The sequence below is a fragment of the Physella acuta genome, unplaced genomic scaffold, assembly GCF_028476545.2.
Source record: "Physella acuta isolate Inbredline_101_S28 unplaced genomic scaffold, ASM2847654v3 ptg001411l, whole genome shotgun sequence".
Classification (NCBI taxonomy): Eukaryota; Metazoa; Mollusca; class Gastropoda; family Physidae; genus Physella; species Physella acuta.
In genome coordinates this window covers 105,158-177,246 of record NW_026732926.1, presented here as the reverse complement: position 1 = coordinate 177,246, position 72,089 = coordinate 105,158, and the positions used below count along the sequence as shown (strand labels likewise).

The 72,089-nt window shown below is 34.8% G+C and overlaps 2 protein-coding genes across 2 annotated transcripts; both read left to right on the top strand.

Moving 5' to 3' along the window:
• The first annotated feature begins 19,275 nt into the window (after nucleotides 1-19,275).
• On the top strand, nucleotides 19,276-47,208 carry LOC131927502 (inner nuclear membrane protein Man1). The gene is made up of 13 exons (XM_059283184.1): nucleotides 19,276-20,355; nucleotides 23,934-23,983; nucleotides 24,076-24,154; nucleotides 24,377-24,468; nucleotides 25,332-25,396; nucleotides 27,543-27,685; nucleotides 32,120-32,221; nucleotides 32,780-32,882; nucleotides 33,959-34,079; nucleotides 34,303-34,339; nucleotides 34,453-34,537; nucleotides 45,447-45,631; nucleotides 45,718-47,208. The coding sequence occupies exons 1-13, from the start codon at nucleotides 19,299-19,301 to the stop codon at nucleotides 45,867-45,869; spliced, it is 2,271 nt and encodes a 756-aa protein (XP_059139167.1). The 5' UTR covers nucleotides 19,276-19,298; the 3' UTR covers nucleotides 45,870-47,208.
• A 15,812-nt stretch (nucleotides 47,209-63,020) lies between these two features.
• LOC131927504 (uncharacterized) lies at nucleotides 63,021-65,195 on the top strand. Its single transcript, XM_059283185.1, has one exon. The coding sequence runs from the start codon at nucleotides 63,021-63,023 to the stop codon at nucleotides 65,193-65,195; it is 2,175 nt and encodes a 724-aa protein (XP_059139168.1).
• The last annotated feature ends 6,894 nt before the right edge of the window (nucleotides 65,196-72,089 follow it).

The window sequence follows — 72,089 nt, the reverse complement described above, 5'->3', positions numbered from 1 at the left end:
AAATTTTAACGTTTATACTTTCTGAGTTTAAATTATTTATTTCGCAATCTAAGCAATCGTGTGTGTGCATTTAAAAACTATAACTTGAGTACCGGTTCAATTAGGTTGATGAAATTGCACATTATCCGATTTTATTTTTCTATCCACTTTTAAACAATTTCCGGTAATTGGAAATGATACTTCATTTCTGCGGTAACATGATAATTTAAGGACTGTTTCAGTTAATTAAATATGAGTGACCTCTAATATCAGTACGTGGTACTTTTTTCTAATTCCGGTTTCTAAAACACTAATAATTCGAACAAATTGTATAATAATTATGTACTGTACGTAGGGTTTACATTGATACTTCGAACAAATTGTAATTAAAGTTGACACAAATTCATGTATAATAATTATGTACTGTACGTAGGGTTTACACTGATAATTCGAAGTAAAGGCGGCTGGGCATATTGCTGACCACACTATCTCTTCATATGCCGAGGTCACAGAAACAAGTGAACTCTACTTCACTTGCCCCATAGACCGTCAGGTTTGAAAGGGAAACTTACTGTACGTAGGGTGTTAACAACGTTTGAGAGATTTTCCGTAAGATGAAGATCAGGTGAACGCTATTTCCAATTTCTCAACAAACTTCATTCAGAGTTTGATAATTTTACATCACATTTTCATGAAGCGTATTCTAAAACCTTTCGCCATTATGAGTATACTCGAAAAAATTCATTAAAAACGTTTTTACAACAAGTTTTTCTAAAAGTTTATAATCCTGCACTTCTAGTTAATAACTATTTTTCAAAAAGCGGGGGTCGCTTCCAAAATATTAGTAAAATTATCCAATACAGGTTATAGCGACCCACGCTTTTCTTTATAGTTCTTTAAATAATAGTGGATAGCAGAGTTTCTTCCAGGCATCTCTTCGGGGGTGCTCTGCCCCCCCCCCCCCCCCACACGAAGAGAGTCTACCGTCCCCCCGAACGAAATGGAATTTATATTGAAAATATATACTTTTAACAGTGTCCGCCTCCCACCCCCGTAGAAAAAAGTCTGTAAGAAACACTGGTGGATAGTTATTTAAAAAAAAATCTTTTATATTCTCCTTTTTAGTGCATCAATAATTGTTGACATGTTTGTATATTTATTTGTTTTTCTGTTGTCGGTTCTGCTTGATCAGATCATCTGAATTATGTGTAGTACTGTTAAATACGTAATTATATAGAGAATAATATTATTTTTATAGGATTTTATTTATTTTAATTCCTCTGTCTATATCAAAACGGGCAGGCGAAATTACCAGCAATTCTAATCGACCAATTTCTCTGAAATTTTGCATGTGGGTCAAAACCCTAAGACCATGAAATCTGACTTGAAATTTGACTTAACTGGATGACTGATGATTTTTTACGAAGCTTTCGTTTAATGTTTCTTCTGTCTTTATATCGTCTGTCATAGATCGAACCAGCCGAGGGAAATTTTGAGCACGTCTAACTGACCGATTCGTTTCAAATTTGGTACACACCTCAAGATTCAATAACAATGCATTTTACTTCAAACTTGACTAAATTAGATACCTAATTAATTTTTATGTATTAATTAAAATTTACTAAAATCAGTAGTGTGATTTACTAATTATTGCACTATTATATTTAATTTCGACGTTTTATACCTCTATGAGTTGGTGTTGGTGTGTGTAATATTTTAAGAGGGTTTCATCATTGCGTTACTAATCCTATATTCTTAGACGTGTGACCTTGTTTTCTTAAACAGAGTTATGTATGTGTCAACAATGTCTGCGCTTGGATCATATTTATCGGGGCACGGGTTTACCTACACTACCGCACGAAAGCCTAATGGCTAAGTAGAACACAATTTGGTGACCGCCAATGTGTCAGGGATGTAGATGGGCGCTCTCATGAGCCCCCGATTACACTATCGCAGGGGTGGCGCGTACCGTCTCAGGCTCCTGTACAAAGCAAAATATTTAGAAAAAAAACACATTTTTACTTTTTCGTATATACGAAGTATAGAGATAGTCTTGTAATCGTGAAAAAAAATCGCGATTTTTACAAATCTCAACGTTTTACAGCTCCCTGAGTCGGAAAAACATAGTTTTGCAATTTTGTCCGAATGTCTGTGTGTGCATCTATTTGAGTATCGTTACAGCTAGGTTGATGAAAATTCATAAATAAAAATGATATCAAATTTGTAAATCAGTTAAAACTTTTATAAATAGAATAGAATCTCATAGAAAAAACAATTGCGCACCAAACAATTGCGAACGCCAAATCAAAATGTGCATAATAGATAATTAGAATTAGATATTTTACATACATGTAAAATTTCATTTATCTGTCTGAAATAGTACTCAAGTTATATGATTTTGATGTGTGTGTGTGTGTATATATACATATTTATATATAGATATATTATGTGTACGTGTACGTGTACGTGTACGTGTACGTGTACGTGTACGTGTACGTGTACGTGTACGTGTACGTGTACGTGTACGTGTACGTGTACGTGTACGTGTACGTGTACGTGTACGTGTACGTGTACGTGTACGTGTACGTGTACGTGTACGTGTACGTGTACGTGTACGTGTACGTGTACGTGTACGTGTACGTGTACGTGTACGCATACGCATACGCATAGGTATAGGTATACGTATACGTATACGTATACGTGTACGTGTACGTGTACGTGTACGTGTACGTGTATGTGTATGTGTATGTGTATGTGTATGTGTATGTGTATGTGTATGTGTATGTGTATGTGTATGTGTATGTGTATGTGTATGTGTATGTGTATGTGTATGTGTATGTGTATGTGTATGTGTATGTGTATGTGTATGTGTATGTGTATGTGTATGTGTATGTGTATGTGTATGTGTATGTGTATGTGTATGTGTATGTGTATGTGTATGTGTATGTGTATGTGTATGTGTATGTGTATGTGTATGTGTATGTGTATGTGTATGTGTATGTGTATGTGTATGTGTATGTGTATGTGTATGTGTATGTGTATGTGTATGTGTATGTGTATGTGTATGTGTATGTGTATGTGTATGTGTATGTGTATGTGTATGTGTATGTGTATGTGTATGTGTATGTGTATGTGTATGTGTATGTGTATATTTATATGTATATATAATTATAACTATATATATATATATATATATATATATATATATATATATATATATATATATATATATATATATATATATAGGACCTATCTACCAGAAACTTATACTACATACATCCTATAGATCATATAAATTCTCATTTACACTTATTTACCTATACATAAACTTATACATATACGTTTATATATATGTACATCTAAACCTACACAAAATCTCGGAAATATACATATACAAAGATATATAGGCGAAGAAAAAGCATAGAGTCAAAGCGATTAAAGACAACTTACCTATATTAGAGCCATCACTGTTTACAAATCTAGCACTAAATTAGACACTTGTTCTTAACAATAAAAAAAGGATCAAATCTCCAACTTGGATCTACCAACAAGGAGTCATCAAAATGGAGTCGGAAACGAATTGTGTGGCTCGAACTTCCTTTTGAAGTATGTCCCAACCACACGCTCACCTGCCCGTGGCTGCGAGCCGCACGTGCTTGCTCGCGCCTTCACGCGACGTTTGTGTGCAGGGAGATCAATTCAACCTCTGCTAAAAGACAAATAGTCTGGTGCTGAGGCTAAACGCTACATTCCAGCAGAGGTCTTTTTGTGGGGTGGGGCGCTAACACCCTATGCTAGAGTTCACCACCCATACCCTCCCATCCGAACGAAAGAACAACTATATGTATGTATGTATAATTATATAATTATATATATATATATATATATATATATATATATATATATATATATATATATATATATATATATATATATATATATATATATATATATATATTCATGTGGAGACTATATAATTTAACCAGTCCATCAGGAAATTTTAAGTGCAATCGGCCCTCTCCGAAAGATTCAAGAAACCCCCCCCCCCTTTCCTAACAAAAAAATGTCTGCAAGACTCTGTAATCAAGCATGGATAATTTTAATGTAATATTCAAGAGTTGCTAATATTTTATTCCAGCATGGCTAAAATCTTCATTTCTTGTTCAGTACCGCAACATATAAGCAGGAGTCCCGTGGGCATATGTCAATTTGTTGTAGTATGGCAACGCATCATTGTCAACTCACAAAAATCTGTGCATTTGCAGATACACATATTATTTCATACCTTCAGTATCATCTCCTTTAATAAAAATGCGACCGTGTTGTCCCATTTCCAATTTCACTTTTAAAACACGGTGGTCACCACGGAGGTGGGTATTTATTTTTTATTTTTTTCCTCGAAAGTACTTTTCACTTCACTATAAAACAAGGTAATTAAAAAGTCTAGTGACAATTTTAGCGCAATTTCCTTATGTTATCTAAAAATAGCTCTGTCGTAGCGTAAATCAAGAGCATGGTTAGTAAAACCATTGGTTAAAATACATGTTTTATTTACAATAGAGTTACATGACTAAAAACCATTGCGCGCCTAGCTACCGAACGTGATGTCGCAGCCATTGAACGTGATGGCGCAGCTATTGAACGTGATGACGCGTGTGGTGTGGTTGGATAAACATGCCTACTAATTCGGTCCAAATTTTAATTAATTCAAAAAAAATTTTGTGACCGAACGAAAGGATATTTTTGAAAACTTTCTTCGGCAATATTGTTCTAAACTATGGCAGGAATCGATTGGTAAATGTTTCAAGTCGCTAAGTGGTCTGGTTGCCAAGATATGGGCCAAAAACTGCATTTTTATCGAGGTTTTTTGGCTTTTCCGGGAAATCCATGAAAGAAACCCGGAATTTTTTTGGCCCACTATCATCCTGGTAACTTGCTTATCATAATTGCTTTGGAACTAGTCCTCGATATTGCTTCGTTGAGGAGGAGATACGACTTAAAGCTGCGGACACACATTCATACATTCATACATTCATACATCCAGACATGACGGGTTAATAAACGCAATTCTCCAGAAAGTAAATTGCGCTAAAAATGATTTACACTATTTGAAAACTATTCTAAATTGTGTATATATCGTATATATCATGTAATATAATTTACACACTTACTTAGGTATAAAATAGATAGTAGCCTTTCACATATCATCATTTTTTTCTAAAGACGACTTGAAAATAAGTCGCTGGATCAGCCTCTGTAGCCAAATCTCTGTACTAAATCTGGGTTTTTGTTGTCAGTGATAATTAATTTATTTAGTTATATTTTAAGATGATAATAATGCTCACATTACCAATTACTTCCTAAGTTATTTTGTTGAGAAGACTTTACCGAAAGAAAATTAATTTACTAAATTTATACACCTACTAATAACACTAGTATAACTAAATAACTATTTTAGCACATATATATCACAATAATAAAAGTAGCCATGGGTACCCGTTTCACGTGAATTATTAACTTATATATATTTACTTTCTCAAATATATGAAGTATAGAGAAAGTCTTGTAATCGTGCAAAAAAAAAATCGAGATTTTTGCAAATCTCGACGTTTTACACCTCCCTGAGTCGGAAAAACATAGTTTTGCAATCTTGTCCGTTTATCTCTGAGTGTGTGTATATATGTGCGTATGTGTGTCTGTCTGTATACACGATAACTTAAGTACTGTTGCAGCTTGGTTGATGAAATTTCATATATAAGTATTATTTCGAAATCGTAGATCCGTATCAACTTTTGAGCGATTTCCGATAATCGGAAATGGAACTTTTTCTACTTTGAAGTTTTCAAAAGCCTATAACTTGAGTACTATTTCAGATAGATAAATGAAATTTCACATGTACGTAAAATATCTAATTTTCTACCTTTTGTCGAATTTTGAGTAATTTCCGTTGACCGGAAGTAGTAATTTACGCTATTTCCGATTTTTCAAAAAACTAATGTAAATATATAAAGTACTAAAATATACCGCACTATTATGCACATTTTGATTTGGCGTTCACTTGGTGCGCAATTCTTTTTTCTACGAGATTTTATTCTATTTTTAAAAGTTTAAGTATTTGGATTAAAAATCATGTCTATATCCCGAGTTCCCATCCCATCCCCTGTTGTTTAATATCAGAATATCCGAGAAAGTTTAGGGGAGATTACTCCCGGTGTATTTTCCAAGCTTTTATTTAACTCACTTCCTCTTCAGTCTGTTGTTAGTCTGTCTAGATCGAAACGCCCGAGCGAAATAGCAAGGACTTCTAACTGACAGATACGGTTCGTAATTGGAACGTGGGTCAAGACATGAATACAATGCATCCTAACATTAAATTTGACTTAATTGGTCGCCTGATTAATTTTTTATGAATTAATTTAAATTTTGACTGAATTAGTACGCAGTTCTATCCAACTACTCCACGCGCTTTATCACGTTTAATAGCGCGTCATCACCTTAAATAGGCGCGCAACGGTTTTTGTCTTGTAACTCTATTGTAAATAAAAAAACATGTAAAGTACTAGAAAAAATTCATAAAAGACGTTTCAATAACAAGCTTTTATGTACTAATGCACTAAAAAGTAGAAAATAAATTATAGACTACTATTTAGATAACTTTAACAAAAGCGTGGGTCTCTTCCTAAATATTAGTAAAGGTATCCAATAGATACTAAAGTGGCCCACGTTTTTCTTTATAGTTATTTAAATAGTAATTTACTTTCTTCTTTTTTGTTCATTATTATTACATAAAAGCTTGTTATAAAAAAGTTTTTTATGAAAATAAAAGTACTTTAGATGTTTTATTTAAAATAGAATCACATGACTAAAAACCATTGCACACCTTTTGATCGTGATGACGCCCTATTGAACGTGATGACGCGTATATAATAGCGCGGAATAGTTTGATGAGACAGCCTACTAATTTTGACAAACTAATAATTAATTCATAAAAAATTAATCAGACAACCAATTAAGTCAAATTTAATGTCATGTTGCATTGTCTTTATGTCTTGACCCATGTACAAACTACGAACCGTATCTGTCAGTTAGAAGTGCCTGCAATTTCGCTCGAGCGTTTGGATCTAGACAGACTGAAGAGATTTTATTTTATTTTTAAAAGTTTAATTAATTAAAAATGGATTAAAAATTATATCTATATCGTTATGTGCCATCTCCTGTAGTGTCAGATAACAATATTCGAGAACGTTTAAGGGAGATCACTCCCGGTTTATTTAGATATATTTGTTACTCTTTTCTAAACACATTTTTTCAACCAATAGTCAATTAATTTAAGATTTGGCTTAAAGGATCATCACAACAATACCAGTGGTCGGCTTTAAAACAAAACCATTCTTATGTCAAATGAATTTAAATTGTTTACTCTCTTGTCTACATAGTATAGAGGAAGTATTGTAATCGTGCACAAAAATCACATGAAATTTTGACAGTTGTCATCGGTTTACGACTAATAATATTCCGCAGTTGGTACGTGGGTCAAGACTTGAAGACAATGCAACATGACATTCAATTTGACTTAATTGGTTGCCTGATTAATTTTTTTATGAATTAATTAAAATTGTGTCCAAATCGCTATTTCCTATTTCTAAAAAATAAACCGGGAGTGATCTCCCCTAAACTTTCTGGAATATTCTTATATAACTTGGTATATAGACATGATTTTTACTTTCTCGTATATATGAAGTATAGAGAAAGTATTGTAATCGTGCAAAAAAAATCGAGATTTTTACAAATCTCGACGTTTTACACCTCACTGATACGGAAAGACATAATTTTACAATCTTGTCCGTATGTCTATGTGTGTGTCTGTCTGTCCGCGTGTAAAGACGATTACTTGAGTACAGTTACAGCTATGTTGATGAAATTTCATATATAAGTATTTTATCAAAATCGTAGATCTTGTATCAACTTTTGAGCGATTTTCGATAACCGGAAGTGGTACTTTTCCTACTTTGAATTTTTCAGAAGCCTATAACTTGAGTACTATTTCAGATAGATAAATGAAATTTCACATGTAAGTAAAAGATCTAATTCTCTACCTTCTGTTAAATTTTGAGTAATTTCCGTTGACCGGAAGTAGTAATTTACGCTACTTCCGATTTCTCAAAAAACTAATGTAAATTTTAAAAGTACTAATAATATTGCGTACTATTATGCGTTTTTTTATTTGGCGTTCACTTGGTGTGCAATTAATTTGTCTACGAGATTTTATTCTATTTTTAAAACTTTAAGTATTTAAAATGGATTAAAAATCATGTCTATAGCCCGAGTCCCATCCCCTGTTATTTTATATAAGAATATTCGAGAAAGTTTAGGGGAGATCACTCCCGGTTTATTTTCTTTTTTTTTTCTTTTTTTTTAGCACGATTACTATACCTTCTCTATCGGCCTACTTAGTATACGAGAAAGTAAAAATACACGTAAAAACGTTTTAATAATAAGCTTTTATGAAATAATAAACTAATACGCTAAATATATAATTATACACTCTTCTTTAAATAACTTTAAAGAAAAGCGTGGGTATCTTCCTAAATATTAAAAAGGGTATCAAATTTAGGCGGGCGGGCTGTTATCTATCTTGATTTCAAAACGCTGTTGTCCACAAACTTTTCTGTCCATCTTGAATTTTAAAAATCTTTTCTTTATTAAGACGAGGGCTCTTGATTGGATGATGAAGCCAGCTCTTGGAGGCCTTACATTGACGGATAGTTTAGTTACACGTAAGCATCTTGGTGCTGTTTACCGATCTATTATCTGCATACACATATCTTCAATGAGGTGGCTATGGAAAATAACCAGGAAGCATACTGATTAGGAAATCGATCTTTTTCATCCAGTTGTGGCCTGCGGAAATGACCTATTAGGTCACCAGGTCAGCCTGTTGTATCACCATTTTGACATATTAAGTCCCTAACCCTAACAACCAAACTGTAGACCCAGTGGCGTAGCGAGATCGGGTTTCACTCGGTGCGGCACCTAAAAGTGTCACCCCCCCCCCTCCCGTAAGAAATAAAAAACATATATATATATATATATATATATATATATATATATATATATATATATATATATATATATATATATATATATATATATATATATATATATATCCCTTTATTGCATGAATTATTGATTTAGTTGGTAAAAAAAATTTGACTTCATATTTTACAGCAAATTGAGTAACTTGAGATATAGGGAAAAAAAATTTGAAAAGATAATAAAAATCATAACAATTTTGGTTGTTGCAATTCTGGTAAATATGCGCAACTGTCACACTTTTTACTTTCTCGTATATACGAAGTATAGAGAAAGTCTTGTAATCGTGCAAAAAAATCGACATTTTTGCAAATCACTTGTACGGAAAAAAAAATAATTTTGCAATCTTGTCCGTATGTCTGTGTGTGTGTGTGTGTCTGTGTGTTTGTAAACACGATAACTTGAGTACCGTTACAGCTAGGTTGATGAAATTTCATATATAAGTATTTTATCAAAATCGTAGATCCGTATCAACTTTTGAGCGATTTCCGATAACCGGAAGTGGTACTTTTCCTACTTTGAATTTTTCAAAAGCCTATAACTTGAGTAATATTTCAGATAGATAAATGAAATTGCACATGTAAGTGAAATACCTAATTCTCTACCTTCTGTCAAATTTTGAGTAATTTCCGTTGACCGGAAGTAGTAATTTACGCTATTTCCGATTTCTCAAAAAAACGAATGTAAATTTATAAAGTACTAATAATATTGCGCACTATTATGCACATTTTATTTGGCGTTCACTCGTGTGCAATTCTTTTTTCTACGAGATTTTATTCTATTTTAAACAGTGTAAGTATTTAAAATGGATTAAAACTCATGTCTATATCCCGAGCTCACATCCCATGTTTTTTTATAAAAGAATATTCGAAAAAGTTTTGGGGGAGATCACTCCCGGTTTATTTTCTATAAAAAGGAAAAAAAACATGTATATAGAATTGTTGATGGATATGTAAATAACATGTACAAATGATTTGAGGGTTAACAATAGTTACATGTAAGTTTATTTATGATGAAAACAAAAGTAAAAACATGTAAACTGAAGGAGAAAAAAACAGCTGAAAAATCACATACAGGTTTGTAGTAAAAAATTTATTAGCATTTTTACTTTCTCGTATATACGAAGTATAGAGAAAGTATTGTAATCGTGCACAAAAATCACTTGAAATTTTAACAATTTTCACCGTATTACACCTCAGTCCTTCATCACATCCGAAGTATAGAGGACTTATTTTAATCGGGCAAAAATTATCAATCCAGATGTATCAAAATTTTAGAGGTTTTGTGCGTAATCCAGTATGAAAACCTGGGCTTTGCAACTCTGTCCGTATGTCTGTGTGTCTGTGTGTGTGTGTGTCTGTCCGTGTGTAAACACGATAACTTGAGTACCGTTACAGCTAGGTTGATGAAATTTCATATATAAGTATTTTATCAAAATCGTAGATCCGTATCAACTTTTGAGCGATTTCCAATAACCGGAAGTGGTACTTCTTCTACTTTGAATTTTTCAAAAGCCTATAACTTGAGTATTATTTCATATAGATAAATGAAATTTCACATGTAAGTAAAAGATCTAATTCTCTACCTTCTGTTAAATTTTGAGTAATTTCCGTTGACCGGAAGTAGTAATTTACGCTACTTCCGATTTCTCAAAAAACTAATGTAAATTTTAAAAGTACTAATAATATTGCGCACTATTAAGCACTTTTTTATTTAGCGTTCACTTGGTGTGCAATTCATTTGTCTACGAGATTTTATTCTATTTTTAAAACTTTAAGTATTTAAAATGGATTAAAAATCATGTCTATAGCCCGAGTTCCCATCCCCTGTTGTTTTATATAAGAATATTCGAGAAAGTTTAGGGGAGATCACTCCCGGTTTATTTGTTTGTTTGCTATACAACAAATAAAAACTTGTGTGCATTGTTGGTGCAGGACAACCTGCAACTAAATGATGAACTAAATGATATTGTCTATGTAAATCTTGAGCCCAACATATTGAGGAACGCTCTGTAATAATGTCCGCTCAATATTAGTACCAATGTCCTCTAGTCCCTTTGTAGCTTTACCTGTATGCATTTCAAAATCTTGGATTATACAACAGTTGTTGGACACAACAAAAACTTGCCCATCTATATGGCTTTTTATGGTTGTATGTTGGTCTGCTTTTGCATACGATTCTTGAATAGGTCGATTTGCTCATCATTACTTAGAATATCAGATGACATGGGGTTTGATAAGCACAGAATTCCGACATTGGTCAACTTCTTCTGCCCTTTGAACATTGTTTGACAGGTGAAGCTTATTCTTAATCCACTTGAATCTATCGATGGTTATATCTGTGACAGTAACACATTAGGTGGCAAGGCACCAATAGCTTTGGAATCTAGAATTTTTTTTACAATGTTTATGTCAAACACAATTTCCAGGAGATGTTTTTGTTCATCTTTATCCAGAACTAGTGGATTGTTTATGTCCTGCTGAGGACATTGTTTGACAGGTGTAGATTATTCTTTATCCGCTTGAATCTGTTGATGGTCATGACGTATGTGACCGTAACACACTTGGTCGCAAGTCTCCAATACACTCGGCATCTAAGAGTTTTTACAATGTTTATGTAATCTCCAATTTCCAGGAATAATCTTTATCCAGTGCTAAAGACATGTTGATGTCATGCTAGAGGACAGTAGATGTTGGATTGATACACAATTGTCTGAACACAATTATCTATAAAGATGTCGTTGAAATAATCCAAAGGCCGCTCTAATGTTTGGCTTCTCTCATGGTTTCAGTAAATGGTGGAACATTTGCTGTTTACTGGGACTGATCATTCTGTTTAAACTAAAGAAGACCTTGGTGTAGACCAGGGGTCTCCAAACTACGGCCCGCGGGGTTTTTTCTTTACCACGGAAGGGCGGGTAGGTTTTTATAAGCTTATGCACAAGGAAGACTTTCCTAATATTAAAACTTTTGCATCAAAGTACCTTTCAAATTTTGGAACATCATACCTGTATGAAGAAACATTTTCAAAAATGAAATAAGTGAAGAATAATTTGCGAGCAAACTTGGACCTCAAGTGTGTTGTCGGCCCCCGACAGTGTTTCTTTCAGACTATTTTCTTCGGGGGGGGGGGGGCTTGAAATTTGTATATATTTCTATATAAATTATATTTCGTTGGGGGAGGGGCGGTAGACGTTCTTCGGGGGGGGCGACACCACCCCCGAAGAGATGCTCTGAAGAAACTCTGGCCCCCGAAATGATATTTGATAGTTAATGCCGCCCTCGGGCTGAAAAGTTTGGAGACCCCTGGTATAGACAATTGAGAAGGTCCTGATGAGTTTCATCATTTTTTCGCAAATGGGCATACTCTGTAGAAATAAATTTAGAGAACATTATTTTGTTGTAAATTATGCAATAATTGTATACAAAACAATAAATGCTTTACTAATCTACAAGCAAAGCATTAAAGTACGCATTAAGGAATAATAATATGCTACCTTCAACTACGTCAGACATATCTTCATCACCAACATCCGATAGGACCCGGGTGCTGTTCACGTTCTCTATTTCATCATCAGTGTTTCTTCCAGACTTTTCTCTCCGGGGGGGGGGGGGGGGGACTTGATATTTTCGAGGGCGGGGGCGGTTAACATTTTCCAGGGGGACACTAGTAAAAGTATATTTTTACTATATAAATTCCATCTCGTTCGGGGGAAGGGAGGCGGTAGACTCTCTTCGCAGAGCCCTCCCCCTCCCCCCGAAGAGTTGCCTGGAAGAAACTCTATTCATCATTTGGACAACTCACTATCTCCAGAGTCAAAAGGAGTAGCTCAAAATAAAATGGTAGGGGACTTTCAATTTAAAACTCTTGGATCCATGGTTACGAATACGAGAAAGCCTAAAATAAAAACAAAAGGTTATTCATTAGCCTAGCTCTAAACTCTAAACTCTAAATGATAGGTCTAAATAAATAAAATTATTGTTAGGCTATAATTTAATTTTATTATGATTTCTATTGTTGGTAATCTATCGTTTTAGGTCAGTGTTTCTTCCAGACTTTTTTCTCCGGGGGGGCACTTGAAATCTTCGGGGGGGCGGTAAACTTTCTTCGGGGGGGCGGACACTGTTAAAAGTATATATTTTCTATATAAATTATATAAATTTCATTTCGTTCGGGGGGGCGGTAAAAAATTTTCGGGGGGGGCTTCGCCCCCCCGAAGAGATGCCTGGAAGAAACTCTGTTTTAGGTACGTAAAATCGTCCGCGGCTAGTAATGTACGAAAAAGTTACCTCATTGTCAAGGCTTTAATAGAAGTATTTTGTGATATATTTGTTTCAAATATTATAGATAAATGAATAATAAACCTAAATCAATGGCTAAATATATAATATAGGCCAGAAATTAACTTTAAACAGCAGTGTTTAAGAATATATGATTGGTAACGCATGGATGAAAACTTTATATATTCGTCGGACTTTTTACTTTCTCGTATATACGAAGTATAGAGAAAGTCTTGTAATCGTGCAAAAAAAAAAAAATCGAGATTTTTACAAATCTCGACGTTTTACACCTCACTGCTACGGAAAAACATAATTTTGCAATCTTGTCCGTATGTCTGTGTGTCTGTCTGTCTGTGTGTCTGTCTGTCTGTCTGTCCGTGTGTAAACACGATAACTTGAGTACCGTTACAGCTAGGTTGATGAAATTTCATTTATAAGTATTTTATCAAAATCGTAGATCCGTATCAACTTTTGAGCGATTTCCGATAACCGGAAGTGGTACTTTTCCTACTTTGAATTTTTCAAAAGCCTATAACTTGAGTACTATTTCAGATAGATAAATGAAATTTCACATGTAAGTAAAATATCTAATTCTCTAACTTTTGTTAAATTTTGAGTAATTTCCGTTGACCGGAAGTAGTAATTTACGCTACTTCCGATTTCTCAAAAAACTAATGTAAATTTTAAAAGTACTAATAATATTGCGCACTATTATGCGCTTTTTGAATTGGCGTTCACTTGGTGTGCAATTAATTTGTCTATGAGATTTTATTCTATTTCTAAAACTTTAAGTATTTAAAATGGATTAAAAATCATGTCTATAGCCCGAGTTCCCATCCCCTGTTATTTTATATAAGAATATTCGAGAAAGTTTAGGGGAGATCACTCCCGGTTTATTTCTATTCCCGCGGCAACGCGCGGGGTCGGGTACGCTAGTATATATATATATATATATATATATATATATATATATATATATATATATATATATATATATATATATATATATATATATATATATATATATATATATATATATATATATATATATATATGTGTGTGTGTGTGTGTTTGCCTGTTTGTACTTTATGCATTACTACACCTCTCATCACATCGCCGTGAAAATTTGGGAAGTTGTTATAAATATTCCTGGGGAGGTTTCTGCGAAAAAAAAATTCAAATTCGCAAGGGCGGCGCCAGGGAGGGTGCGATTTTTCTCAATATACGGTATATAAAAATAATAAAAGTGATCTGCAGTGACACCATTTTTACGATCGCCATGAAACTTTGGTAAGATGTTGAGAATACTCATGGGAAGGTTGTTGCGCAAAAAACATTTTCAAATTCGTAGGGGTGGCGCCCTCGTAGGGCGCGATTTGTTTTTTCTCTATATACGGTATATAAAAATAAAAGTCGGTTTTGATTTGACACCGTTCATCCGATAGGCATGATATTTTGGGCAGTTCATTATAACACTCTAGGGAAGGTTTCTGTAAAAAAATCATTTTTAATTTCGCAAGGGCGGCGCCACGGGAGGGTCCGATTTTTCTCTATATACGGTATATAAAAATAAAAGTCGATTTTGGTGTGACACCGTTATCCGATAGCCATGAGACTTTGGGGGAGTTGATTAGAACAATTCAGGGAAGGGTCCTGTAAAAAAATCATTTTTAATTTCGCAAGGGCGGCGCCACAGGAGGGTCCGATTTTTCTCTATATACGGTTTATAAAAATAAAAGTCGATTTTGGTGTGACACCGTTATCCGATAGCCATGAGACTTTGGGGAAGTTGATTAGAACAATTCAGGGAAGGGTCCTGTAAAAAAAAAATCCTTTTTTAATTTCGCAAGGGCGGCGCCACGGGAGGGTGCGATTTTTCTCTACATACGGTTTATAAAAATAAAAGTCTATTTCGGTTTCACAACATTCATCCGTGTACCATGAAGCTTTGGGGAGATGATTAGATCACTCAATGGTAGGGTTCTGCAAAAAAATATTATTTAATATTGCAAGAGCGGCGCCCCCCGGGGGGGGGGCGATTTTTTTCTCTATACACGGTATATAAAAAATAAAACTCGGATGCGGTTCATCCGAGTGCCATGAAACTTTAAGGAGTAGATGAGAATACTCTCGAGAATATTTCTGCGAAAAAGAAAACTAAAGTTTCTTATGGGCAGCGCCATATAGGGTACAACTTTCGTCAATACACGGTTTGGAGCCCAGAGTTTTAGAGCGACCATGTTGGCACTTGGCATCCGTTAATCGAGCGTCCTGCATAGCGAGTAAGGGGTACTACTATATTCAGCGGTAAAACTACAACAGGCTTCTAAAAATAACTTTGTAACGCGAGGAAATCCTTCTGTACAGTTTCGTCACCTTGCCAAAGATGAACAAATAACAGCCTACTGTAGAGTTTCGTCACTTTGCGAATGATGCAATAAGCATCTATTATTAGACAATCCAGTCAGAAATTGAGATCGAACATCTAATAATAGACCATTAGTAACGCTAGCATATTGATGTATAAAACACGTCAAATACTTTTTTTTACGTGTGAAAGAAAAAAATCCTGTTCATTCGTGTCCCTTTAGCGAATGACGAAATCAGCATCATTATTAACAGGATGCTATTTGGCACGATGGCGCCTTTTAGTTTTAAGGAGCCAGGGGTCGTACGCCGCGCCTATGCGGTAGTGTAATCGGGGGGTGGGGGCCCTGTGAGCGCCCCTCTACGTCTCTGACACATGGGCGGTTACCGAAGTGTGTTCTACCATATTATTTCGGTGAGTGATTAATGTACATTCAATGTTTTCATGCGGTAGTGTAGGTAAACCCGTGTCCCGATATTTATGATCTAAGCGCAGGCATTGTTTATATTTAAATAACTCACTTTTAGAAAAGACGGTTACGCGTTTTAGAACATATGATTGGTAACGCGTTGCTGAAATCCTTCTAATACATTTCGTCAAACTTACTTCTATCCCCGCGGCAACGCGCGGGGGACGGGTACGCTAGTATATATATATATATATATATATATATATATATATATATATATATATATATATATATATATATATATATATATATATATATATATATATATATATATATATAATATGCGTGTCTGTGTCTGTGTATGTGTCGGCCTATAATACCCTGCCCTTTTGCTGTAATTGTTAATTTGTAGTTGAAAGAATCACTAATGTATCTGACAAAAACTTATTTTTCTTCTGTACTTTTTGCAATTTTTTGCTTTGGTGTCACTCATCCCCCTAAATGGTGTCAAGTTTATTTAAAGGCTACTTCTCTCTATAAATCAACTACCAGTTAAAGTAGAGATCCTCCAGAGAAAATGGAAATGGATTGGCCACACACTCATGAAGCGTGTATCCAGCATAACAAGACAGGCCCTCACGTGGAATCTACAAGGCAGGAGGAGGAGAGACAGACCAAGAAAGACCTGGAGACGTGACCTGGAAGAAGACACCAAGAAGATTGGATACACCTGGGGACAGTTGGAGAGACTAGCCCAGGACAGAGACGTCTGGAAAGCTCTTGTCAGCAGTGGCGGATTAAGGGGGGTGCTGAAAGGGCTGCAGCCAGGGGCCCCCGAATTTTAGGGGCCCCCAAATTTTGATTTCTCAACTATAGCAAATATTACTTTATCATTGATTTTTAATAGCTTAGTTAAATTATTTTTTAATGTCAGAAATATGAGTTAAAATATCACCAAGTATTAACAACAAGCATCACTTAAATAATAGCTTAATCAGTGAATGTGCCGAGAGAAGCGAGATCCATCAGATACTCTCTGATCTTTAATGTTTAATTTTGCATTATTTAACCTGACATCGTTAGTTTAGGCCTACCGATAGAAAATGTTTTGAAAACCATTTAAAAACGCATAGTGTCGAGGCTGAGGGAGGGTGGGGGTGGGGGGGGGTATTTGTATGAGGGGATAGTTTGCGTATTGTCATAGCGTATATAGATAAAAATAAAACAAGACTGGTAGAGAATAATAAGGACGAAATTTGACGGTAGACTATTTGTTTCAAGAGTTTGTGTTACATGGGTGTTACATTTGGGAAAAAAAAAACGTCCCAGTTGTAGGGAGGGTCTGACATAGCGAGGTGGATAGTTAGACACGGACCGATTTAGAAGTTTTTTTTAAGTATTGACCTTTTGACCGAGTGGCTTAGAGATTTTAAAAATGCGAAACATTTCTTGTTCAAGGCACACTCTCACCCGTATTAATTGCACTATAGGAATTGCCAAACAGGCCAAGAGAGAAGAAGCCTATAAATAAAGGCGTTACCGCTGTCCCGCACGGTAATACAAAATCAGATGAGACTATTGCAGGGCATGGCATCTACCCCCCCCCCCCCCCACACCCGACATGTCCCCCAACTGTCTCCCCGCCCCGAAGTTTCACCCATTAAAACATTTGAGTTGTGAATTCCTTGGAATTTAGCCGTAGTCAATGTTTTCGCCTTGATAAGTAAAATTTTTTTAAGGGGGGAGGCTCCGCAAAAAAAAAAACTTTTTTTTAAATACTCGTTAGATTAGAAAACAGTTATTTCTTCACAGCTTTATTAAAATACATCCACAAATGCATTTCCACTAAAAAAAATGGTGGAAAAATCTTGGTAACTATAAAAACGGCGGCCATCTTGAAAAATTAACCCCCTCGTAGGTTTTCCACCATTCATAAAATATTATATTTTATGCCCAATATATAATGAATTCATAATCTTCTTCCATATTTTGGGGTACTCAGCTAAAACTTTTAAGTGTATATCTTCAAAATAATTTATTATTAATAGATTCAAGTGCATTCAGAGCTTTCCAAATGTGCACATTGCTCTTCGAATTTATCTGTGTATGATGACGTCTAACTGCAGCGCTCATTTTCCAAAATGAAAAAATTAAAAGCGATCTTAGAAGCACTATGGGACAGCAGAGACTTAGTATGCTCTCACTTATGAGCATAGAAATGAAATGGTAAGCTAACAGATATAATAGAAGAGTTTGCTATCAGGAAAGCTCGAAAATGTTCCCTATATAAGTTACTTGGTCTTTAGTTCTAAGTAAAAAGTAATGTAATAAATGTATGTATTCATAATTTATTTTGCATTAGTAAATAAATAATTGTTACTTTAAATGCTCTTTTGTCTCAATGTATTTTAACATTTCATTAAATGTAACATTTTTTGTCTAAGCCATGGCTTCTGTTAACCTTTACTTTATTCCATTCGACCTGTATTTCTGGGAAGGCCTCTGTTTTGTATTGTCATTATATAAACTACATGTATATATATATATATATATATATATATATATATATATATATATATATATATATATATAGTTAAGGGGGGCCCCGGAAAAAGTTTCAGCCAGGGGCCCCGCTGAAGCTTAATCCGCCCCTGCTTGTCAGTGGCCTATGTCCCAGTAGGGACGTCAGGCAAACTTAACCTAACTTCTCTCTATGGTTTGCCCGACAATGCAATTACGCATGTAGTGTTACTTAGTTAATACGGATGGGCTCTGTTCTACCCCCACCACCACTGAATACCACTGTCTGTACAGTAAGAAAGGACCGGGGTGGGCTTTTTTGGAATTTTTAATTATTTCTACAATATGAAAGAAACTGGATTTCCATTTTCTTTTTTAAATAGTTAAATAAAACATTTATTAAAGTTCCGATGTCAAAGTTTTATTTTGTTAAGAAGGGAAAGGCCTCTATTTTCCTTGAGCTCCTATGCCCTACTCACATTATTTTTACGCTTGCTACGCCGCTGATAAAACCTGCTTGGTGATGGTATAATATTATAAGTTTATTTTCATTTTGATCAAGGTAACTTGCGAAACAATATTAAAAATGCGAATACGAAATGTTCTCGTATGAGCATGCGTAAAGACCCTATGAAATATATGTTGCAACATGGCGGATAACAAAATTTTAACTGATTCTGAATTAGTGACTGCATTGGAAAGTTTTGGTGAAAAAGTACAGCTGCCTATTAAAGCAAATAGGCGTCCAATTCTTATTAAAAAATTAAATCATCTTAGAGCCAGAGTCAAGCCAAATACAACTCCATCTTTCAAAAACAAGATTAAACAAAACTCGCCATCAACAGTACCACCGGTGTCACCTCGTTCGACAAATTCGATTGTAAACAACCAACACTCACTTAACACATCATTTGCAACTGCTCCAAGAACATCTCGTTCGTATGGCTTAGAAACAAGATCTGGACCATCAAATCTTGAAGCTTTGAGCTCAGATGATAGTGATACTGATTATGCACACAACTATTCAGTAGGTCAAACAGCTAGCGCAACAAATCACACCCGAGACAAAAGTCGATTATCAACAAATGTGTCTGACAATGTTCTCAGAACATTAAGACGAAGAACTGCTGAATTACCCCCAAAACGCACTCGAAAAGTTGAGGTCCATGAACAAAGCAGTGACAGTACAGGTGGCTTGGGTAATAGCTCTATGGGCAGTGATGAAGAAATTCCTGTTCCATCCCCTGCAAGATCAAGACTTTATCCCAATTTACGACAAGCTACATCTTTCCTTTCAAAATCAGATGATGAAAAAGAAAAGTTTGAATCATCAGATTCTGATCTTGAAGGAAGTACCTATATGGTTGAAAATAAGTCAGTAAACACATCTTTCAGTGATGTTCACCTACGGAAAAACCCTGATAATGATAAGCTCTCATCAAGTCTTGGCCACAAATTCAACTCTTCAACAAGCTCATCAATAACTCCATTAAATAGTTCACAATTTCTCCAACAAACAGCATGCCCAACCAGACGATGTGCTAGTGGGCCTCTTAGAGTACAACAGTATAAGTCAAAGTATTTGGAAAATTTGCCCCACATTTTAGTCGCAATCGTGATTTTATTTTTTGTTGTATTGTCAGTCACCTATGCTGTGATACACAAAGATTATTTTTTCTCATGGTTTTCCACAGTAAATAATATAGGTAAGAATATCTACAGCTGTTTGAATTCACACTTTTCAGAAATGTTTATCCATTGCAGAACATGGTTAAAATTTGGATAACCTAATGTAAAATTATAAATCCAGTGTTCATAACGCCTAATCAATGGTAGTGTTTTTCCTACTGTTGTCTCAACAATGCCTAACTCTAACTAATAACTAATAAGGTTTGCTGTTGAGAAGCCAGGGTAAGATAGAGTTAGCTTTGACGTTTATACTTGTATTTAGGCCTACTATATAACTTGTAATAAAAAATATTTGGCCTATATATTAGTTAGCCTAATTAATAATAATAGCCAACAAAGTTTCCTTTTTTAGAAGATTTAAGCATGGCATTATTAGACACTGATGGGACTAAGGCAAAAAACTAACATTTTACTTTAATACTTAGGTAAACATTTTCAAAGAAAAAAATATTAGTATTAGCCTAATTCCTAATCATATGGTGATAAACAGATATTCTTTTAATTTAGGTCTACATTTTTACTTTCTCGTATACAAAGTATAGAGAAAGTATTGTAGTCATGAACATTCGAGATTTGCAACGTTTTACACCTGAGTGAACTGAGTATAACATAGTTTTGCAATCTTGTCTGTGTGTGTGTGTCTGTAAATATGATAACTTGAGTACCGTTACAGCTAGGTTGATGAAATTTCATATATAAGTATCATATCAAATTTTTAGATCCGTATTAACTTTTCAGTGATTTCCGATTAATCCGAAGTAGAACTTTTTCTACTTTGAATTTTTCAAAAGCCTATAACTTGAGAACTATTTCAGATAGATGAATGAAATTTCACATATAAGTAAAAGTTCTAATTCTCTGCCATCTATCAAATTTTGAGTAACTTCCATTGACCGGAAGTAGTAATTTAGGCTATTTCTGATTTCTCAAAAAATGCATGTGAATTTATAAAGTACTAATAATATTCTGCACTATTATACACATATTATTTAGCATTCACTTGATGCTCAATTCTTTTTTCTACGAGATTCTATTATGTTTTTAAAAGTTTAAGCAATTAAAAATCATGTCTATACTCCAAGTTGCTATCCCCGTAGTGTTATATAAGAATACTCGAGAAAGTTTAGGGTGGATCACTTCCCATTTTTTTTTTAATCTTTTATAGTCTTACTAACCAGTGCCATGATAATAATGCAAGACAGATTGTTCATCTCAAATGTAACTATCCTGCATTTTTGCAGAAATACGCTTTTTTCATTTGAAGATGTTTTCCAGCTTACTGGATTTTTCCAAAAAAATTTGGCCAAATTACTTTTTGAATTCTATTTCAATAAAAAATGTCCTTGAAATATTGTAGAAATCTGGAAAATTATGAGTTGGTTACATCTATTCTCAAAAAATATTCTTTAAATTTTGTAGAAATCTGGAAAAATATGAGTTGGTTACATCTATTCTCAAAAAATATTCTTTGAATATTGTAGAAATCTGGAAAATTATGAGTTGGTTACATCTATTCTCAAAAAATATTCTTTAAATATTGTAGAAATCTGGAAAAATATGAGTTGGTTACATCTATTCTCAAAAAATATTCTTTAAATATTGTAGAAATCTGGAAAATTATGAGTTGGTTACATCTATTCTCAAAAAATATTCTTTGAATATTGTAGAAATCTGGAAAATTATGAGTTGGTTACATCTATTCTCAAAAAATATTCTTGAAATATTGTAGAAATTTGGGAAAATATAAGTTGGTTACATCTATTCTCAAAAAATATTCTTGAAATATTGTAGAAATCTGGAAAAATATAAGTTGGTTACATCTATTCTCAGACAGGTAAAGCATAATTACCCCCATCTTAATTTTAATTTGTGAACACCAAAATAACTGCATTAGGACATTTTCCCTGTTGATTACTAATTCAGTAATTGACTCTAAACCAAATAGGAATATGCTATAGGGTTTATGTCACATTGCAGGGTCATTGATATTGACCCAAATGTCAAGTATGCAACTAATAGCTGCATTAGAAATGGGTGAATTTTTGTTAGTAAGTTTGCACCCATACATTATGATACATACATGACAAAACACACAACAAAAGTTTGCAAGAATATATTTACTAAGTGCATTTTTTGAATGAATAAACCAGCTCACTTTTAATAGGAGGAAAGATGTCAAAATTTAGATATTGTATTAGTAAACTGTCATGATTATTAAGTGAGTAATGAATGGTTTAGTTAGTAATGGCTCTGATTGCATCCACTCTGTTTGTCAAGGGAAATAAGTTCTAAAATATTCAAGTCTATATAATTTTAGCTAAGCCTTTTAATTATTGATGTTGATTTAAAAAGTATTTCATACATTTCTATTTAACTTTGAGAATTTTTTAAGTCTCAAGGGCAAAATTTAAAAACCATCAGTTTCCTTTGGGTTTAAATATAGATATAGAGGATAATTAGTAGATTTTGTTGCATTTTTTTGAGAAAGAATTGTAAAGATATAAATTTTTTTTCATATTTAAAATGATAGTTATTTTCCAGCAGATTGTTGGCAATTGTAATCCCTACTATAAGTAAGAGAACCTGACTGTAGATAAGTACCATTTAATTATAGCAGAATATCTTGGGAGTGTTTTAGCTTTTCTAACCACAGGGAAGAAAGAAAAGTCATTAACAGTTATTTTAGCTTCAATTAAGGCTGGTGCTAGGCCTGCTAGATTTATTAATAAACATAAATTGAATACAAAAATTTTCAAATAAATGTTGTAGATCTATTGTCTAGAACCAAATTAAATTGAACGAAATTGCAAAAACGTTCCGTAATTTCAAATTCGGCATCGTGTGGAATAGTAGGCATTGAATGTCACAGCAAGCTTTTCTTTCTGTGCTTTCTCAACGCTCTTGATAACATAGTTTTCTTAGGTGAATCATGCAAAACATAATCCACAAGGGTTGATCTGATAGGATTGCAGTTTGTGTTGCTGTTCATGTAGCAAGAGTATCATCCAGTCTTTGTTGTATTGCTAAAACAGCTTTTTTTGAAAAACTGTAGCTATACTCTCCAAGATAGTTTTGACTTGAATGGTCTAGATGACTTATTTATAAAAGATAAATAATCATACTTATATCATGCCACACTTTCTAAAATATTTACGCAAATTTTTATCTCTTGTTAAGTAAGTAAATCCTATTCATGAAACCCAGTTATGGGTGAAACACGTATGGCCAAAGCCCCAATTGTGTAAACACCTATGGTCAAAGCCCCTATAGTTAAAGGAATTGTGGTCAAAGCCCTTATGGTTAAAGCACCTGTGGTCAAAGCCCCTATGGTCTAAGTCCTACTGTGGTCAAAGCCACAACTATAATCAAAGCTCCATGTACCAAGGATAGGTACAGTTTAATCATAGCAGAATGTACACTTGATGTGTTTATAGCTTTATTAGTTTTAAACTGACTTAAAATTATACCAGCATATTGATATTATATAATGATACAATGCTAAATTTTGTTTTAATTTTTTAAAATTGATAAAATGAGTTGTGTATTTGGATGTTTTGTGTTCATTTTTTCTTTTTTTAATCACTTAACTTTTAAGGTAAAACTGACACAATATTAAGCTGTAAAGATGCAACACCAGGAATTGAGGTAATTATTTCTTCCTCATTCTTTCTGTCATTTTGTGTTCCTGATTGTATGTTTGAGATAAGATGTCAACAAAGAATAATTTACAATTACAGAACTGTTATCAACATGAGGAAGTGGAGAGTAGTCTTGAAATAATTAAGGATTTGTTTTCTCAACTAAGCATCAAGAAAGGTACTCGAGTATTAAAGTTAATTTACAAATTGTATTTTGAGAAAACAATGAAAGAAAACTTTCTTTAAAAAAAACCTAGCCTTGCACAAAATAATCATCCGAAATGAACAGTTACATAACTATCTAAAAAAAAATGTTTGCTGATCTGATACATAGATAACACCTGGTGAATGTTATCTTAAAAATATTCTTTGTTTAACCTTTGCATATTTTTTTCTATAGGCAATGCTCTGTGTGATATTGAAAAGTCTGGTGATGAAGATCTGAGTATTTTGTCATTTCACAGCAATATCTTAAAGAAAAATCAGAAAAATGTAAGTATGCAGCTTTTTAGAAGGTACATTCCTAATTTGAGATGAAATTATGTTGTCCTTTTATATAGTATGAGTATTGGTTTTTAACTTGTATTTTAACTCAAAATATACCTCAGAAATTGACTTATAAAATGAAAAGCCTTATTGTATTAGCTAGATGTTTAATCTAAAAATTTTCAAAGCAAGCTAACTGAAAGCTAACATCTATTTTATGAAGATTTTTTTACTGCTAATTTGGCATGCTTTGATTCTTCCATTTTTAGGTGCTCCCTGTACTAATTCCCTCTGCTTTTCATTTGATTTCTGAACCATTAATTAAATTTAAATACTTTCAAAGGGTGGCTATTTCTAACTCACTCCTCTTGGTAACACTAGTTGCTGATTTCTTGCTTAAGACAACTGGCTGAAATGTGTTGCTTTGTTTGGGGAAAAAATAATAAAAAGCTGTCACCATCTTTCATGTTATGTGATATACTATAGTTAGCTTATGTGAACTCACAAAGACCCATTGAACTATGATGCTAGCAATTTAAAATGAGACAAAGGCTATTCTAAAAGCTTTTGCTGTCTTTCTTTCAGCAAAACTCACTGTTAAAGAGTGCTTAATTGCAATACATTGGAGCTGCAAAAAATATGTAGTGTGTCTGTTTCATAGTCACAGGCTTGCAATCAAATAAATATTCCTTAAGACACTCTGCTTAAGTGTGACAATGTACATATTCCTTCCTCCCCACGATTAGATTAATTAAAGTTTTAGAAACTATTTGTAAAAAGTATTTAAATTTATTGAAGAAAATAAACATGAATAACAGATAAATTATATATTTACTATTCATTTGTTTTTATTTCAATATTTTGCCCAGGCTGGACAAAGAATCTATGACTGCTGCTTGGATCACATCTTGGCTAATGCTCATTGGAATATTCTGTAAGTTTTGTTATTTCTGGGGCTTCTCAGACTCAGTTATGGGCCATGTGTACAGCTAGTGTTAAGGTCTGGGCCATGTGTACAGCTAGTGTTAAAGGTTTAGGCCATGTGTACAGCTAGTGTTAAGGTTTAGGCCATGTGTACAGCTAGTGTTAAAGGTTTAGGCCATGTGTACAGCTAAAATGTTAAAGGTTTAGGCCATGTGTACAGCTAGTGTTAAAGGTTTAGGCCATGTGTACAGCTAGTGTTAAAGGTTTAGGCCATGTGTACAGCTAATGTTAAGGGTTTAGGCCATGTGTACAGCTAGTGTTAAAGGTTTAGGCCATGTGTACAGCTAATGTTAAAGGTTTAGGCCATGTGTACAGCTAGTGTTAAGGTCTGGGCCATGTGTACAGCTAGTGTTAAAGGTTTAGGCCATGTGTACAGCTAGTGTTAACCCCTTAATGCCTGAATTATGTTCCAAGTGGGTAAAAAAATTATTTTTTATGCTAATTACGGTATGTTGCGTTTCTCTAAATGCACAAAACAATAGAATATCACAAACTAAACATATGGACATGCAGGGAGATGTAGACTCACTTGTAAAATTCATGAAAACTATAGTTAAGTAGCTCTGGCATAGAGTTACATAACTCTGCTCACTGTCTAACTCTTATGAATGGGTATTTTGAAGCATGGCTATTGTGGATCTACTACACTACAGTAACACACTACATATTATGAAAGGACTTTCTTTAATGTGTATAGCCTTAGTTGTGCCTGGGTACGCCCTTTTCGTGAACTCTTATTCAAGGTCAAATAATAAAGATGGATATTTCTCATTCAACCTATATTTGCTATACACACAATGCACGTGAAACAAATACTTTCAAATAATGACAGAGTTCAGCCGTTGTATAGTTGTCCATGCTCAATGCAGCATGCTTGGTACTTAGTGTCACTGTAGATAATGACACCAATGACAATGCTGTAGTTACATATTGCCACTGGGTACTCAGTATCACTGCTGTGGGTACTCAGTATCACTGCTGTGAGTACTTTGTGCTGAATCTGTGTGCACAGTGCTAAAGATGTGGGTACTCAATAACACTGCTGTTGGTACTAAATGCCAATATAATGCCACTGATGTGGGTATTCAATAGCACTGCAATGGGTATTTTGTCAGTATTCAACATTACTGTATTTATTACGAGATGTAAGTCTATGCTCAGTGTTATTATTGTCAAGGTCACTGTGAAGACCTTTCTTTGGTGGTATCCAGGATAGTGGTCCACCACCTCACATACTGTTGTCTATTTATTTTTTATGTTCTCCTAATATTTTACAATACTATTTCAAAGCTAAATTTGTTATATTGTACCCAGCAGCATGATCAAATTATTCCAACATCGCTCTCTCTCTATATGCCAAGATCAATGAAACAGGTGAACTCTACTTCACCTACCACATGGACCATAACATTTTGAAGTGTACTTATATATAGGCGAAAACTATATTGTAAATCCTTCACTTATTTATAATCATACTTGAAGAAATGAAAGCTTGGCGAGGCATCTTATTTTACTATACCTGCTTGGCACCTGAGTACAATTTTATGTCTTTTTGCCAGATGTCACGTTTTTGCGACAAACCTTAATCAGAAGATGACTGCTTAAATTATTCTCATATGTGATTTATACGGTTTAAATACATAAAAGAGTGAATAATAAAGCTATTAGTATTTTTTGTAGTAAAAACGGACTACCTGTTTAGTAATAATAATCAATGTAAGTAAGCTGAATTAAAGTCAAAAAAATTACGATGCGTGACAGTCAAGAGAGTGTGACGTCATACATTTTGACTTGACAACGTGACCATTGGTACCGATAGGAACGTCTGGATGTACCCAATACGCAACAGCTAGCAGCAGTAGGATAAATGTACATATGCGCATATGCTAAGCGCAAAATTGGTATTACGCTTTATCACAGCAGTCTGGGTAAGGGGTTAAAGGTTTAGGCCATGTGTATAGCTAGTGTTAAAGGTGAGTATTAGGTAGGATGGCTACAATGTTAGAAGATTAAGCTGACCTGGTTTTTCAAGATGTTATTAATGCACACTTGAGGAATTAGGGCACAAAAAAACCTAATAAATGTATTATTTTCAGACCTTTAAAAGAAGATGGGACTATTGCCACAACAAAGGAAGAGGTTTTTAAACTTCAGTCGGGTGTTGCTGATATGTCACTGTGGTGTCGACTGCACCGATCTTTGACTACAGTCTTGTTTGGACTAGCTTTTGTTGTTGTTGGTTAGTCTAATTACATATATTTTCAATATGGGATAGCTTTCTTTCACTTTGTCTGACTTTCTGGGTTTCATTGATTTTATTTTATGCTCTTTGGGTAATTAAAACACCTCCCCCACCCCACCCCCGCAGTTTGTTAAATTCCACTTTTTTCTTGGTTTTGCAGTTACCTCTATGAAGACCCTAAAAGTTTTCATGATTGAAAGATTATACCTTTAAAATTATATGACTCACTCATTTGTTTGAGCTCAAAACAAACAGATATCAGAACCAATTTCTCTCAAGCATGTAAAATAATTCAGAGATGTGCATTGTCCATTTTATTACATTTAAGAGCTGCAATTTCCTCAGCTTATCTCATATTTTCAGAATTTTACCGCTGATTTTCAATTTTTGCCCATTTTGCATGACGTTTTTAAGATTCTGAAAAAAATCTAAATGACCTTCATGTAAACAGCAAAAATGTTTATTCCACACATTTTGTCCAAGATTTGGAATTTTTGACTTCTAATCTGAATTTTCCGCTGAAATTTTCAGTTAAACCTATTTTTACAACAACAAAAAAATAGAGAAAAAAGTTATCTAAAATCTAGTACATATTGAGCCTGGTTTCTTAACCATTAATTTTGCATGTGTTAGTTTACCTACCTAATGGTATTTCAATAAAGCTACCCCATCTACCATTTCTCCGTACTTTCTATTTTATTTCCCATCCCGTCATCATCATTTTTAAATCGTTGCTAAATTTGAGTATAAGAACTAGACTAATTCTCTCTCAACTACAATTTTCTCACAAAGGTTACAATTTTTGCCTTTAGTAAAGATCTAAATAGATGTTAGTGGTGTTTTTTTTTTTTTGTAGTTGTTGTTACTGATAGTTCCTAGTTTTATATTTAGTAAGTTACAATTTCAGCTGTTATCTGATTTTATACTTTCAATTATCTTCCGTAACAATCCACCTCTGCCATGTCTTCCCCCCAATGTCATGACAGGTGGTATTTGTTAGGTCTATGCTGTGAACTTTAATGACCCTGTGGCCATTGATGAATATTATGCATCTTAAACATTTAAAGTCTGGTCGTGCATACAAATATTTCTATTAAAATTAATACTACATCTATTCTTTTTTTTTCAAGAAAAACAGTCTGAGGTTTAAATCTATATATATAAAAGTGAAAGTGTGTGCGTTCTTTAAGCATTACTATACCTTTCAGTACTTTGCCATTCAACTTTGGGGAATTGCTGAGCATGCTTCTGTAAAGGTTTGTTTAAGGGGGGGGGGGGAAATTTTAAGTTCTGCCTTCAAGGGCTCAAAAAAAAAACCCTAACCATAAACCCAGAATAAAAATAAGGAATATTTTTGAATATTCAGAGGAATTAACCAGGCTTAGTTTCTTTTTTCTAAAATTATGAACGTAGTTTCCTTTTGTGCAAACAAATTCTATCCCAAACACTGAGTGGGATGGACCTACCTTTCTAAAAAAATAAATCTTGCGCTTCGTCAGAGAAAAAGTTACTTTTCTGAAAATAGTGATTGGCAGTCTATTTGTGCATATAAAAACGAAGTTATGTCTGTTTGTCTGTGTCTTTTATGCAATACTCAGCCTTTGGGAAAGTTGTTGAGAATAGGCCTACTCCTTAGGAGGTTTCTGCACACAAAAAATTCAATTTGGAAGGGGTGGCGTCCCAGTCTCCTCTGTGAGTTCTACATTTATTTTAAATAACACAACAGGGAAATAGGCATATGCTATTCAATGGTTAAGCCAAACCAGGTGCAGTATCCAGTCTCCCCTGTGTAACCAGTGGTTCTCTAGAGCACGCAATGGGGTGTCTGTGCTGTAACGTGGACAAACCAGCACCATAACAACTCAGATCCAAGAAATATAGTGCCTGCTTTCTTTACATTTAAATAGTTTAGTTTTAGAAAAGAACATAACTTCTAAAAACACACAAAAGGTAACACATAGCTGTAATCCTCTTAAAGTTATTGCATCAGCCCACAGCAGCATGTGGGACTGGATCGCTAGTCATAAAATAATAAACTATGCGAATGTATTTATTAATGAAATTATCTGGGTGTGGGTAAAATGTGAGACACAAAAAGGCAAGACTTTACCTGCTGAATTACAGGTAAATAGTAAGACACAATTAGTAAGGCATTTTTTATTTTAGATGTTTGAGAAGAAAAGTTTGTTACTAAACTAGGCCCATCCAGTTCAATCACAAGTGTGTGGGTTGTTTTTTTTAAATATCTTTTCTTGGCAGTTTTAAAAAAAAAAATAAACTTGGGGGACGGCAACTCAAGATATGGACATGATTTTTAGTCCATTACTTAAACTTTTTAAAATGGAATGGAATCTTGTAGAGAAAAAGAATTGCGCACCAAGTGAAAGTCAAACAACGTGTGTATAATAGTTCGGAATATCAGTACTTTATAAATTCATATGCATTTTTTGAGAAATCGGAAATAGCGTAAAGTACTACTTCCGGTCAATGGAAATACTCAAATTTTGAGGGAAGGGAGAGAATTAGATCTGTTACTTAGATGTGAAATTTCATATCCGAAACAGTAGCCTTCTTAAGTTAAAGGCTTTTGAAAAACCAAAAGTGGTATTAGTTCCACTTCCAGGTACCAGAATTGCTGAAAAGTTGATACAGAACTACAAATTTGATATAATACTTATATATGAAATTTCAACAACCTAGCTGAAAGGTTACTCAAGTTTTCATGTTCACAGACATACATACATACACACAAACATACGGACAAAATTGCAAAACTATGTTTCTCCGACTCAGATTTTTTGCATGATTACAGTATTTCCTCTATACCTGGTATATGAGAAAGTAAAAAGAAAGTGTAAAGTAACTATGTTTTTTCTGACTTTCTCGATTTTGATTTTTTGCACTTTTGTATACGAGAAAGTAAAAAAATTATTTAAGAAATATGGAAATTATAAACATCTTCACCCATCTGATTGTCTGCTCATGCTTTCTAGCGAGCAGGAGAAAAATCCTGACATTGTCGAGGGGTTACTGTGAGTTCACATTGGTCTAGATATCCAGTCCAGGTCATTTGTAGATTAGGTTAAAATAGTCTCTTCTTCTTCTTCTTCATTCTTAATTATTAGTGTTGAAGGGGATCGAGATTTATCTGCCAGTGCGTTTGAACTCGAGACTTGGTTCGAATTTATCAACCATGAGCTTTTTGCCGACTCGACCACGCCTCCAACACAATTAAGCGTTACGTGTCAACTGGTTATGCGCCATTGAGGCCATTGACTCCGATTTCAGCCTGCTTTTCTTAAAATAGTCACAAATGTAGGGGTTAATGTTAATGGTTTGTTACCCCAAAGTCGAATGCGGGTATAAAAGCGGGAGTGAACGATTGATAAGGGACTTTTTGGTAGAGATTATCCAATTGGACAGCACTGTATAATGTGTGAAAATGAGAACAAATAAAGTACTTAGCATTGCCTTGGATCGTGGTTTGTATTGAATGAAAGCTGGTTGCAACAGTAGGCCTAGAACATACATAAACAATTCCTATTTGAGATTGTTGCCGTACTTTCTGAATTTTTTGTGGCATTTTTTAAACAATCGAACTAAGCTCTAGATGGATTTATGTTCAAATTGTAATTCATGTATTTCTTTAAAATAACTGATATGGGCAACCCAATCATCATCATTAAACTGATAAGTTTTGGGCTATAAAATTTGTCTTATAAAAAAAAACATTAAAAAGTATTGATAGTTAGGGACAGTACCCAAACATTACAAACTATTCTCATATTACTGAATATTTTTTTGGGGTAGGGTTAGGGTAAACAGCCCTGGTGTAACATTATAAGTTTGCTTGCAGCAGTCTTTCTCTATCAGACAGTAATTTTTAGCACACTACCAGGTTGGGCCTGATTCAATTTAGTGAACGATTATAGTAACCCATCGTATCCATAGTGTATCGCACTCTTTAAAATGAACGTAGGTGCCATAGTGATCTTGGGAAAACCTGGGGCACTGCCCCTCTGAAATTAAAACTTTTTCCACAAAAACCATCCAGCATTTTCAACAACTTCCCAGAGTTTCATGCTCATCAGAAATAAGGTTTAGTAATACATTTAAAGACAAACCCACAAACATACTTTAAATTTTATATTCATATATAGTTTTCATTCAAACATACATGTTAATGCAGAGAAAAAATATTGATCATGGTGTGAAAGATATAATAATATCATTAAAATTAACCGTTAATACTATAATTAAAATTAGCCGTTAATACTATAATTAAAATTAGCCGTTAATACTATAATTAAAATTAGCCTTTAAAAATTAAGTACAAAAATGTGTTTATCAAGGATAAAAATTAGTCAAGTAACACTTATGTATTATAAGTCTTTCAAATGGAATATTAAGTGTTTGTTAATTTACTTTCAGGAATAGGATGTATTCTGCTAATGTCTGCATTTATTCGGTATAGAAAGAAACAAAAAGATAAGGAGCAGGAAGAGATCCATGCTATGGTGGAAAAAATAATTGGTAGGTTGAGATGTAGCAGTGTAATGCTCAAAGTAGACACATGTGCAATGTAACACAAAGTTACCCTCAAAGTAGGCACATGTAACACAAAGTTACCCTCAAAGTAACACATGTAACACAAAGTTACCCTCAAAGTAACACATGTAATAAACTTTTACTCTCAAAGTAGACAGATCCAAAAACTAATAATTGTGTTGAGTATTTTCTGCAGCTTTAAATACTTAAGTTCTTGAAACAATGATATCTTTTTTTCTCTTACACTGTTGTTTATGGATAGACAAGTATCAGATCAAACAAATTGTTAAACACAGATGTTAAACATCAACACTAATTTTCCAACCCACACTTAAGGCTGCAACAAGAAGTACTAACCACATATGGCTTGTATAAAGCAAATTATCAGATGTGTTAAAAGATTAGTATATTGTCAATAGATGTGTTAAAAGATTAGTATATTGTCAATAGATGTGTTAAAAGATGTGTATATTGTCAACAGATATGTTAAAAGATTTGTATATTGTCAACAGATATGTTAAAAGATTTGTATATTGTCAACAGATATGTTAAAAGAACACAATGAACAAGCAAGGAATGATGTTGATGGTCCACCATTTTTGGTTGTCCAACATGTTAGAGATGAGTTGCTTCCTGTGTCTGTTAGGTAAAATGTGTACTATCATTGTTTCTTTCCTTATGCAGACATGCCTACCATCTTGCCAATAGGGTAGGATTAAATCAAACAAAAATAACTCATTTTAAACTTTCTTGTATATGAAGTATATTGTAATAGTGCAAAAAATCTCGATTTTCACTTATCTTGACAATTTACACATCCCTGAGTCAGAAAAACTTAGTCTTGCTATTTTGTCTGCTTGTCTGTAAACATTTCTATATAAGAAAATTGTAGAAAGTTTAAGGGAGATTACTCCTGGTTTATTTAAAATTGAGTTGTTTAAATATAAAGAAAGCTGTGCTAAATTTTTTGGATGTTGGAGCATGGGTTTACTCACACTACCATCCAGTGAATTAATTCCCCTCTAGAATGGTTAGATAAAACTGTGGCCAGCCAGGGGCATCACTATCATGAGCAACAGGTTGTATTGCTACATGGGGCATGAGTTATTGTAGTAGCCCACTGTGTCCCTAGTTTAGGGTGCACTTTATAACAAATATTGGCGCATGGGGCAGAGTACAAGCCCTGCTTAGGTTTAGTTAGTGTAGTAGCCCACTGTGTCCCTAGTTTAGGGTGCACTTTATAACAAATATTGGCGCATAGTTTTCATAAGGGAGGTGAGGGTTAGGCTCACAGTCAATATCTGATGAGTATAATTTATTCTAGTTTAATTATTTATATGCAGCTTCACTAAGTCGTATCAGCATGTATGTTTCTCATTTTCTGTTCCATTTCCTCTTTTTATGTACAAATGTGACTATTTTAGGTCATTTCAAAACACAAAGCCATTTTGTTTTTAAGTTAAAATGATCACATTTAATACACTCATCACTTGTGTTTATTTTTTTTTAAATGTATTAGCTAAACAACTAAAAAACAATAAATAGCTTTGATTGCTGTTTTTTCCCAATATGATTTCAAATTTTCTTCAAAAACATGATGGGTGGAGGAATAATCAATGATATTTTTTATTCAATTGCGTGCATATTCATTATTCATTCTCTAAAGTCAAAGTGAAAACTTATTGGACAGGTAATTATAGCATGTTTTGTTTGTGTTGGCAGAGTCCAGAGAAAGGCAATTTGGGACAAAGCAGTTGAGTACATTGATGCTAATGAGTCGAGGGTACAGCTGGGAACAACCATGTTAAACGGTGAAGAATTTTCTGTTTGGTACTGGATACAGGTCAGTGGCAAGTTAGAAACCTAGCTATGATTTCGCTCTTGATTTTCATCAATAAGACATTTTCTTTATGTCCAGACAGATCAAATACCCCACAAACTTATATTAAGTAATTCCGATACAGAAAGTATTTTAACTTCTGCTAAAGTACAATAATATTTGTAGTACTCTACATAGTGATTTGATATGGGAAAAAAATTGAATGATTTGATGTTTGACATTTCAGCCTTCTTTGCATAATGGTAAAATTTGGCAGGGTCAAGGTAAGAGTATAGGATGTGAATGTGTTATTCAGCTTTTGCTTAGTTTGAAAAAATATTATTGATTTTTTTTACACATATTCCTATCTAATTTTTCTATATTTTCTTTTGACCAGCTTTTGGGGAGAAAAATGACTCCAATCAAGTTATTTACAGCCCAACGCCCTGTCTTAAAATTAGAAACATGTTTGACACTAATGTGTAAGTCCAACTTTTTACTATTTATTCCTTTTTTTGGTTCTATATAGATCTTGATTGTTTAAAATTAAACGGGTTCTCTTTCTCATACATGCATAAATGGTTTAGATTGGTGGCAGTTGTTACTCAAGATGTGAGGGGTAATTTTTAGTTTATATATTGCAAACTCCTGATTAATTATTCAAAATTCTAAGTAAGAAAATGGCATATTTCTTTAACAAGAAGCCTACAGCCAAAAGAGATCCTGCTTTACTATGTCATACAATAACAACAGAGGCGTATCCAGGTTTTTGGTGTAGGGGGAGCGAAAATAGCAAAATGACACGAATTGGTAATATGTTCTGTATTCGTGTATATACATACATATATATATAATATATAGGGCGTAGTCTGTTTTTGGCATCCTCGTACAGTTTAATTTATAATAGCATTGTCTATTTTAAAAATTGGAATTCATAAGATGCGTAAATGCAGATATTTTTATTGCTTATTCAGTTTTACATAATGGTCTTCATGTAAAATTTAAAAAAGAAACAACAATAATTTACAATGGCGTATGTAAACACGTTTGATAACAATTTTATGCTGTTTTATGTTGTACTCTAGAACTTTTGTTAGTACTACAACATGCTTTTTCGTCGAAGTTTTATTTTAGCAAAATGATCAAATACATCTTTTAAATCAACTTTAGAAACTAATTGCCGTTCAATCGTAATCAGGGCTAAGCTGGACAACCTGTCTTCTGTCATAGTAGAACGGATGTATGTTTTCAGGAGTTTAAGATGGCTGAAGGATCTTTCTGCTCCGGCACTGCTTATTGATGGCAAAGTCAAAAATATAAGACACAACTAGACAGGTTTGGATACATGGAACACAAGTCATTAGCCATAAAGGAGTTCAGAATGCTGTTTACTGTCACAGCTATTTCTAGAGGTTCTTTTCAGTTGAAACTCCCTTGTTTACACTGCTTACACTAAAAACTTGTTGGTAAAATGTTCTAAATGATACGAATTCCTGCACTACTTCAGTTCCACTTTCAACATTATACGAGTACGTCACTGCTAATTGCTCCAAATGTATCAAACTGTCAACTGATGCAAAATGTTTTGGTTCTAAGCAACAAAGCTTTGATGACACATCCTTTCTAGAAGTCCATCTTGTATCACTAAGTCGTTTCAGTTAATGAAAATGATTCTATGTTGTTGCATTGCTCCTCTTTCAACATTAAATATTTCCAGAACTCCAAAAATAGCTGTGTTTGAATATTAGATGAAACAGCATCAATGAGAATTAAATTTAAATTTTGAGCACAGCAGTGTTTAAAGAGTGCATGTGGAGCTATTTCTCTAACTCGTTTTTGTAGGCCTGGTGTTTCACCAGACATGGTGTTTCCAGGGTCCGTAGCGGACCTTGAATCCTTGAAAAACCCTTGAATTTCCCCAAAAATGAGCAAAAACCCTTGAATTTTATAGGTAAACCTTGAAAACCGTGCGTAAATCGAATTTTTTAAAAAAAATTCAATTCTGATGGATCTAAACTTTTTCTGCCTTTATTTATTTTTTGCCGTGGGTCTGCGTTAACTTCGGAGTCTATTTCCAACCCTCTCCTTCGCTGAGCCTCGCGGTTTTGCATAGGCTCTGCCTAACCTAGATTCTAGATCGTGACGTAGATAGCCGAGGGCTAAATTTAGCATCGTTTTTCGGGTATCTCCGTTTACTAGATTCTAGATCTAGATTCAGTGTTTTCTGTTAGGGCCTACCTACTTGTACGGTTTTGTCCGTAATTTTTCGATTTTGACACCCCTGTTTCGGAATTAGGCCGCAAATGTTACGCAAAAGCCCACCGTAAACATCAAAATCGATTTAGTGTCGACCTTTTTTTTTTCTTGTGTTAAATTTCCGTGTTATCCGGTTCTATGGTTTCAAACATCTTCAATCATAACAATCGACGCCCCCCGCCCCCCAAATCCCTTCCCGACAATATCTCGGCAGCAGTAGCGTACGCAGGGGGGGAGCAGGGGGAGCGGCCGCTCCCCCTCTGGCCATTTTTAGCAAAGTGGCGCCCTTTTTGGAAACATTTTAAACTCAAAGTTTTAAACATTGATATTTGTTAAAAAATTATATTTGGTCGGCACATTTGAAATGTAAATCTCTGTGAATATTGTTTTTGCAATTACTAGTAAAAGGTGTGTGAGCAATACAGTGATCTAACCCATACCTTCTCAATATGTTGAAAAATTATCTTTAAAGAACACAAAAAGTCAGTAGCTATTTAAAAAGTGCATGATCTGAAATGAGAGACCGATATTTAGTTATATCTAGGCTATTATTACGAATGTTTTACTGCTACATTGAAAAGCTGGATTTTATACAAACTCTGATTTAAAAAAAACTTTCATTATGCTGTAATAATTTAGCATTTATAATGATAATATATTTAATTCTGATTGTAGACAAATTATTTTTGTAAAATCTAATAGTGTTAAGCTACTTTATTAGATTCTAAAGTAATTATTGATTTGTTTTTTATTAATAATAAAATGTGTAGACATATACATATTTATATTAAGATATTGATTATTTCCCCTTTTTCGATAGTCTTAATAGATGTCCCAGGAATTATTATATAATTTTTTTACAAGAATTACGAAACAGATTATGCCGCGTTCATTGTTTTTGGTTGTAGTGTGTTTATATATATATATATATATATATATATATATATATTAGAGTGATACCATTATTTTTTGTTTCGTCGGCCTACATTGTGTGTTTGTTTTTTTTTTTAATTTCTTCAGAGAGCTACTTTAAATTTATTTTACATCATATCGAAGCAATAACATATATAGAAAATATTACAAATTCTGCGCCTTTTTTTGCTATTTCCGCTCCCCCTACAACCAAAACCTGGATACGCCTCTGCTCGGCAGTCGTTGGCTCTATTTATATTGTGAACTTTATTGACCCCGCGAGTGGTCTGTTGTCTCCTGATCGGTGATGTCCGTAAAGAAAAAAATGGAATGTGGCCTAAATCATTAAAATTCTGGTCGCGCATGGAAATTATCTCGATTATAATTAAACCTACATCTAGAACTAATATTTTTTCTTCAAGAAAATAAGCCTTAGGTTTAAATAAAAAAAGAATAGCCTGAACTATGCGAGCGTAGGTTTCTATTTATTTAAATTAAAATTTTCTCGGTGTGGGTAAAACACAAAAGGGCGAAACGTAGCTGCGGAATTACTGGTAAATAGCGAGACATAATTTATCGAATTATTGTGTTCTGTTATTTTAGATGTGCGAGAAGACACGTTTTTACGAACCTAGATCAATCACGGTTCTTTGTGTACCCCACGATAGCAGATGTTTCGGTCACTGCGACCTTAGAAGGTCTTCTAGGTCTATCTCAACTTACGACTTACAGTGACCTCGCAGTATATTAATAATTAATATAGTCGTGGATCTTGATCTAGATTTTTAACTATTAACCAACAAGATTTACTAATACCAATAGGCATATTTATCACGTTCGTTAAAAAAACCAATAGCAAATGACGTAATCGTCAATCTCACGTGCGCTATGGACCAAATACACATTGACCGTATCAGATGGGTGAGGCTGTAGACAGAACTTTTTGATGTCATTCTTGACATGGCTGTCTGGTTATTTATGACGATAGAGGTTGGGGTAAAATTCGCATTAATTACGTGACGTCATCAATGGACTACCGCTAGGCTGTGTAATTAAAAAAAAAAACTAAATCCTAACATTACCAGCTCATTAGCATCGCCGATTGTCTTCTTAAAAAAAGTAAAAAAAAAATTGTATTTATCAAAAGAAAAGAAAAATAATTTGAAGGACTATGACTGTGCTGTTTTCACTCAACTTTACGGGCACTTTTTACCACCTCTCACTTCAAGGTCGCGCTGACCGTAAGACCTACGACACGAGACCACGCGCGAGCACAGTAGTGTCTCACGGTCAAGGCAGTTCTACAAACGCTGTTTATCTAATTTTAACGTGGTTATCTTTAATATTGGGCTTACTGCTAGATTAAAGCGAAAACAAAAACTAGATCTGCATCGTTTTAGGTCATTGAACAAAATATGTAGGTCTGCTATAATTTAGTTACACCATCTAGCAGGGTCTAATTGCTTTTTACTGTGGTAAAACGTCCTTGAAATGTTTAAGAAGCCTCGAATTACCGTGTTTGAGAAAATTGCCGCTGTCACTGCCCCCTCCCATCCGCTTGTAAAAAAAAAATCCGCTTTTCACTTTGTCGGGCGGCTACATCTCTGACATGAGTATTACTAGCGTAGTTACTTGTGAAATTGTTTAAAAAAGATAACTTAATTCTGTTATTCCGCGATATGAACTAACTTAAAACTTACACGATATTTCTTTACGTCATCATGTATATCATAGGTGGGGACATTGGGGTCGTCCATAAATGACGTCACACTCGTAGGGGAGGGGGATCCGTAATCGTGTGACGGTGTGTGATGGGGGGGGGGGGTGGTCAGATCGTGGGACATCACACTTTTGTATTATTAAAAAGCAATGTTAGAAAACGAATTTTAGCATTTTAGAAAACTGTTTTAATAAATTGTAAAAGGAATTGATTAAAATACTCTATTTTGACAGAGTTCAGACAAGATTTTGGGGAAAAAAACCTATTTTAAGAAAAATTGAACTGCAATCAAGGGGGGTGGGGTGTAGGAGGGGTTATAGGCTGAGGTGTGACGTCATTTTAGAGGGCGGGGCCTGGCTTTTTGTGATGTGTGACGGAGGGGGGGGGGGGAGAGGTAATAATCTTTTAAAAAGCGTGAGGTTATTTATGACATTAAGCAGGATAATTTCTACAAGCATAGCTAGTTTTTTTTTTGTTTCTATATGTGTGCAGAGTCCTTTTTAAAGGAATATGTGTGCAGAGTCCTTTTTAAAGGACTATCAGACAGACGAACCAATGCTTCCTTTTATGTATAATGACCTGATTCTGATTATCACTTGACATTTACAAGTCATTCAATTGAAGTTGGGTTTGTTGCTGACTCTCTAATAAAGTCTCTAGAAAAAGTAAAAAAAGCAAGTGAGCTTCAAATTCTCAATTTCAAATCTGATTGTAAGACAACTTTGATAGGATTTTCATCAAATTTTTTGTTGAAATCTCCATTACTTTAGTCATTAGTGAGAGACTTAGCCTAATGCAAATGTTTAAAAATAGAGCCAGTTCACCAAAAAAATGAAGGGAATTCTTCACATCCTAGTCAACAAATGGAAACTGAAATCAGCTGAGTGTGACCAAGTTCTGTTTCAATTTTCAACATTCATAGATACATGTACTCTAAATGGTTGTCTATCTAAATCTAATTGAGAACATGATAGGCTGGACATTTTTTTCATAGAACAGCTTGGTAGCAAAATTTCTTATGTGAACATTTGGAAAATTGTTAGAGATCTATTGCTTCTGTCACATGGTCAAGCCAGTGTTGAAAGAGGTTTTTCTGAAAATAGAAGTTGGAGGAGTGTCATTTGACACCAAAGATACTGATTGCAAAAGGGATTATGCTGGACTCTCAGACAATCTCCTGACTTAGATAATTTTGTAATAACACCAACATTATTTCAAAAATTGTGTGTGCAAAAAACATACATCACCCTCATTGTAATGCCCGTTAGTGGTAGTTTATACCTTGAAATTCCCCCCAAAATCACCTTGAAAACCTTGAAAAAGCCTTGAATTTTCTTTTGGGATTTGGCTATGGACCCTGTGTTTGCTCCATCGTAGGATGTTCTGACAGCCCTAAATCTGTGACTGCTGCAAGAAGCGTTTTGTAAAAAACCTCTACACTAGCTACATGAAGTTCAAAAAATTGAATAAATCTTTCGTTGGCGTCTCCATGTTCAGTAACATATCTGATAGACAAAGAAAATTCATTCTACTAATGTCGATAGTTGAATCTTCAATTATAGCGAAATATCTAGCTATCGTTATTTCTCCTACTATCTTCTTTAAAATTTGGGCTGATATAGACTTTATTAAGTCGTTTTGCATACCCGGGCTTAAGTATGTTGCATTTCTGTCACCGAAAATTAAATGTTTTAGCAAATCATCTTTCTTAGATAGGAGCTTAATAAGTTCCAGAATGTTGGCTTCATTTCATGTAGCTTCTTCTAAACCTTGCAATTCACGATGGCCTCTAAAACTCCAATCCCTGTTTTCCCAAATAGAGAACTGCATCTATAATACTTTCTAGTATTACTCTGTTGTTTTTTTTTCTATTTCCTTCTTTTCTGATGTTAAAATGTCACATATTATGGTTCTTTCTTTATAAAGTCGGAATTTTGTAATTAAAGTTCTCTCTCTGCAATCTTATGACTTACAAAGTTTTCATGTTTGTCAATTTTGTCAGGACATTTTGCAAAGTTCTTACAACCCAGTTTTGGATCACTCCAAGTGTCTGACTTGTGGTTAAAAAGCCAACAAGCAAAACAAATCATATTATTTGCCTTGGGCGAATATACTAGCCAGTGTCATATTATTTCCCAACCACATTTCCTATGGGTTTTTTCTTGTACCAACTGGTACTAAAATGCCGAGAAGATACATTTCTGGGAAAATCTTTATAAATATTTTATAGACCTGGTTTACAAGGTCCAAACTCAAGTAATGCACGATCCGGTGTTACGGGTGTAGCACAAAACAAAAAAAGGATTTGTAGGATATTCCAGATTTGTATCAATTATAGCATTAAGTTTGACTGGCACTTTTCTGTCAATCGTTCCCCCAGTATTATCTTGTTCTATCTCTCAAAATGTAGTTTTGAGAAAAACGCATCTGAAGTTTCATGTGGTCTGATTCTTATATTTAAACTGTTCCAATTCATTTTTTTTTAGATAAAATGTTAAAGGGCATTAAGCAATGAGCATCCAAGTTATTTTTATTACTTTATGTACCATTAGAAGACCATAATAATTATTTTTCACTTTTGAGATAGAACAAAATACGATGAAAGTGATCAGGTTTCAAAAATTGTATAATGTTCTAAGTCAAATTTTGTGTTTTTTAGGCAGTTATAATAGCTTTTCTAGAAGTATTATCTACTTTTTGTATGAGCAATGTCTTCTGGTTTTCTATCCTATTGTTCCCGGTCTTTACTTTCATATTTTTGATTACCGCAATGTAATATTTTAAGTTGTAAGTATGCTTTTGCATACAGAATTTTGATTTAATGTATTAATAAAATGAATTCACAAGTCAATAGATAGGTTCAATAGATTTTAATGTTTTAATTCTACACCATGAGACGTTTAAAAAACAAAAACAAAAAAAAATAACAAGAACTTGTAATAATGAATATTGAGAAAATACATAAACTTTGTTTTTATAATCAAAACAGTTTTAGCAAAAATAACACTCGCCGACAGTGCTTTAAAAACGTACTTTTAAAGGCTTTGTAATTTAGAAATAGATGATAACTAGCCACAAAGAGTAGCCATAAATTTTCTGTCAATCTCTGGCATGTAGGGCATCATTTTTTTCAAATCTTTCTTCTTTTCTTCTGAAATTAGGGAGCCCACTTTATTCGACTGAATTGAAAACTCTGGTATACTGGGAGATGTTTCAGGCTTTTCTTTTCTAAGTGTTCTTTATAAGTGGGTTTGTGCATTAAAATGTAAAGTTTATTCTGTAACTTTGGGTTATCTGCCTACATTAACATAATTTGATTTAGTCAGCCGCGAGTCTAGTTAGGGTGACACTCGGTGTGGTAACTGAGGGTGTCAACCCTCCACCCTCTTACAATTTTACATTTTTGGTTTTGTTTCACCCCTCTACCCTATAATTTTATTTTAAGATTAACTGGATAAAGAATTATATTGGCTGTAAATTTTAGTGTTTTTCACATTGGTATCGCCCTCTAAATGGCGTCACGTGCGGATCATACCACGCCCCCAGCCTTGTGATACAACTGGAATTAAAGTATTAATACAATAAATGCAAATCTCAGGAATTAGCTTAAAAAATAATGTATTAATTTTACACAATATACACAGCCCCTAATTCAAAAACAACCAATCTTGTAATTGAATATTGAGAATATACATAAACACTGTTTCTTTTCTCATAATGATGCTGCGCAACTTGACTACAGGCAGCGCCTATACCCATATCATTGACACTGCATTACCAGGTCTCTGTTGTTTTTATTGTTCTCTTTCGCACTTCTCTGCTACACTAATACTAAACTGAAAACCAGGAATAAACCTAAACTGAAAACCAGGAATAAACTTATATTCGTGGTTTTAAGACTAACAAGTTACTAAGTTAAGTTACTAACAATGAATTACTTTACATTTTGATCTGTAACAAAGACATTGTTTTCATCATCCATATATTGGAACACCTCCTCATTATGATTTTGATAATATAAATACAAAGTAAACCCTACAGATACTATACTACTATACTACTAAACAATACAATTAGTATAGGGGTATACTACAGTATACATTAACAATATTAGGCCTATTATTAATTAAGATATTTTAACAAACTTTGAACTAAATATGTGTAAAATAACACAGTTAAGACAACATATAAAAGATAAATATACATACGATTCAGGATCTGGTAATTCAGTCAGTTTATTTGCATGACAACCAAAATCGACTAAAAGGTGTTCACACGCCGCCATTTTGATCAACGACGCACAAGTCACATGACTTAAACAGCTGATTTCATTGGCAGAATCGGACATAGAACATTATAATTCTAGCGTATCCAAGGAAAATTTATGCGTTAATTTTATATAGATTATATACTGTTAGAACATAATCATATTATAAAACTGACATAGAACAAGATTATACTGGCCAAATGCATCAACTTGTAGTTAGAACAATGTCAAATTGAAAAGTTTGGTAGGAAGCAGATGACTTAGAGTCACGTAGACAAGTGGAGATTGAACATAGTGCTTTTCTACATCATAGGGTCGAGTTTTTCGAAAAAATCAAAATTTGTAGTTAGAACAAGATAATACTGAGGGGACGCAATATCCTCTTCTAATGTCTTGAGTCTCGAAGCCTTGATTCTGCATATGAGATGATGTTGTTGCTTGTATATTTTGTACTTGGGTATCTTGAGACACATCATCCTCTGGTTGTATTGTTGTCGAAGTTAAAGGCGTGCAGCTTGAAAAATATGTATCCAGTTTGACACATTTGGATGACGATTGTTGGCGATCTGAAATTTCTTTCAATCTCTTCCTCTCCCACCCTGAATATTTTTTTTCTTTACTGGTTTTCTTTCCATTCAATAACCTCTTAATTCTAAGCATCATTGTTGTCTTAGTCGCAATATATTTAGTTTGATACACCAAAGAATTTAAATTGTGCAATTACCTTTTGATAATTACTAACTATTCGAAACAAATTCAAACAATACAACAGCTGAGCGGTTAATTAATAGTGCGATCAGTTTTAGTTTCAGTTGAGTTGTTGTTTTTTTTATACAATATATAGCCTTATTCAAATTTAATATAGATCTAGTAAACTAAAATAATAATTAATATAAAGTTGATACTGTTTCATATAATTTGTAATCGTAATCACTATCGCCCAAACTGTCATGATTCTACTACTTCATCGTGATGACGTTGTTGACCTTGTCAAAATTTCCCCACCCCTACGTAGTTCACCCATTAGTTAATTTAAATAGAGGTGCCACATCAGTTGTATTTGTGTCTGTAAGGTAATTTTTAAAAATTAATTACGCGATTCAAACTTGATATATTAAGTAATTATGTGTGAAGATCAATGTATAATATTTTCTAATTCAATTATTCTTAAGCAAATACATTATACAGTTGCCTTAAACTGAACACCCCTCTTGTCAAGTGGTGCTACCCGTAGAGATTTTTTAAACATTGCAATGCATCGTAATGTTTATTTTTAAAATGACAAACTGATACAGCTGTTAATACTTGTTGTAAACGTAGACGCTAGATTAGTACTATTGTACTTGATTGCTGCATGAAAAGAAATCTTGTAATTGACATAGCCGTGCCGACCAAAAATAATTTTTTAACAAATATTGTTTAAAACTTTGAGTTTAAAAAGTTTCCAAAAAGGCGCCACTTTGCTGAAAATGATTATAATTGATGTTTATTTTTTTATTAATTATTAAACATGTTCTACCACTTTGAGGCCTCCCAAGAGATTTACATTTTAAAAGCTAAAAATAAATAGTTACAGCCTACACAATTTTGAGATATAATATTTTAAGCGTTATTGATTATCTTTATCGTCTTTTCCCATTTGTGCTCAAGACACATGGTACAGATGAAGTAGAGTTCATCTGTTTCAGTGACCTTGGCATATGAAGGGATAGTGTGGTCAGCACTATGCCCAGCAGTCTTAATTTTCCCTAACATGAGTTAGGTACCCATCAGAGCTGAAACGTTCTACTGACTTACACCCGAATACACTCATGACTTCCTGGTTAGCAGCTTAGCACTGATTATATTCATGCCTTTCAGTTTCTCGTCTACAGAGGAAGTATTGTAATTGTACTGTTTTCATTGTTTGACTATTTTGTTTACAATTCTGTTTAATCATATACAGAATACAAAGGATGCATAGGAATGCTGCAACAAATACAAATAATCTTCCGGTTCCAAAAACTGTTAGTTTTGGTTTATATGGGTGTATGTAAATACAATGACCAAATTTTATATATAGGACTTTAGGTGTATGATGAGTTTACAATCTCTTATGTATGTTTAAAAACACTGCAAACAATAGGATGCCATCAATCATTACTCAATCTAGAACCAACAAAGAACTCACTGAATCAACATGAACTGAAATCATGTCTCTTTAACTCTGTTACATTTTGCTTTATTTACAAACTAGTGAAAGTGGAAAAAACTGGGAAAAACTAGTCAAAGATGCCATTTTAGAGAAGTGTAAGAGTGTGGAGAGCATTGTTCATGTGTATGTGGATGTGGAATCTTTAGAAGGATGTGTCTACCTCAAGTGTACAAGCTGTGAGGCAGCTGGTAAGGCAAGGCTTGCCCTACATGGTTGGTGGTTTGATGGTAGGTTCATGCATCAAAGTTAACAAATCATCTTTGAACTCTTTTGAAATAAATGGAACTATTAATACCATTGTTTTCCACCTTAGGTCGACTAGTAACTGTCAAACATCTGAAAACAGAACATTATCATAAACGCTGGCCCGAGGCTCGTCAGGCTGTTTCACCACTCCAGCCTTCAACCAATGACATGAAGTCTCTCTCACAGCCCTTCTACCGCTCATCACTTGAGACGCTTTAACACTGCAGCCAGTCTAGTTGTTGACATGATTGTTGTCACATGACATTGTTGTTGACATGACATTGCAGTATAGTCCAGGCATGCTAACATTTTGTCAGAGTTACAAGGTTCTTGCTGATGTTTTTGTGAAAGGTTTTTAGGGATGTTTTTGTGAAAGTTTTTTAGGGATGTTTTTGTGAAAGTTTTTTAGGGATGTTTTTGTGAAAGGTTTTTAGGGATGTTTTTGTGAAAGTTTTTTAGGGATGTTTTTGTGAAAGTTTTTTAGGGATGTTTTTGTGAAAGGTTTTTAGGGATGTTTTTGTGAAAGTTTTTTAGGGATGTTTTTGTGAAAGTTTTTTAGGGATGTTTTTGTGAAAGTTTTTTAGGGATGTTTTTTTGAAAGGTTTTTAGGGATGTTTTTGTGAAAGTTTTTTAGGCATGTTTTTGTGAAAGTTTTTTAAGGGATGTTTTTGTGAAAGTTTTTTAGGGATGTTTTTGTGAAAGTTTTTTAGGGATGTTTTTGTGAAAGATTTTTGGTGATGTTTTGTGAAAGGTTGATTGAAAATTAGGTTAGTTAAACAAAAGAGATATTATTTATTTTATACTTTATGTATGAAAACAGTGCATGATCAAGATTTGAAAGTAATATTTCACCAGGCCATTTAGCAACATAGACTGCACTAAAGAGCTAATAAACACACTGTACATTTTAATACTACTCAGTTATGTAAATGAACAATTTTTAAAACTGTTCTGTTAACTAAAAGGATTTTTATTTGAATGAATTTATTTTGACACCAATATGTTTAGCTTATCAATCATTCATTAATTGGTTTCAATCTAGCTTTTTAATCTTCTCTAACCCTTTGCTCCAAGCATAATCATCTAAAGATTGTGCACACAAAAAGTGCTTGAAGCTATTTGATCACTTTACAGAGACCAATAACAGTCAGTGTTGTGTTAGAGAGAGATTTGAGATCTTTGATTTGATTGGTCTAAAGGTAATTTCTACTGCTCATCTGATTGGTGCATCAGCTTTAAAACCTTTTCCTGTTCAGTGTGAGCCCATTTGAACTTGAGACTTTAGAATGCAATATAGAACATAGATTCATTGGTTTCATTTTTCTATCTTTACTTTTACAAATTAATATGGGGGGGATGTCATTAAAGTATCTGTAAGAATATATTTTGTTGTGTTTTATAAACTGCTGTTTGAAGTGTGGCATCTTGTTATGGCAGTTGAAGAATCTGGAATATTTGGTAGCAACTAGCTGTCATGTATATATTGAGTAGAGACTCGTGTACTGTACCAACACTATATTCATTCTGAGCCAGATTAAAAAGCTTTTCTTTATCCCAACTTGTGTTAATTTCAATGTTGTCTAAATTCGAATTTGTCTTTTTACTTTCTCTTTACAGAGTAGACAGGAAGTATTGTAATTGTGCTGAAGAATTGACAGATATTTTGACAGTTAACCTTACTTCAGTTACTTAGAACAAATTTGAATTTTTTTAATGATCAACAATAATCTAAGTGTTACTTTACTCTATTTCCGGTTTCTGAAATACCAGTACCGTTTCATTTAGGTGAACAAAATTGTATACACAGGTAAAGATCTTATTATCTTGGATGGTGACCAGAAAGAAGCGCAACGGGGAAAAAAGGCACACAGAAAAAAGTGCAAACAAAAATGCGCAACCAGAAAAAAACGAAAAATGTGCAAAAGAGAAATTTAGTACAAAGACCATATGGACTAGATGACACATTTATACATGACTGTTAGGGCTGCTGTGAGAGTGTCGTGTTTGATCACGTGATCTACTACCATTTAAAGCGCACCACTACCATGTGCATTCCCATCACCACGATACAGGCGATAATCGCTTTACACAATGCTTGTTATTTTCTTGGTCAATAATTATTCAACTACTATTCTCGTATTAAATAAACATAAAACTATCCTTGATATCGACATTACACGAAGTATCTCTCACATTCTCCCTAGTGCGAACTACCTAGCTAGCATACCATAACAACCCGTTCCTATGGCAAAACTTCACTCTCTTTCATCCGTGTCATCAAACATGCATTCGTCATATCTCTCGCACCAACATTCATTCGCACCAAAATAACAATTATGTATTTAATATTATTTCACATCATGACGCACCTACCTACCTTATACCCACCTACTCACTTACCCACCTAAAAAATATCGGCGAAGTTCGTTAGTTTCGTAAACTGCACTAGACATCTTTTTTTGATGAAAATTCATTGACATATGTTACATATATGTTAACATTTTGCGACAACCTTAATTAGTGGGTCGACAATAAACCAACACGAAAGTACGAAAGAGACATAGACTGACTATTAGAGAATGGACCCCTTACCCCACCATTTATTATACCCTACCTAACCTCTAAATTTCCTGCGCTATATGTCACTTCCCTCCCAATCGTTCGTATTCTACTGAATTGTGTGTACTATTTATTTACATTCTTTAATCTCAATATAACTAAAATAGACTATTGTTTGAAGGGTAATGAAAGCATGTAAACAAAAGGGACGCTACTCTAAATCTATGCGAATACTTATTATACAGGGGTGCCACTTTTCCGGGATATCCCGGATTTCCGGATTCGAGAATCATATTTTTTTCCCTTTCCGGATTCGCAAGATTTGAGTTTGAAAATTTCCGGGTTTGCATTTTAAAAAAAAATTTAGATCGTTTTAAAATTTTAAGCTTGAAAATTTTGGCATTGTAAAAATCGTTTTTATCGTCAACACTCCCGCTAATGGCCTTTTCCGAAAAAAATGAATAGTAAATGACGTCAGCAACAAACTCACGCGTGCGCCAAGGACCAAATACAAATCGGCTGTATCAGATGGGTGAGGCTGTAGACGGAACTTTTTGATGTCATTCGTGGTGTGGTTGTCTGGCTATTAATGACGATATGGGTTGGGGGTAAAACTCGCATTATTTACGTGATGTCATCAATGGGATACCACTAGGTTGTGTAATAAAAACAACTAAAGCCTACAAGTACTAGATCAAGCTCACTAGCATCGCCGATGGTCTTTAAAAAAAACAAAACCGAAAGATTTTGCTCCGATCAACAAAAAAAAAATTTGTATTTGGTATTACCAAAAGAAAAGAAAAAAACTATTTAAAGGACTATTTTATGTATTTTTACCACCTCTTACCCGCTTCTTCAAGGTCGCGCTAACCGTAAGACCTACGTCACGAGACCACACAAGCACAGTCTGAGTCGTATCTCTCGGTCAAGGCAGTTCTACAAGTACAAGCGCTGTTTAATTTTAACGTGGTTATTTTTAATAAGGGCCTACTTCTAGATTCAAGAAAAAAAAACTAGAACTGCATCGTTTTATATCATTAAACAAAATATGTAGGCCTGCTATAATTTAGTTACACAATCTAGCAGGGTCTACATCTAATTGTTTTTTTTACTTTGGTAAAACGTCATTGAAATGTTTAAAAAACCTTGAAGTACCGTTTCTGAGAAAATAGCCGCTATCACTGCCCCCTCCCAACCGCTTGTAAAAAAAAATCAGCTTTTCACTTAGTCGGGCGGCTACATCTCTGACATGAGTATTACTAGCGTAGTTACTTCTAAAATTATTTTTAAAATTAACTTAATTCTGTTATTCCGCGATATGGACTTAAAACTTCCACGATATTTCTTCACGTCATCATGTATATCAATGGTGGGGGCGTTGGGGTCGTTCATAAATGACGTCACACTCGTAAGGGGAGGGGGGTTCGTAATTTTGTCATGAGGGGGAGGGGTTCAGATGGTGTGACATCACACTTTTGCATTATCCAAAAGCTATGTTAGAAAACGAATTTTAGCCGTTATTTCGCGTTTTAGAATATTGTTTCAATAAAGTGTAATAGGAATTGATTAAAATACTCTATGTGGACAGAGGTCAGACAAGATTTTTGGAAAATATTGTATTTTAAGAAAAATTCGACTGCAATTTTTAGGGGTGGGGGGGGGTGTAGGCTGAGGTGTGACGTCATTTTAGAGGGCGGGGTCTGGCTTTTTGTGACAGATATGTGACCGAGGGGAGGTGGGAGGTAAGAATCGTCAAAAAAGCGTGACATCATTTATGGATGACCCCATTGGCGGTTGATTGGGAAAACAGGGTTTTAGGTTTTTGTTGTGGCTGTTAATAATTAAAGCCTTGAATAGCTACAGTAATTCAACCCTGTATTTTAATACAGTGACAATCTTATTAGGGGTCTGCATATAGTGCGCTTATTATTCAATAACAAGACATAGAGGTTAGCAATTGGCTGACTACACACTTTAAATCAAGCTAGGAAGTTCTCAAAAATTAAATACAGTAATGTTATAAAAGCTGGCTGGGAGGGGGGGGGGGGAGTTCTACAATAGCACATTATGGGGTAGGCCTAGGGTAAACGGAAAAAAAGTCACAGGAAAAAAAAACACAGAAAAAAAGTCACAGTTTTTGCTAGGAAAAAAAGTCACAGAAAAAAAGTCACAGTGGAAAAATTTTATCGGAAAAAAAGTCACAGAAATAAAGTCACAGAAAAAAGTCACAAAAATCTTTTTTAGAAATATTTTTATTAATTTGTTAAGAATTGTAAAATTTTGTATGTTTATTGTTGTGGGTTGTATTTTTTGATAGCATAAATTATTTATAGACGTTAAAAGCATTATGATTTATAACAATTGTAAGTAAAAATACTCTAAGATAATTTACACAACAATCTCAACTTGTTACGTATTTAGTTAAATACGCGGTAGAAAAGTTAATTATAAAAGAAATTTAGGCAAATTTTGCCTTAGGCTATTCTCTGGTCGGCCTCTCCTCAGTAGGTATTTGTCCGAACATATTTTGTGTTGTTGACGTTACGCGTCAATGACAGCCTTTGAACCTTGTCGGCTTTCTGTTTTGATCCTAAGTTTTGTTATGTAATGAGCGTGATAAATGTGGGCAGTAAAGGTGGTTGAACTAAACATAACTATTGTTGCCATGAGTTGAGGGCAGCAAGTCAGATGAACTTACCATTTCACAGTAATTTAATATTGGTATTTAAAAAAAAAAACACGATGAAAACCGTGGACTTTGGAGCATTCTATTAAATGCTACTAATCTTTAGTTTAAAATAATTACAATCTACATACTTCATAATAAATATTTTTAGATGAATTATAAAAATTCCTATGCGTATACAGCCTACACACATTACATTACATTTAATTAATCCTAAGTTAATTTGCACTCTCTAAATATTTAATACATAAAAGTATTAACAAATATCATGCAAATATATATTTGTGACTTTTTTTCCTGTGACTTTTTTTCCTGTGACTTTTTTTCTGTGTTTTTTTTTCCTGTGTTTTTTTTTCCTGTGACTTTTTTTCCTACAATCAGGCCTAGAGATGGGTGGGACTAACATTGTAAACTAATTTTGTTGTAAGCACAATCCTTTAAAGATTAATTTTTATTTCAAGCTTGTTACAAAGAAAATGAATCCATTTTAAAGGAATGTAAATTGAACATAATATGAATCAAATGTCTCAAAAAAATAATGAAATAATAGTCCATTTTATTTTGAAATTCCGTGCGAAATTAAGTTTCAGGGTTTCAAAAATTTCAAATTTTAGTTTCAGGATTGGTAAAATTTTGGGATTCATTTTCAGGATTCACTTAGAAAATGAGTGGCACCCCTGCTTATATGTAACAATCCTAACCCCAACCAAAACATGTAGGCTACTGAACAGCATAATGGGCAGCATGTAGCCAGAGTTTCTTCCAGGCATCTCTTTTACTAGTGTCCGCCCCCCCCCCCCCCCCCCCCGGAGAAAAATGTCTGGAAGAAACACTCTATGTAGCCTATTTAACAGAAGAGCTATGGTTGTTTATATCATTTTGCATTCGTCCGGTAAACATTTCAGTAAAAGACCTTAATTAAAAAACCGTCCATAACCTTTTTATAAAGAAACAAAAAGAGATGAATTTTTATAATAACATCAGGCTTTGACTTACACCTACTCCAATGGCACCTACATTGTTAAACTGATTAACTATGTAATGTAGGGCTCAACAGGATCAATGAAGTAACCTTACGCCAAACCAGTTTGAAATTTCGAGTTTTGTAACACTGTTACTAAGCTAGCAAAATGGAAATGTGCATAATCTATTTCATCTACACAAACACCCAACCACCTACCTAACTACCCAAACACATACATTTACCCACATACCCACCTAACAACCTACCCACCCACTTACCCACCTACCCATATATATATATATATATATATATATATATATATATATATATATATATATATATATATATATATATATATATATATATATATATACAGAGTTTCTTCCAGGCATCTCTTCGGGGGGGCGAAGCCCCCCCCCCCCCCCGAAAATTTTTTACCGCCCCCCCGAACGAAATGAAATTTATATAATTTATATAGAAAATATATACTTTTAACAGTGTCCGCCCCCCCGAAGAAAGTTTACCGCCCCCCTGAAGATTTCAAGTGCCCCCCCCGGAGAAAAATGTCTGGAAGAAACACTGTATATATATATATAGTATTATAGTTAGTGCTGACTCCATTCAACAATGTTAGGGTTAGTGCTGACTCCATTCAACAATGTTAGGGTTAGTGCTGACTCCATTCAACAATGTTAGGGTTAGTGCTGACTCCATTCAACAATGTTAGGGTTAGTGCTGACTAGTGACTACGCTCAATGTAAGAACATGTTACACTGATCTAGGTCACTCCGCCAACTTTCACGTGGTATTTAAGGTGTATCACGTGGTATTAAAGGTGTATCACGCTAGATACGGGTGTCTAGAGGCCATTTGTTTGATCACACCTCGCTATCAGCTGTGAAGTGTGCAGCCTTGACCGACGTTGTGTTGACAGCACACGATCAGTTGATAACCAGACACGCCTATGTCTCCTTAGTCAATAAATGATAAGCGTAGACATGGCCAAAAATAGATTACGATAATTAAAACGCAATTCTAAAGTACGTCTTTTAGGTAAATAAACCTGTTAATGCGGCATCTGTAAACCTTGATCTAGATCTCTGTCTTTAGCACATTGAAGGGGAATAAAACTGTGACTAGCGTCAACAAGTGTTACACAACCCCTAACTAGTAGCAATAGATCTACAGTACAGTAACAAACGTGAGACCACATAACCCCTAACTAGTAGCAATAGATCTACATTACAGTAACAAACGTGAGACCACATAACCCCTACAAAACCTTCAATAAAACTGCTTATCTACTTCTGAGGTAACAACCACTGCTGTTCTTAGATCTCAGCCTATCCGTGTAGCATGTTGTTATTTAATTTATTACCCTCATGGTCCAGCAGACCAGAAACAATATACCGATGCTCCCCCCCTTAAAATGTCTTACCTACATAATACCCAGCCCCCACCTTTTTCTAGCCCACAATAAAACTTCATCTCTTTGTAGGTAACATGGATTATTGTTCTCAGCCCAGCAGAGATGGTATGTTATGTAATTTATGACCACCAGCAGGACGGAGACCAAAGAGGAATCAGTACCACTGCCCTCCCTTCAAAATTTCTCACCTCCACGATACTTCACAACGAGCCCCCACTTGTTTCTTACCCATCATAAAACGTGATATCTTAGTAGGTAACATGGATTGCTGCTCTTAGATCTCAGCCAACCAGAGATAGCATCTCTTATGTAATTTATTACCCTCAGGGCCCAGCAGGAAAACAAAGGGGAAATCAGTACCACTGATCTGCTTCTAAATTTAACTAAACTCGGATCAGTCCAGTATCAGTTACATAATACTGTAATTAGACACATAGTAGGTAGGTCTTAATAATTTATTAAAGTCTACTACAACAAAAATATTAACTACTTTTAAAATTTAACTTAAGTAGCAGATTCTAGATCTAAGTCATACAATCTATTTCAATTTCACATATTTTCGTTTGCTAAATAAAATGATCTTTGAGACAATAATTTTTTTATTATTAGGCCTATTTTTTATTTTTTAATTATTGGTGTATTATAAATCGAATATAGATCTAGGTCTAAATTTGGTAGGCTAATTAAATTTTATTAATTTTGTAATTAAATTCAATTAAATAAGTAAATTCTAGATCCTATGTCTACCTAGCGTAGCCAGTCACTCTAAGTATAGATTTAATTTCGTTAACAACATGATTATATTTAGAGCTAGATTCTAGATCTAAATATTAAATAATATTCCAATTAAATTTTATTAATACTTTTGACTTTGGTCTATTGCTATTAATATGTATGAAGGTCAAGCATATTTGTTTTATTAACAGTTGTCTTTTGTTAATTTAAATGAAGTTTTTTGTTTACTGTCTCTACCAAAAACATAGTGTCGAGAATATATTCTCATTTTATTTGCCGCTGATTCACTCATACCATTTCGATAAATATTGGCTAAAAATTGACAGCGTCTACGTTCTCTATCACCTTGGTTTAATATAACCCTTGGCAGTCGAAATAAAGGAATCCCTTTAGATCTGCCACTTTGAGTAACACAACCTTTCACAGCACAGATCGCCATTTTGAAAGCGTACCTGTACACCGCGATGGTGGATGTTTACATAATGAAGGATCCATGACGTCATATGCAAGGACTCTATAGTAGAGCTAACCCTTCTTTCCCCTCCCCCCTCCCACCCACACACACACATGCACACCCTCACTACTTAATGAGAAAAATATCTGAAAGACTATTTTTAAACTTGAAACTTCCGGAAGGGGGGAGGAAGCGGAAACAGGTTATAGTATATATATATATATATATATATATATATATATATATATATATATATATATATATATATATATATATATATATATATATATATATATATATATATAATCTTCTGAAGAGCGGTGGACTTGCCCGGGTGGGGGGGGGGGGGCAGTGAATTCACGCTTTAACCTCATGATGTCGTGATGTTACCGCGGTAAAACAAGCATTCACCTTGTGCTACGGTGACCTGGCCGATTCTCCTTCTAGTATCGACGTTTGCCACCTGTGAAGCGTGCATAAAAAATTGTACAAAGCTGGGAGTCCTCAGCTCGTGACCTGATTCGGTGGCCAGAACTGATGGGGTCATTGACGGCCGACATCACTCCCTGTTCACGCACTGTTTGCGTGGCGAGTCAACCGTACCCTCAGGGTGTTTTTAGAGCTGGCCAACATTCCAATCATAACCCCTGGCTTAGGGTCATATTATTAGGGTCATAACCCCTGGCTTAGGGTCATATTATTAGGGTCATAACCCCTGTACTTTTGTTCAAACATTATGAAAAGCGTCTCTTGAAGCAAAAAATGGCTCCTAAAATAAAGATATCAAATCAGTTTTCCTACTAGTTAGTAGACAAAATTAATAAATGTAAGCTATTTTAATACATTGCACTAATGTGTAAGACGGAATACTGTCTATCTTTTTGTTTAATAGACTGTCTCTCTCTTTGTTTGTTTGTTTCTCTTTCTGTTTGTCTTTCTATAACCCTGAATGTGGGGTCGTTGGGGCATAACAGTTGACATTTTATAATGCATTTTTTCTACTGCGTTTAGTAATTCTACACAGAGTTTCTTCCAGGCATCTCCCCCCCCCCCCCCCCGAACGAAATGAAATTTATATAATTTATATAGAAAATATATACTTTTAACAGTGTATGCCCCCCCCCCCCCCGAAGAAAGTTTACCGCCCCCCCCCCCCCCCCCCCCCCGAAAATTTCAAGTGTCCCCCCGGAGAAAAAAGTCTGGGAGAAACACCGTTTCTGCAACTGACAGACCGGTACATTCCTTGGTGTCTTCTATCTCATTTCGTCCGTGCCACCCCAACGATTGTAGGAAAAAAGTCACAGAAAGAAAGTCACTTGAAAAAGTCGGGAAGAAAATAGAAAAAAAAAACGTCACATGGGGGAAAAAACAAAAAATTCACATAAAAAAATATCCGGGGAAAAAAGTCACAAATATGTATTTGCATGGAATTCGTTAAAACTTTTGTTTTTAGAAAGTGCAAATCAACATACCATATTAATTAAATGTAGTGTAAACAGTTTAGATGCACGTGCGTATGTTGCATATGTATGGTAACATACGTAAAAATATTTGATCTGAAGTATTTAGATTTTAATTCCGTTATATGATAGAAATTAAGTAGTATGTTCCAACCTATTCGTTTTCATCTTGTTTTTAAAATATAAACTTTGGATCAAAGTGAAATGGCATCGGTGATATGATTTGTAATCCTAAGCTCAGCGCAGCAATAGTTCCGCCACCTTTACTGCCCACATTTGTCGCTCTTATTACATCACAAAGCATAGTGTCAAGACTCCGACACGGTTGTCATTGAAGCAAAACGTTAACAATACATGTAACAGACTGTACTTTTGGTATTGTTTATCTATATTGTATTTAGCATGAACCTGTATAAAAGTAGAGTACCTGGCCAATGGAAGGACTTTGTGAGCGACTAATCTTGTTTTTCCACGCTTTTTGTTATATCGCACACTGACGTTAGGGGAGAGAATGAAGGGTATATAAAATACTTAAAAAAAACTTTTTAAAAAACCACGTTTTTCTTGTGGACTAAAAAGTAGAAAATAACTATTTACATACATTTGATGACAAAAAACGTGGGTACGTTCACCATCAAATTTCCCGACCCATCTGCCCGACCCACGTTTTTTGTCATCAAATGTATGTAAATAGTTATTTTCTACTTTTTAGTCCACAAGAAAAACGTGGTTTTTTAAAAAGTTTTTTTTAAGTATTTTATTTTCTCCTTTTTAGTCCGTTGCTACACATGAAAAACGTGGTTTTTAAAAAAGTGTTTATAAATACACGGACTAAAAATCTTGAGCGACCAGGATTCGAACCTGGGTTGTCGCGGCCACAACGCGAAGTACTAACAACTATACGATCACGGCCAGAGCGCTCACATCGATTGGGGCCGAAGTAACTGTGTCATTAGGACTCCAGTCTTGTCGGTATCTTTAGAAATCATGTCCTCAATTTTATGGTCCTTGGGGCGTAATTAAATTAAGCTAATTACGGTCACTAATTGCTAGTTTTTATGATTGCATCTGAAATTGTTAGGCGAAAGAACATTGCATGCCAAATTTCAGGTCTCTAGAGCAATCAGAAGTGGGCTAATTTTCGATGTCAATTTTAACAACAAACATCCAAACAACCAAACAAACAAACGCGAAGCTGAGTTAAGAAAAACGTTTTAAAAAGGAGAGCGTAAGGTGGACAGGGGCGCCTGTATAGAAGAATGTAAGCCGTCACCATGTCACTATATTCGTGGATTGTTCTTGGATTATTGTTATCCTGCTATGGATTTGTTATTATTATTCCTTATGGATATATCATCGTCTCTATTGAAGAAAGAACTCACAATAACAACGTATTGTCACATCAATAAATACGCTTTGTTACAATACACAATGTTGACGAACTAGGCAAACAGATAAAAAGCCCTACGGCAAAAAAAAAAAAACAAGCCATAAAACACAATATGCCCACATTTCTTTAATACTTAAGTTTTCTACTAGGTATTTAAATAATATGTAACAAGAAAAAACTGACATTTTCTGGGGGGGGGGGGGTCTGTGACTATTTTTTAACTTTCAACACCCTCATTACCCACTCCCTCTTACTTTCTAGCAACATTAGCTACAAGACTGTATATTTGGGGTGAATCGTTTTTTTTCCTCATAATGTATGGTCATTTTACACGCTTTTATTTAACTTGCTTCCTCTGTCTGTCGTCAGTCTGTCGACAGTCTATCTGTAGTCTGTCTATTTGTCATCATTGATCGAATGGGCGAGCGAAATTTCCGACACTTCTAAATGACAGATACGTTTTAAAGTTGGCACATGGGTCAAGACATGAAGACAATGCAATCTGGTATCAAATTTGACTAAAATGGATGCCTAATTAATTTTTTATAAATTAATTAAAATTTTGTCCAAATTAGTAGGCTGTCTTATCCAACTATTCCGCACTATTATACGCGCATTATTTATTCATTTATTTATTTATTCATTTATTTATTCAATTACGGTACCATTAGTAGACACGAAGGCCTTTTTTCACATTGGCCGTTTTAAAATAAACAAATAAAAACAACAATTTAATAACAGCATTTAAAAAAGCAATTGCATAGTAACGACATAGCAGTAACATAGCACTAAAAATGTGGAATAAAGAAATAATATTACATAGTTATAATACAAAATGCGATTTAAAAAAGAATATAATAGATGAATGAGAAATGTTTCAATGAGTCAGTTAGAGAGGTCATTAAATAATTGTTGTTTTAGTTTAGTTTTGAATATATTTTCAGAAGTAGATAGTTTTATTTTATTAGGAAGATTGTTCCACAAATTAGAACCAGAGTAGGCGAAGCTATGTTTTTGGAAAAAAGTTGTATGTGGGATCGGTAAATTAAGACGACGATTTAATTTTATGTTAAAAGAAAATAGGTCTGATAAGTAAGAGGGGGCTGTTTCGTGGAATATTTTATATTAAAAAAGTTATTTAGTATATATCATCTTTTTATTTAATGGAAGTATTTTAGTTGTAATAAAAGAATCAAGACTACCAGACAAGCCAGTAACCAGTTTTATAGCCTTTTTTTTGTAATGTTTAGAAGAGGAAGCTGTTTAGTTATAAAGCTGCCGCTCCACACTATAGAGGCATAATCCAACCTAGATTGAATAAAAGCTTCATAAAAAAATAGCCTGCTCCTAAAGTCCAGAAAGTTCTTTATCATTGCTAGTTGAAAAGTTGTCTTTAATAAGGACATTCTTAGAAGATGAATAAGATCGGACCAGGTGAGGTTGTGATCTATAATCAACCCTAGGCATTTGTAACTGTTAACCTGTTCAATGTTTGTATTGTCTATAGTAATGCGTAATGAGGTGGATGGAAGACGAAGGCGTTTCTGATGAGTAGTAATAATCATTGACTTGGTTTTATCGGGGTGAAGTTTAATTTTGTTAAATTTTGTCTAAGTAGCAAGCTGATTGGCACATGTTTGAAGTTTGTAACTGAGTGACGCAGCACTATCTGCAAAGACATGAAGTATCATCAGCAAACATCTCGCACTGACCTGCGTCGATGTGCAAAGCAAGATCATTAATGTATGTAAGCCCTGCTAGGGAGGGGGGGATAACTAAAATCTATTTAACCCTTCCCTAGGCTTATCTAACTAGCTGTCCGGTCAGAGCAAGCCCGGCTAAACCCAGACTGGTTAATACCCTAACCTTAGTCTAAAATAAAAACAAAAAGCTTTTAACAATTAATTAAATTTATTACATGGAACCAATCAAAATAAGAAAAGATGAAAAACTACAGAATACACAAAACACGACTAAACAAAACTCAACGGGACAAAACAATATATACAAAACAATTCAACGTAACAAAACACCCAGCCAAGTTGCACAAGCAACCTCACTGGAAGGGGGGGGGGGGGGAGAGAGAAAAGGAAAACATAAGAAAAATGCATGGAAATATATATACATGAATAGATACACATGTTTAAATACTAATAACTTCTGCTAGAGATATCTAAAGCCTCGGGTAAAACTAATCCCTACTATTAAAATTCTAAAAGCAATTCTCAAAAACACAACTAACCACTATCTAAAAAAAAACAGCAACTTAAAAATAACGTGTAAAACAAATTCATTGTAGAACCAATCTTTCCTACACCAGGAGCAGCCCGAAGCCATTGGTCTACCTATACAACATCCATATTGATAACATTGAAGTTAACACACTCCGCTAGGGCCCCAATGAAGGCCGACACCAAGCAAGTGACTCAACATGACGTTGCACGAAACAGCACACACATTAATTTTAAACAACCTAAAACTCGAGGCAACTAAAATATACTCATTACCGTCTTAAACAACCGACTATTGACTAAGCCAATCCTAGTAATCGCGGGGAACCCACAATAACAACACATCATAATAGAGTAAAACAAATAAATGCACACACGCATTCGCACCAGTTTAGGAAACACTCCTAAACACACTGACCTAAACCACGTGGTCCGAAAACACACGCCAAGGGTTTAGAAAATACACAAATACATTTTAAATCTTTCAAAAAGAACACACCACGTGCATACCAGACATGCCGATGCTCACTATCTCGTTTTAGACGAAAGTGAAAGAAAATGAAAGAAAACGAGAAACATCGGCAGTCGCATTCATACAAATCACATAAAGATAAAATATAAAAAAAACAAAATACCTCCAACGCACAAAGCGCGACCACAGACAACTGACCTGACCTACATTCTTGCGGTCAAAAAGAAAGTCAGTTTATATACTGACCGCTTCGGGCGGAAGGGGAACCCTTCTCAATTCGTGGAATTTGTAAGGAATTAGTTTTTTTAAGAAATATGGTGTGATCAATAGAATGAAAGGCTTTTCTGAAATCGACGAACAGCGTGCCACAGAGTAGGTTTTTGTTAATATTTTTAAGCCAGTTTTCATTCATCTTAATCAAAGCAGTGTGACAAGAATGGAAACTTTCTAAACCCAGACTGATTACTATGGATAAGCTTATGCTTTTCTTGGTAGTTTGACATGCACTTGTTTATATGTATTTCTAGTGGCTTGGAGAGGGAAGAAAGTATAGAAATTGGCCTGTAGTTATTGGCATCTTGGATGTTACCTTTTTTTGTGTAGTGGTATAACCTTAGCATGCTTAAATGTTTCGGGTAATATTGCTTGGCAATACAGAGGTTATAGATATAGGTTGAAACTTCAGAAATTATTGGAGCTGAAATCTTCAATACTTTATTTGAGATATCAAACGAAGTTGTAGACGGTTTAAGAGATCTTAGGCTAACATAAACTTCATGAACAGTGAGCAGCGGAATTATCAGCTCTGTCCCACCACGGTGAGCAGAATTACAAAAATGTTTAAGCTCCTCACTGATTGTGTAATCAGCATCTGTGTTGAGCGCGCTACAGATGATAAAAATTGATTGTTGAAGTCATGAGCAGATATTTGGCAATGTCCAGCTGTATTGCATGTGCGTTTTTTTTCTAATTATTTGATTTATGGCAGTCCAGATAGATTTGGAATTAGGTTTGCCTGACAATAACTTATTAAAATACTCTTTCTTCGAACTACGCACGAGCAGTTTGACATAATTTCGTTGCTTACAAAAGTCCTCAGTAGTTCCATTACGTTTAAGCCAGTCTCTTTTATTAATTGCAGATTCGATATTGTTGTTAAACCAAGAAGGTTTGTATGTAGTCTTAACCCTTTTAGAGATTTTAGGTATATGTTTGTCATATATAGTATAGAAAATACGAAGCCATTCATAAATGGCTTGCTTTAATCTAGCAATGCACTAGAAATAAATGATTTCCTTTAAATATATAATAACACACTACTCTTTAAATAACTATAAAGAAAAGCGTGGGTCACTTCAAAAACAGGTCATAAAGTAACCCTCGCTTTTCTTTATAGTTATTTAAATAGTAGTGTGTTATATATTAAAGAAAATCACGTGTTTTATTACATAAAAGTTAGTTATGAAAACGTTTTGTGCAATTTTTATTTAATATATGTTCACATTGGGAGGTGAAAAACGGCGAAAACTGTCAAAATATAAGCTATTTGTTCAGCACGATTACTCTATACTCTGTATACGAAAAAGTAAAAATGTATCCGTGTTTTTTTCTGTCAAGTAATGTGCATCAAAGTACAAAAACTATATCGATTTTCTTTTGTGTTTCATTTGAGATTGTGTTGAGCCAAGGGAGGCCTTTTATCCTTCGCAGACACATAGTTTGGATATAATGCAGTGTTCTGCTGGTATTACTTTCCAGCATTAGCTGCCACACACACAGAAAGAAGCTAACGACAGTACGTTTGAAAAAAAATCTGCATTTGGTAATGGATTAGAACGATCGCCAAATTATTTGCATGGTTGAAACGGCTTGCTTGGTTTTAGATATGTTTTAAATCCAAAAAGAAAAGCAGGCTGAAATCGGAGTAAATGGTCTCAATGCAGAGGCATAGCGAGTGAAGGGGCGGGGGTGCGGATGGTACGGGGTTACACCATTTTAGTGGGGTGACACAAAAATTGCAAAATATATAGAGGAAAAAAACGATAATTTCAATTACATAAATGAGTAATTAGAGTTTAAAAGTCTTATTATTAAGAGCAAAAATGACAAATCCCGACAAGGGTGGGGTGACACGATGACGTAAACCTACTAACGATATCGAAAACAAAACTACATCGTTAGTATTATCATCGGGCGGAGAAGGGGGTAGCACCAACTAAACGTTAAAAAAATTGCCTGAAGAAAAATGTTTTCTTGATAATTGTAATAACTGACACGCCAATCCTCGTATATATATATATATATATATATATATATATATATATATATATATATATATATATATATATATATATATATATATATATATAATGGAAAGAATGCAGCAACACGCTTTTTTTATTTACAAGCCAAAAACTAAAACAAAAAAAACACAGACCTCCACAGTCTGTAAATAAATCGACACAAGAAAAGGTTAATCATCACAAGCTATTCTTACACTAACATACCCTATTAACATACGATCGTACATTCGTACACCACATTCGCAACGTATCAACTAAAATGTACTTTAAGACAACACTCACAAATCATACACAACATTCATCTCGTATAAACCAACAGTGACAGCTAAGTAAGCTACAATCTCACTCACCCCTAAGTCTTGTTACAGTAGACACGTACCGTATCTCTGTTTTCTGGTCGTACTGTCCGGTCGTGTTTCGTTGTGTCCGTATATATACGCTACCACTAGAATCTAAGAATGTTCCTGAAGGTCATATCCTAGCTGTAAAAGTGTCAGTCCGTCTTCCCCCGTAGGTTACCTGTTGCTGCTATTCCCGGCCCAGCATCCTATTGTCACGCCCCGGTCAGTTTCAGAAAGTTTAGAGTGTCGTCAACTGTAAGCCGTTAGGGTTAGGGTTAACCCTAACCCTAACCATCTGATGCCTCTCATGTCTTCTAGGCTAGTTGTTAGTGTCTATCTGATGCTTATGTCTTCTAGGCCAGTTGTTAGTGTCCATCTGATGCCTCTCATGTCTTCTAGGCCAGTTGTTAGTGTCCATCAGATGCCTCTCATGTCTTCTAGGCCAGTTGTTAGTGTCCATCTGATGCCTCTCATGTCTTCTAGGCCAGTTGTTAGTGTCCATCTGATGCCTCTCATGTCTTCTAGGCCAGTTGTTAGTGTCCATCTGATGCCTCTCATGTCTTCTAGGCCAGTTGTTAGTGTCCATCTGATGCCTCTCATGTCTTCTAGGCTAGTTGTTAGTGTCCATCTGATGCCTCTCACGTCTTCTAGGCCAGTTGTTAGTGTCCATCTGATGCCTCTCATGTCTTCTAGGCTAGTTGTTAGTGTCCATCTGATGCCTCTCATGTCTTCTAGGCCAGTTGTTAGTGTCCATCTGATGCCTCTCATGTCTTCTAGGCCAGTTGTTAGTGTCCATCTGATGCCTCTCATGTCTTCTAGGCTAGTTGTTAGTGTCCATCTGATGCCTCTCATGTCTTCTAGGCCAGTTGTTAGTGTCTATCTGATGCCCCTCATGTCTTCTAGGCTAGTTGTTAGTGTCCATCTGATGCCTCTCATGTCTTCTAGGCCAGTTGTTAGTGTCCATCTGATGCCTCTCATGTCTTCTAGGCCAGTTGTTAGTGTCCATCTGATGCCTCTAATGTCTTCTAGGCCAGTTGTTAGTGTCCATCTGATGCCTCTCATGTCTTCTAGGCTAGTTGTTAGTGTCCATCTGATGCCTCTCATGTCTTCTAGGCCAGTTGTTAGTGTCCATCTGATGCCTCTCATGTCTTCTAGGCCAGTTGTTAGTGTCCATCTGATGCCTCTCATGTCTTCTAGGCCAGTTGTTAGTGTCCATCTGATGCCTCTCATGTCTTCTAGGCTAGTTGTTAGTGTCCATCTGATGCCTCTCATGTCTTCTAGGCTAGTTGTTAGTGTCCATCTGATGCCTCTCATGTCTTCTAGGCCAGTTGTTAGTGTCCATCTGATGCCTCTCATGTCTTCTAGGCCAGTTGTTAGTGTCCATCTGATGCCTCTCATGTCTTCTAGGCCAGTTGTTAGTGTCCATCTGATGCCTCTCATGTCTTCTAGGCCAGTTGTTAGTGTCCATCTGATGCCTCTCATGTCTTCTAGGCCAGTTGTTAGTGTCCATCTGATGCCTCTCATGTCTTCTAGGCCAGTTGTTAGTGTCCATCTGATGCCTCTCATGTCTTCTAGGCCAGTTGTTAGTGTCCATCTGATGCCTCTCATGTCTTCTAGGCCAGTTGTTAGTGTCCATCTGATGCCTCTCATGTCTTCTAGGCTAGTTGTTAGTGTCCATCTGATGCCTCTCATGTCTTCTAGGCTAGTTGTTAGTGTCCATCTGATGCCTCTCATGTCTTCTAGGCTAGTTGTTAGTGTCCATCTGATGCCTCTCATGTCTTCTAGGCTAGTTGTTAGTGTCCATCTGATGCCTCTCATGTCTTCTAGGCCAGTTGTTAGTGTCCATCTGATGCCTCTCATGTCTTCTAGGCTAGTTGTTAGTGTCCATCTGATGCCTCTCATGTCTTCTAGGCTAGTTGTTAGTGTCCATCTGATGCCTCTCATGTCTTCTAGGCCATTTGTTAGTGTCCATCTGATGCCTCTCATGTCTTCTAGGCCAGTTGTTAGTGTCCATCTGATGCCTCTCATGTCTTCTAGGCCAGTTGTTAGTGTCCATCTGATGCCTCTCATGTCTTCTAGGCCAGTTGTTAGTGTCCATCTGATGCCTCTCATGTCTTCTAGGCCAGTTGTTAGTGTCCATCTGATGCCTCTCATGTCTTCTAGGCCAGTTGTTAGTGTCCATCTGATGCCTCTCATGTCTTCTAGGCTAGTTGTTAGTGTCCATCTGATGCCTCTCATGTCTTCTAGGCTAGTTGTTAGTGTCCATCTGATGCCTCTCATGTCTTCTAGGCTAGTTGTTAGTGTCCATCTGATGCCTCTCATGTCTTCTAGGCTAGTTGTTAGTGTCCATCTGATGCCTCTCATGTCTTCTAGGCCAGTTGTTAGTGTCCATCTGATGCCTCTCATGTCTTCTAGGCTAGTTGTTAGTGTCCATCTGATGCCTCTCATGTCTTCTAGGCTAGTTGTTAGTGTCCATCTGATGCCTCTTGTTTTGTTTGTAGTGTCATCAGCCAGTCAATAACTAGGTTTATAATAGCGGGACCTGAACACACCCTTGTTTGACTCCAGTCTTAATCATGAAAGACAATGCCACTATGAGACTTTCCAGATGTTGCTTCTGTCTTTTCTTACTTTCTGTTTTTGTTTATATAGCAAGTATTTTTTGTTTTACAAAACTTCAACCCTCAATTTGGAGGACCAGGATTCTAGATGTCGTCTGACCACTACTCACAGGATTCTAGCTGTCGTCTGACCACTACTCAGAGGATTTTAGCTGTCTGACCACTACTCACAGGATTCCAGCTGTCGTCTGACCACTACTCACAGGATTCTAGCTGTCGTCTGACCACTACCCACGCAGATCTTTCCAGCTTGGCTGAACTAGCCAGGAGTTAATGTTCACCCTGGTATAGAACTAGGGGGGGGGGGGGGAGGGTCGTGTGTGCTTCGGGATTCACAATCTGATAAAGTCTCTAGCAACGGATGACAGATGTTTATAGTTTTTCTCAGGAGCGTCATGACATGGTCTCTCTCTCTCTCTCTCTCTCTCTTTCTCTCTCTCTCTCTCGATCTCGACGTGTCAAATTACTATTTTAATTTATAAAACCTTAATTTCTAATAAGTAGAAAATAAAATATACACATTTTTAAATAATAAGCTTTCAGATGCGTTTGAGATTTTAAGTAAAACTTACCATCTTTAATAAAAGCATCAGTCGCTAAAATGTGTAAAAGATTAAATTCCCGAACCCTGTCTACGCCACTGATCTGCCGCCGTCTGTTTTATCGGCCAGCCGTTCGACCGACATTTTCAAGGTCTAGCTGGATTTTAGTCGCGCCAGAAACCTAGTTAACAGCCAGCGATCAGCTGATTGTCTAAAGGTGCGTTCAGAACACTCTACCTGTGTTATCTGTTTGCGTCGTAAGAATAGCATCAATATGGCGGTCTCTTGTTTACAATGTTGAATTCACGGGCTCATGATTTCCCGGTTGGGGTTAAGGATATGACTAACAAAAAGCTTGACCTGGTTTTCATCTCTGATGTTTTGCTGGCTAACAAGCATGAATTCCGCCACTACTGGAAGAACTTGGCGGATTAAGTATAGTTGGTGGGCAGAGGCGTATACAGGTTTTCGGGCTATGGGGAACGACGAGTCGAGAAAAAGGCGCCATATATATATATATATATATATATATATATATATATATATATATATATATATATATATATATATATATATATATATATATATATATATATATATATATATATATATATATATATATATACTAGCTGCATCCCGTGCTCCGCCACGGTAAATCCTTTTAAAATGTACCAACTTTGGAACAGAAAAAAACAAACAAAAACACAACACAAACACAAACAAAACACAACCACAACCACAACACAACCACAACACAACCAAACACAACCACAACACACGGTAAATCTTTTTTAAATGTACCAAGTTGGGAACAGAACAAAACTAAACACAACACAAACGAAAAACCCTTCCCCCCCCCGCAAATTTTTTCCAACCCACATTGGCGCCCCCTAAGGTCGGCGCCCTGGGACATATGCCCCCCCCCCTTGCTACGCCTCTGCTATAAAACCCCTAGCTTGTCCGCAAACTGAAAGATAGAATAATAATTAGTAAACAACACGTTCAGTGTATAAAATAAATTAAAGGCATAATTTAGAATATCCGTGTTTTACCCACCATATTGCACTTTATAAATTCATGCATTTTTTTCAGTACTTTTTAAAATTTACTATAAAGTTTCATGACTAAAACCATTGCGCACCTAATGAACGTGATGACTTAATATAATAATGGAGAAGTGTTAATTAAAAATTATAATTAGTAAACAGTACATTCAGTGAATAAAATAAATAAAAGATAGCCTTTTATCAATCAATGCTAATTATAATATTCCAACAATAATGTACTCTTACACGTCTGCATAATTTGCATTCACATTTTGCTAATTATATTATTCCAACAATTATTCCGTCTTGCACATTTTGCATTCACATGTTTAGCGTGAGTTCAATTTATTTTTAAAATACTTCCCTTGGCAAAAGTACTAAACAGTTTAATTAGATTTTTCTAACCTACTGTTATTATTTTATTAAAATGTATCCACTTTTTCTAGGAATATTAACGAAAACGATATTTGACATTGATACTTTTAATATGTTTTAGCAATGTGCGTGTATTTAATATTCTCTTTACGTTATGCAAAATTGTACAAACAGTGGAAATTATAAAATAGCTCTATTTCCTTATATAAACAAACCCTACCCTATTTCTTATAATAAGACACTGCGGTGCACTGAAAAGCACTGCATGGTGCGATATATACTTTTATGGTTTCAAAATCTATAGCGATGACAGAAGTATATGTATATATATATATGCGACATATACTCAAAATAAGATGGCCAGACAAAATACCAAACAAAGACCTGTGGCAAATTTTAAAACAACAGCTGATAGAGAAAGATATTAAGGCCCGTAAATGGGGATGGATCGGACACACGTTAAGAAAAGAAAAAGAAAACATCGCAAAACATGCATTGGACTGGAATCCCCAGGGGAAATGGTGGGTGGGCCGGCCAAGGAAAACATGGAAGAGAACGGTTGAGGAGGAGGCGAAAACAGCTGGGCTCTCATGGGCACAGATCAGAGGAGCAGCCCAAAACCGAGTCCGCTGGAGATGTGTGGTTGCAGCCCTTTGCTCCCCAGGGGCTACAAAGGAGTGATTATATATATATATATATATATATATATATATATATATATATATATATATATATATATATATATATATATATATATATATATATATATATATATATATATATATATATATATATATATATATATATATATATATATATATATATATATATATATAATATAAGCGGGCTGTGTCTGTCCTTCCTTCCTTCCTTCCGTCCGTCATCGCTATAGATTTTGGGACTATAAAAGTAAACTACGCACCATGCTGTGCTTTTCAGTGCAGCGCAGTGTCTTATTATAGCTACTAGAGTAGGGTTTGTTTATATAGAGGCATAGAGCTATTTTATAAATGCCACTGTGTTTACTCTTTTGCATAACTTAAATAAAATATTAAATACACGCACATGGCTAAAACATATTTAAAAAATTAATGTTAAATATCATTTTCGTTTATATTCCTAGAAAAAATGGATATATTTTAATAACATAAGTAGAAAAATCAAATTAATTTAACTCTTTTCTAATTTTGACAAAGGAGGTAATTTAAAAATACATTAAACTCACGCTAATAAAAAATGTGAATGCAAATATACGTTCATCATAGAAGGAATTAGTGTTGCAATAATATAATTAGCAAAATGTGAATGCAAATTATTCGGATGTGTAAGAGGAAATTATTGTTAGAAAATTATAATTAGCATGGATTGATAAAAGGCAATCTTTTATTTATTTTATTCACTGAATGTAGGCCCTACTATTTATTACTTATAATTTTTAATCAACTATTCAGCACTATTATAGGCGCGTCATCACGTTCATTAGGTGCGCAATGGTTTTAGTTATGAAACTCTATTGTAAATTTTTAAGATTTAAAGTACTGGAAAAAAAATGCGTGAATGGATAAAGTGAAATATTGTAGGTAAAACACGGATATTTTAAATACTGCCTATTATTTATGCTGTTTTCTAATTATTATTCTATCTTTCGGGTTTTATAGGAGAGGCGTAGCGATGGGGGGGGGGGGGGGGGGGGCATATGTCCCCGGGTGCCGACCTTAGGGGGCGCCAAAGTGGGTTGGAAAAAATTTGCGAGGGGGGGGGGTGGTGGAAATCGAAAGTTTTAGGGCGGGGGGGCGGGAGGGGGAAAGGGATGCAAATCGAAAGTTTGAGGGGGGTGCAAATCACCGGAAAGGGCGCGATTTGGCGCTACGGGCTAGACTGTGAGCAATATGGCTTTATGATTGCATTTAAATTGTGTTTATGTTATGAGTGTTGTGTTTGTTTTTTTGTTTTGTTTTGTATTTTTTTTTTTTTTTTTTTTTTTTTTTTTTTTTTTTTATTTTTTTTTTGCGTTCGTTTATGTTGTGTTTAGTTTTGTTCTGTTCCCAAGTTGGTACATTTAAAAAAGATTTACCGTGGCGGAGCACGGGATGCAGCTAGTATATATATATGCGAACTTAGGATACTCATTTCTTGATGATCGAGTTTAAGCAGATTTTTTTGTTATTAAAACAAATTACAACATGTCATGTGTGTGAGTGATTTTGTCTGTTTTGAAAATCTGTTTTATTTTAATCTTTGCCAAAAGACCTTTTAGCCTAAAGTCGGTCAAAAGAATATAAAGCATGAAAGTTTTGTATAAGTAATGGTGTCTCGTGTTATGTTTATTTTACTTTTTTTTTTATTATTATTAATGTTAACTACATTTCGTTTTTACATGTCATTCTTTAGTAAGAAATTTTTTTTAAAAGTAGTAAGAGAAGTAATTGCTTTTTTATGTTGTTTAGTACAAATATATTTTAAAAAACTTATGAGCACCCATATTTGACTATTTTAAAAAGGGAAATAAGTCATGGAAGTGGTTTGAACGTTAGCATATCTTTCACACTATAGCTCATATGTATATTTTTTTACGCAACAGCATGTGTTAGCTACTGTATAGCATCACTACTGTAGCAGATCTGTTTGTTACTTACAAAACCACGATCAAGGTGTGCGAAAAGCATTATTTATAAAATAAAAATTCATTGGTGTTTTTTTTGGTCGGATTGGGCCCCTAAACGTCCTGCCCCCCCCCCCCCCCCCCCCCCGCGCATTGCGGGATCTGGCGGCATGGTAGTTCCGCCCCTGATCAAATGACGTCGCGATAAAAATCGCTAAACAAAAAAATAATATTAAACAATTTATTATTGGGGATTCTAGTGCAGTAAAGATGCAACAAATATTTCTGCCTAATAATATTATTCAGCGTCTTATAGCAGACATGTCTGTAGATGTTTAAGAACACATTTTAAATGAAATCAAGCTTTTACCATTGTTTCCTTTTTAATTTGATGAATCACCAGTTGCTTGTCTTTGTGAAATAAATTCATACATATAGCAAAGAAGAGTTGCTATTTCGTGAAGATAGCATAAAGAAAATAAATACGTTTTTTTTTATTTAAACTGTATGATTAAAATGGGTTAAAACGTCTGTGGGGTTCTTTGGATTCAACGAAAGAATTCAGTGCTCCCTTACCACACATTTGCTTCCCTTCCATCATAGAATGTAACATCCTTTTTTTCCTTAAATTTCCTTGTGTCTTTAAGTATTGACCTAGTGACAACAAACCCTAACCCTTACCCGAATGAATTTTCAGGATTAGGGTAAGAATGTAGAATGAAGCCATTTTCTGTTAGAAACTAGTATGACCAGTTTCTAAAAACGGGAGCAGAAAAAACCTAAAATACGAAGCATATCTAAGCGACCTACTAACCAAATTAACTTACCAACTGCAGCTGAACAAAGATAACAATATATAGTAGCTTTTTTATCAGCCTCAAGTTGAATCTTGGGTCAAGTGGTGGGAAGTGCAACAAGGACTTTGGCTACAAAGCCGAGAGGTCAAATAATGTCACATAACCAGGGTTTCTTTCAGGCACTTTTCTCCGGAAAGGGGTGCCGATCTCCCGGGGGAAAGGCACTTGCAAATTGAAGGGGGTGGGGGACACAATTTAAAAAATATATTTTCTAAAAAAATTATATATTTTTACTATTTCGCCCTGAGAGGAGAGGCGATGGCTGTGCTCCGGGAGGTGGGATACAGTCTACCACCCCACCCACCCACTCAACCCCCCCCCCTTTAAAGAGAAGTCTGAAAGAAACACCAGTGGAAACCAGTCTACACTGGCAGAAGGTCAAAAGGCGACACAGATATGACGATCTACGGTACACCTATTAAAATGCGTGCCCATTTGTTTGTCTATTAGCCAAAATAAAGCCTCAGTTTTAATATCTAGCCAGACAAAACACTCTTTGGGCGTTTTCTTAAAAAAAAATTGTTTAGCATTAAAAAGCCTACTACTACTTTTTGTTTTATTAATAATACAAATTCCACCATAGATTCAGTATTTGTTCTTCATATAATAATAAAACTTTTGTCACGAGGGAATCGTGATAGCTTTAATTGGGGGAAAAATGTATGGCAGATACTAAAAATTAAATTTTTTAGACCTTGTAGAATTCTGACAGGAAGCTCTATCAACAAGTTGTGACAAAAGTTTTAATAAAGTTATACTGAAATATAAGCAGTATGAATTTAATTGCATAAGTAAAAAGCCTTAGCGTTTTTAAAAGTACCGAAGTTTTTTCGTAGTTCCATGACAACTGAAATTGTTTACAAACCCTTTTTTGCTGTTTAATACTTACTTTCATGTGCCAAATACGGTAAAAATAGGCAAATGCTTCAGATCTTAAATTTAAAAAAAAAAACTCATAAAAAACGTGTTAATAACAAGCTTTTATGGTCCTAGGTGCTTTGACCACTGCGGATCTTTGACCATAGGGGGTTTGACCATAGGGGGTTTGACCATAGGGCTTTGGCCACAACGTGGTTTTGACCACAGAGGGGGGTTAACCATAGTATATGAATTTTAAATTAGAAATTATAAACTGTTATTTAATTCAAATTTATGACGAAATTAATACGATTTTATACATGTTTCCCGAGAGTCCATTAATAGAAATTAACATGTACTAAAAAAAGTCAAGAGCGATATTTTAGTTTCCACATAAAGGCTGGTGCTAGACCTCATAGATTTATTTTAAATATAAATGGAACACAAATAATGCGACAACATAACAAGTTTTACAAATAAATAATGGCATATTTTTATCCTTTTTACTTTCTCG

What these genes read in the sequence shown, in the direction of transcription:
- LOC131927502 (XM_059283184.1), top strand. Translation starts at nt 19,299, where the DNA reads ATGGCGGATAACAAAATTTTAACTGATTCTGAATTAGTGACTGCATTG. An exon ending in TCAACTAAGCATCAAGAAAG is followed by an intron (nt 24,155 to 24,376) that starts GTACTCGAGTAT and finishes TTTTTTCTATAG; the next exon opens with GCAATGCTCTGTGTGATATT. An exon ending in CTGTTTGGTACTGGATACAG is followed by an intron (nt 34,080 to 34,302) that starts GTCAGTGGCAAG and finishes TTGACATTTCAG; the next exon opens with CCTTCTTTGCATAATGGTAA.
- LOC131927504 (XM_059283185.1), top strand. Translation starts at nt 63,021, where the DNA reads ATGTCTTCTAGGCCAGTTGTTAGTGTCCATCTGATGCCTCTCATGTCT.